Source organism: Sylvia atricapilla, chromosome Z, assembly GCF_009819655.1.
Source record: "Sylvia atricapilla isolate bSylAtr1 chromosome Z, bSylAtr1.pri, whole genome shotgun sequence".
Lineage (NCBI taxonomy): Eukaryota > Metazoa > Chordata > Aves > Passeriformes > Sylviidae > Sylvia > Sylvia atricapilla.
The window spans coordinates 8,129,660-8,183,906 of NC_089174.1; the positions used below are offsets into that span (position 1 = coordinate 8,129,660).

At 48.3% G+C, this 54,247-nt stretch overlaps 2 protein-coding genes across 2 annotated transcripts; one reads left to right on the top strand and one right to left on the bottom strand.

Annotated features, from left to right (window-relative positions):
* Positions 1 to 16,525: 16,525 nt before the first annotated feature.
* Positions 16,526 to 39,777, bottom strand: LOC136374436 (sodium/hydrogen exchanger 6). Its single transcript, XM_066339793.1, has 16 exons — positions 39,501 to 39,777; positions 33,276 to 33,475; positions 32,820 to 32,897; positions 32,089 to 32,165; positions 30,975 to 31,087; positions 29,331 to 29,436; positions 26,389 to 26,530; positions 26,037 to 26,142; positions 25,722 to 25,810; positions 25,390 to 25,503; positions 23,708 to 23,819; positions 23,196 to 23,349; positions 23,008 to 23,038; positions 21,740 to 21,819; positions 21,033 to 21,138; positions 16,526 to 20,267 (listed from the first exon to the last, which is right to left on the bottom strand). Exons 1-16 carry the CDS (start codon positions 39,760 to 39,762, stop codon positions 19,992 to 19,994), a joined length of 2,046 nt encoding a protein of 681 aa, XP_066195890.1. The 5' UTR covers positions 39,763 to 39,777; the 3' UTR covers positions 16,526 to 19,991.
* Positions 39,778 to 40,729: 952 nt separating this feature from the next.
* LOC136373506 (ER membrane protein complex subunit 5-like) lies at positions 40,730 to 45,666 on the top strand. Its single transcript, XM_066338412.1, is given in 6 exon segments — positions 40,730 to 40,769; positions 40,772 to 40,847; positions 40,849 to 40,955; positions 41,475 to 41,527; positions 42,372 to 42,475; positions 43,491 to 45,666. Coding segments are annotated over 6 exon segments (543 nt in total). The 3' UTR covers positions 43,654 to 45,666.
* Positions 45,667 to 54,247: the final 8,581 nt, after the last annotated feature.

The following is a 54,247-nucleotide window of genomic DNA, read 5'->3' on the forward strand; positions in this document are numbered from 1 at the left end:
TCCTGGGGTCCTAGCACAGGGAAGACATAGAGCAAGTCCAGAGGAAACAAAGGTGATGTGCTCTGAGGGATGGAGCCTTTGGAGACAGGCTGAGAGAGCTGGGATTGCTCAGCCTGAAGAGAGAAGACTCTGGGAGAGGCTTATTGCAGTATTGTGTTTCAGTATTTCAAGAGGGCTCACAAGAAAGATGGGAACAAACTTTTTATCAGGGCCTGCTGCAACAGGACAGGGGCAAAGGTTTTAAACTGAAACATGTTAGATTTATACTAGATACAAGGAAGGAGATTATTACACTGGAAAAACCAGTAAAACACTGGCACAGATTGCCCAGAGAGGTGGCAGATGCCCCATCCCTGGAAGTATTCAAGGCCAGGCTGGACAGGGCTCTGAGCAACCTGGTCTGGTCGATGTCCCTATGGACTAAATGGCTTTTAAAAGTCCCTCACAACCAAACTGTTCTGTGACACCAAAGGAAGTAAGTTGCTTCCTGGGGACAATGGGGTCAGCTCCTTAAAGCTTTTGTTACATCCTAGTGCAATGGGTGTGGACTGCAAGCCATATTCATGTGATAAGGATTTAGATTACAGATAAAGTGCACCCTACAGCATCACTCCCCTATCCATGGACATGAACAGGGGCCTGACCAGCCTCCCCCAGCTGCTGCCTGCCATATATCTGGGTTTTTCCATTCGTGGTACAGTTTGATGGAAAGGCTGCTTCCGAAATAAAGGCCAGCCAAGACGGGCAGGAGAGTGTTTATTTTCAAGTGTTCGAGTACCCTAAATGTTGCCTCCTTTTGAACAGCTGCCATTGTTTACATCCAAGCAGAGAATTATTCCAGCATACAGGGAGACAAGCCATCACTCACAGCAGGGAATAACTTCTGTTAGAAACAGTTCAAGGGCCCAATCCTAAAAACCTCCCCCAGCCAAAATTCCCAAAGAGCAGTGCATGTCTGAAACCAGTTGCAAAATCCCAGCCCTGAACTCATTCCTCAGAGCCTCAGTCCAAAATCTGAGCAACTGGCTTTCTGCTGCACTGAGATCTGGAGGGGTTTGGGGGTTTTTGCACTTCTGGTGCCAGCTCTGAAACACCTACCCACATTTTTCTCTCAGGTATTAGTCAAGAAGTATTATTTATATACTGAGCTCATTAAGGAAAAATTAGGAACTGGTTTAGATTCAAGAATTCTGGGTTTGGGGAAAAGAAGAAAAGGGTGTTGTCACTGAAGTATGTGGGTGCTTTTATCATTACAAAAGAAAGTTGAAGTTTCAAAGCCATATTTGGTTGCTTGATCAGCAATTTGCTTTGTACATCATGGCTGAAGAATTTAATCAGTTTCCTTTAGGAAGTTTTTTTGTTGTTGTATTTTAAAAAAACACTCTTCCTCTCAAAACAGGGTAAAAGGTTATTTGGTAGGTGGATTGTTTTTATAATTTTCCCCATTCCAGGGAAACGTGCTACATTTCAGTGGTTTAAAAAAACAGTCCCTTTCTCAACCACAGCTGGGCTCCTGCTGACACAAGAACTGGACCAGAATCCCAGCATTAACTTATCTTCTGACCAATTACTAAAGAAAAAATTAATGACAGAAACACCCATCTTGCAAACACAAGGGAAAATACAACTTCACCCATGCAAGTGACTTCCCAAATCTATATCCATACAAGGGTGCAGCATTTGTACAAAGCTAAAGGTGTTTGCACTCACATGGGTGCAGCTGCAGGAGCTCTGCAACTTCCTGATATTCCATAATACAGAAAGAAAGAGGAAAAGGGATAATTATTAGGCAAAACTTGCATTTCCATATTCCCCAATTCTAGGCTGCTCCTAGGATTGTTCCTCACATCACCTGAGAGCCCACAAAACTTCCTCTGCTTTAGTTATCTCCTCCCCAGCTCTCATTAAAAGCCTCAAAGAGGCACATCTAATCACCTGCCCAGAAAAGCACAAGAGCTGACAGCTCTTACATAACTCAGTACCACTGCAAATGCTCCCTAAGCACCAGTTCAATTTGGAAGCAAAGAGAAAAGTTGCATTTATACCCCAGTGTCTGCTGGTACTTTCAAAACAACCACCTTCCAGGAGGGAATGTGCATATCAGAAAGAGGATGCAAGAGAAATCAGAAGCAAGAACGTAGATAAACCCCATTTCTAAAACAACCCATAAAACTAGCAGTTTCTGAGGTTAACCCAGTGAACCACAGATAAATTGCTTGCTGGAGAGTGTTTCAGAAGTACATTACACACCCACAGGCTTCCCACCCCCCATCCCTGCTCTCACAAACCCTTCTGCGGCACGGCAGTCACAAGGCAGACAAAAGACCAGCACCAGCCCTGAAATCCAAAGCTCTGCGAAGCGTGGGATGCTGAAACGCTCCCTGCCCTGCTCGGGGAGACGATGCTCGAGAGGGAGAGAGGGAGGCATGTGCTTACTGGCTGCCGGAGCGCCCGGGAATGCTGCGAGGCGAGGAGGGAAGGGATGGACCGAGCGCTGCCGGCGGCTGCGGGACGGACGCGGGAGCGCTTTGGTCCTGGGCTGGGATGTCCAGCGGGAGAGACGTGGCTTCCACACTTATAGCAGGGAGGTGCATGGCAAAAAAAAAAAAAAAAAAAAAAAAAAAAAAAAGTTAGTCCAGCCCAGAGCACTCTGATCCTGGCTGGAAGTGGGGAGCTCCTCCCAGGGTCACTGCACCATCCACGGGGGGAAAACCCCAACCAGCGGAGGCACTTTGCCAGCAGAGCTGTTCCGAGCCTCCCCACAACAGCACAGCGCTGTCATGGGAACCGTGGGATGCAGTGGGCTGGGAACAGCCCCGCTGTCCCAAAAACTGCCAGCAGCTGCACTCCCAGACAAGGAAAAGGAGGCACAAAATCTTTGCAGGAGGATGCCTCGCCAGGTTCCTGTTCTGTCCAAAGAACCCTCTCTCAATGCTGAAGCCTTTCCTGAAAACTCAGTTATACATCACCTTCAGGTTCATGGAGGGAGTTTGAAGGACAAGAAATTAACAGCAGGGATATATTTCAAGTGATAAGTCTGCAGGGAGGGAGGGGACCCAGCTGAAGAGAGCACAGAAAAAAACATGCAAAAGAGGAGCATAATCTTAATGCAGACATGAAAAAAAGTACTGTCAGGTAGCAATTAATCCCCATTGTAAAAATATCTGCCTGGCTGTGCTACACCACACCAGAAAAATCTCACAACATTCACACGGTTGCTTTCTCCCTTTCTCAATTCCCCAGTTTTTTTTATATTCTTCAGAGTTTATCCCACCTTCTTCCATTCTTCTTTGCTATTGGACACATGGCCCAGCAAGTAACTAAGTTTGTTTTTCAACAAGAGGTGCTTGTGTTGGAGCTCTTGCTCTACAAACAGGCTTTTGTGGTGCCCTGGAGAGCCACCACAGAGCTCCTGGTTAGTGGCAGGAGTGGCTGGTAGGTGTGCTGGAACACAGCACCGGCATCCCTGGAAAGCAGATCATTATACTTGGGCCAAGGAATTTCTCTTTGTTAGTGAAAGGAAAACGTTGTGTAAGAGCAAATGCACTCTCTTTATAAAAACATCCATATTTTTCTGTGTCTCTGTTCATTCAACAGGTAAGTCCCACAGATTCCTCCAACACTGAATCATCCATATTAACAAGATCCCAAGCAGGGACAAGAACACTGGGCTGCCCTGAGGTTCAAGACTCAGACCTTCACCACTTGCCAAGAACAACTTCAGGCATGCATAAAACACAGATGTGAAACACCAACATCATTTATCACTGTGGACTGAAGTTTACACTTGATTTTCAAAGGAATCCAAGTACCCATTTCCAGCTCATTTTTCCAACAGCTCTCCCAGCAAGCATAAAACTCACTCACCATTAGCAAGAGCTTTTCTTTAATGGCTGTAACCAGCCATCAGACTTTTGAGAACATTAGCAAAACCCCCTGCCCATAAGGTGTGATATTTGTTACCTGTTTGCAGCGGCAGAGCTCCAGGATTCATGAAAAATGAGACCCATCAAGGATGGGACACTCAGAGCATTCCCAGCTAGATAAATCAAGCCAAGATCTCCAGAAGAAACCTGAGTTGTAGAGTGTGAGGATACAAAGATAAGCCTGGTGTTGCACAACTGTAGGAGAACATCACCAGGGAAAATCACCCCGCAGACAGCTCCTATAGGGCATCTTCTTTCAAAAGGAGTTCTGCTTCTGAACAGAAGCAGAAACATGAGGAGAGAGGAGGGAGAAGGGCTTAGCTCTGTACCAATGGAGCCCCTTCACCACAGACCAGCCATTGCCCCTGACCCCACAGGGGGATTTGGGGACTAATCCTGCACCTCTGCAGTTGCATCTTGGAAGGTCCTGACCAGATGATGCATCCTGGAGATGCACAAGTGTTCTGATAAGTGCCTGACAACAGGCACCTGCAGCCCACACACAGTGTAACAAGCATCCCATATCCACAGGGAATGCCATCAAGCTGCTGTCAGGATCCTCTGCCTCTCATTTAAAGTACTTGATGCCTTCCACATACAACACAAATAGGAGGTTTCGTGGCCAAACCCTAAACACCAGCTATTATCAAAAGCAACTCCTAAGCAGCAGGTCTGTCAGATTAACAGAGTGGCAGCTTAATAATAAATTAATCAATTTAATGTGGCTCTCACTGGTTACAGCAGAGCAGGTTTGAGTAATTCACTGCTCTCATTGGATTGCAGCTCAAGGCCTCATCCTGCGATTACTGCATCCTTTAGATCCCTGTTGGATTCACTACCCATCCCATGTGCACAGCTCCACATGCAGAAAAAAAAGCAGCACATTCTGCAAAAGTATGTGGCACTGAGCAAGTGCTTTACCCCATCTTCAATACAGCTACTCCAGCCAGAGAGTGAGTGTGTGCAGGACCAGGCCTTAAATCAGACCTTAAAATGACCAGTATACCTGACAGAGAAGAATTTAAGCACTCCAAAGCTTGCACTTATCACAGCAGCAGCTTTATTCTATTTGGAAAAGAGCACTGGATGATTTAGAGAGCAAGGACAGCAAAGCAACCAGAGTCAAGGAACAGGCACTGGGGCACTGCCACGTTACAGACACAGAAGAGCACTATAAAAATCTCTGCCAAAGCATTGGGTTAAACAAGAATAAAGTGCAAGAATGACACAACTCATTGCAAAGGACTGAGTCAACTCTGAGTCAATCCCTTGCTACCACCAGTGCTTACTAAGGAGGATAATCAATTACCCTGCAAAATGATTTTTGGCAAAAACACTGTAAATAAATCTAAAAACCAAGGACTCCAATGATCCAATACATCCTTGACTAGTTATCCAAACAAAATGAATTATAAGCAGAAGCACTTAAAACTGAGTTGGTTGAATTACTCATTCAAATATATCTGCTAGGAAATTTTATCTGGAGATGGTAGAGCTTGCAGAGGGTGTGGGGAGACTGCTCTACAGCCAGTGCTCTCTAAGAAACCCTAAGGGCAAGACACCCCCAAAGCCAAGGGCTCACCCCAGAGCAGGGATCATCTGCACCAGTGGAGAAAAAGATGTGTTTTGATTCATCCTTTGGGTCTCTGTGCCGGTTCCATTAAATCCCTCTGCAGCCACAGAGGGGGAAACCCTTCCACACTGTGGGGCCTGGTTTTGGCAGTGGAAGGAAGCCAGTGCATCTTGGGGGGAATCCATGCAGAATGCCCTTTGTGTGGCCCATGGGTGGATGTGGCTGTCCTGCTTCCCGCATGCCAAGCTGGGGCTTGGTGTGACATGTCCTATCCATGGTGTCCCCGAGTCAGGGCTGACAGTGGTGACAACCATCCTGTGTGAGATAGAGCTGCCCCACTCCCCTGCCTTAGGTGGGACACCATGGCCACACAGAGCCACAGCAGCTCTTCACACCAGCAGAGATAATCTCCACACAGAAACCCTCCAGAGCCGCCTTCTCCTAGTGAACCCCTCAGCTACCTCACCTTCGAGGAAAATAACCACCAATCCCCCTCATTAAAGTAATTATCAGCCATTATCCCCTCTCACCCCTTTATGCAAAACAGCCGTGAAGGGCTTTTTTTCCCTTCTCAACAGTCCAAAACAGCTGGGAAAATTCTTTTCCCCTTCCAAGTTGCAGTCTTAGGGATGCAGCTATTTTGGGCTTAAGGTACCATCACAAACCTTCTTGACTTCCTATCCACACTGACCCCCCGGGGCCACTGCCCTGTTAATTCCCTAATTGACAGGCTCCATCCTCCTTTCACCACACAGCCACCTGCTTTCACCAGCCTCTGGGAGCAGGAAGCCTCCCAAGCAGAGGCAGACACACAGGCTGGCTCCTCCTGTGACAACTATGCCCCTGACTCTGTAGAAGTCATTCGTGCCTTGTTTTGGATAGGTTCCTTTTCCACTGGGATATAAAGCATCCGTGGCTCACACAGGCCTCCCAGCTGAAAGGAGAACTATCATGTTGGAAAGCTGATCCCTTGAGGCCCCAGTGATGGCTCTCTCCTTAATCTGTCCTCTGACTTTCCAGAGTCTGTTTTCAGCCCCAGCTGCACACCTTGCTCCACAGTGAGTCATTTCAAGAGATCCGAGAGAGAGAGGAAAAAGAAGAAAAGAAATAAGGAAAGAGATCCATCAGTCTCCCTGCCCTCAACCATCCCACCGTTCTACTGCCCTGGGGGATAACTGGAGGCCAGATGGAGCTGCAGGCAGCTGGAACTCACCTGACACCACCTAATTACCTCACAGCCATCAGCACAAAGTCTCTGGGCAGGCAAAGTAATGGAAAAGCTGAAACACTTCAGTCATTCCTCTCTGGGAGTAAGTAAGGGAGGGGTTATGGAAGGTTTGGAACGGTGTGGTTAAAACATCAGTGATGCAAAGCCTTTTCCACGGAGTTTAAATACATAATACACTGCTTTCCAAATTGGTGCAAAGCAGAGCATCAATACCTGTCAGCCACATACCATGGGCTGTGATCCTCAGTGGAAGCAGCCAGGCTACTATAAAACAGGTAACTCTGGGCTTCTGCTGCAATTCTTGCTATCAGTGTGGTTTGGAAATCATACACATGCAAGGGAGTGAGAGTGAAATTGCTGAGGAGCATCAGTGGATTCCTCTTCATCACTGGCTGAGCAAACCAGAAAAGGACCAAGTTGTCCTGGCCTCAAATTGCACCACAGGAGGTTTAGATTGGACATTAGGAAATATTTCTCTGCTCAAAGGGTGGTCAGACATTGGAACAGGCTTCCCAGGAAAGTGGTTCCACCATCGTCCCTGGGAGAGTTCAAAAACCGTGTTAGATGTGGTGCTTAGAGACATGGTTTAGAGCTGGGGTTGGCAGTGGTGGATTAATGGTGGGAACTGATAAAAGCTTTTCCCAGCCTTTATGATTCCATTATTCTTCTGATTTAGTGGGCAAAACAGCAAGCCACAAAAAAAAAGGATTATGATTGTATTAGGTGACATGCACAAGACTACTCAGCTTTCCCCAATTTAGTGTCAAAGTATTTCTGTAGCATAGCCCTAAAATACCATCAGCAAACCTGGATCAACAGATCAAAGGAGATTTCCAAAAAGCTGGACAATCACCTGCTGAGAGCCTGCTAGTGAGTAAGCCCGTGAGTAATTACAGTGGCTGTGTTGTGACATCACTGCTACTCAGATTTTCCTGAGTGACACCAGAATCTGCACATGGAGAAGGGATCTAGCTAAAGATTGTCCCACCTTTAAAAAGCAGCTGCAGGGATGGCTCAGCTATCAGATTAAGAGGAGCAGCCGTGTCAGCCCCCTTGGTGTCCTTTGACAGAGTCCAAAATGCTTCTCCCAGAACAAGTTGCTCCTTCTGTGCATGGAAAATTACAAAGGTGACTCCCATTTATAAAAGATGATGCACCAGAGCCCCTCAGGAATGGACCCATCTGTTGACTCTAACAAGGCTACATTTGGAAAAGGCAAGAGAAACTGAGGTTTCCAACTGTCTTTCCAGCAACAATTTAAGTTTTCAAGGAATGCTGGCAGCAGTCACAGCTACTTATCTGCAGCCTGCAAGGGGCTATTCAAACACACCAGGTTTTCTGCCAAGGGTAGGGCTTGAGGTTTTCTGCTCTACGGTCATTTGAACTTCAGAATTTCCATCCACATTCCTGTGCTGGGTCATGGTGTTTTTTCCTGCTGGATCACAAGCAGGGATCAGCAGGCAGCTTGTGGCCACGGGCACTGCCCCACGTGGGCCATCATCCCTGGGACAGGACAACCCTGTGAGTGCACAGCTCTGCCCCTGCATCCCCACACACCCACCTCAGGGCTGTGCAAACCCTGTCTCACCCTGAGCAGAGCCCACAGGTTGAAGTGTGGAGAACAGCCTGGCAAAAAATATACAGCTTTGCTCCTCCACAATTACTGCTCTTTCTAGAACTTTTCAGCCACCCTCTGCTGAAGTCAAGTAAATTTCCATTGACTTCAACAACTGCTGGGGCAAAGTTTGCTTAAGTGTTTCCAGACTTTGGCCCTTCCAGCAAACACCTTTGCCAGATGTTAAACAATAATAAGAATCCATCAAATATTTGAGTATTCATATACGCCAAACAGATAAATTTTGAGAAGAGGTTTGGTTGCTGGTCCTTATCTGTTATCAATTCCTGGGTGGATACCTACTGAGAGAGATTTAACAAAGGTTTCTAATAGCAATGTTGTAAAGAAATAGCAATACAAGGTTTTCCTTCAAACAGACCAAAGGGATTTGTGATGATACATACTATAGGCACATATATATCTTTATTTACTATACATAATTACCCTAATGTTGATCTTTCTCCTTGGTGTGAGACTCACCAGGAGTTTCATGTTCCAGATTTGAAAAGATGGCTTCCAGGCATCAGACCAAAATTAAGCTTCTTTACTAATTTTAGCTTTAGATTTTAGTCTAGGAAAAAAGCCCATTCAAGCTACCCACAGACTAACATAAGCAAAATACATGTTTTAATAGCAGAGGAAATTTTCAATGCATGACAAATTTCATTTTGCTTGAGTCTGCAGCTAAAATCAAGTCAATTGGAAGGCTGAGGACCATGAAGGAATACATACAACCGGATTAGATCATTCCATGAACATGAGAGACAGCAGGCACAGAACAGGCTGGGGCTCACAGTTCGCTGCAGCTCAGGGCACCAAAATTAAATTCCCCATCATGGTGCAAACTGCTTGCTTGACTTGGGCTGAGTCACAACATCAGCCCCTCAGACAATATCTGCCTGGCTCCAGGGCTGCTGGGAATGCTGTGGACATGCTCCAGAAAGGAGCAGTGATGCTCAGTGCCTGCAGTCCCCTGTTTGTTCACCTGTCAGAGTGACCGTGATGGAGAGAGTTGCTCAACGTGCCCCAGGTTCCTGTGTGCACACAAAGACATAATAGCATTTTTTGCTCCTCTCCTAGGGAAGCAAAGATATGTGAAGGTTTAAAATGCAGGCTTTGCAACAACAGACAGGTAGTAAGAGGGCAAGCTGTCAGACTCAAAAATACCCCATGGGGTTCTAGAGCAGAGCTGGAGACCACTGCAACAGACTCACATAAACCTCCTCTGCTGCCATACCATCCTGAAGTCGATGGGATGGGATGCAGAGTCACACCCCAGGCCCTTCCAGCACCTTCTACCAGCATGTCCTTGTCTCTCTGGATGCAAAGCCTCGAGCAGGGGAGTCTTAATACATGCTCTGCTGGCTCCTACATAGTGATTTTCTGTGACTCACAATTAATGCCAGTGAAAATCATATTTAGTGTCATAGTTAATGGCGTCTGAATCTGTGCAGAGGGTTAAATTTGGTATGCTCCAAGGTACCAACCTAAATAACCCATAGGTGCCCAGAGTTACACCAAGAGCAAAGTGGAAAAAGCAGCCACTTGTCCAAGGCTTTGGATGAGCTCTGTCCCAGGGCTGGAATTGAACACCAGCCCAGTCCACCACACCCAAGTGCCTCTGCATAAATCAAAGTATTTTTTCTTTTACATAATGGCAGTGGGAATCATACTTACTGTTCAGACCTGCACTGATGCTGATGCAGAAAAGCCAGGTCACACCTTTCCACCTTTTCTGCTTTCTCCTTGTGTCCAACAGCCTTGGATACATGAGCTTTTTGAATTTCTATTTCAGATCAATTTTCCTTTGCTAAAGAAAGATTGTACTGTAATTATAAGACTATTGATGGAAAAGTTAGTCACAAATGAGGTTGGGGTTTTTATTCTCTATGCCAAACAAATCAAGGGAATGGTATCCCATTAAACTATATACTTCATGTTAGCTTCACACTCAGGCAAAAAGAAAATTTGTGCAAGATTTCCAGAGGCTTTGTTTCACAAACAAAAAAGAAATAGTCATGGGAAAATTACAAACCATTTGGCACTAAGGAAATTATGAATGCAATTTCCTGAGCTCAGTGTGCTGAAGGAGCTGCAGTAAATAGCTGTCAGGCAGCTTTCTCGCACAAAAGATTTTAGACTTGATACCCAGCTGTGAAGGAGATTTGTCTGTGCTGGACTTTTGTTCTCCTTCTAGTCAGATGGGATTTTTCAACTGGCTTAGATTAGCTGGCATGAAGGGAGCATGGGTGTGTTGCCTTTGGTTTAAACCAAATTTTTGGGAATTATCTCTTAAGTAAAAATGACAGAACTCACTTCTTCACTGAGTTCTGCTGAAGAAAAGTGATTTAACAATCACTTGAAGTCAAACTGAGAGACCCAAGAGAAAGGTCTCAGACATATGCATGGCTACAGAGAAGCTGTCTTCCTGCCACTTCCGAACTGAAATAAATCTCTTCAGTAAAAGCAGATTGGGACTTTTTTTCTCCCTCAGCAGCTCAAATGAGAGCTAGGAACAGAAGAAGAAACTGAATCAACAGTAGTGAAAAATATTTGGCATTAGTTACTCTGGATCTGAGGAAGAACAAGAAAATTGTGCACAGACTGCCTAGATTTTGATGAAACAGCCCCTCAGGAGAGCAGCTCCCTGCCATGAGGGGTGACAGAGGCATGCCCCAAGACCAAAAGAGCTCTGGGTGCTTCATATTCCCTTTCCATCTCCCTCAGGCAAACCTGAGCTAGTCAGTGAAAAATGCCATGATTTGGGGGGCTGGTCAGTGCCTCATGTCCCCCTTCTTGAAGCTGCTGGCTGGGTGCAGGTGCTGGTGGGTGCAGTGGGTGCTGCTGCGATGTGGCAGCACAGCCAGACCCAGCTCTGGCTGCAGGAAGGGTCAGTCAGAGCCCTGGGCACTGCTGGATGGTTCCACTGCCTCCAAGTGCCACAGCATTGCCCCAGGCTCCCTGCAGAGAGGATCCTGCCCCTGCCAGTGTCCTTGGCAACTCAGAGCCACAAACATCAAGTGGTAGGAGCCAGGAGGGACAGAGGGATTGGCCAAATAGGAAACCTGGTAACTGGCTATAAATATTTACACGCTGTGCCTCAGCTTTACTCCTTCTGCTGCATCAGAGGCACGGCGGCCACGGAGTCCAGGTATTAACTGTGCTGCCTGTCGTGCTCCAGGACTTCCAGCAACACCATAACCTCCACTCAGTGTCCTGAGGCAGGCCCACTCCTGGGGAGGCCAGTGGGTGCTCCTTTTCCCAGCCTGAGGAGCCAGATATCCTTCTCCTATGGTGGTGTTCCCACAGCAGAGGTTTTGCCCCTGCTCCCTGCCAGCTCTGCAAACAGAACTGCCCCAGTGACATCCAGGCAGGACTGCCTGGCCCCCAGCTGGGCTCCTCTCCCTAGAGCAATGGAATTCTGTCTTGCCAGCATTGCCGAGGGCAAGTGCTATCTATGGAATCTCAAACTAAATATCTGTAAAGCCAGGATGATCCATTTTTTCCAGGGAGTTTTTTCACTCAGCCCCTCCACCCTTGTCATGAGCACCATCAGTCTATTATCAGCTCTGTCATCAGGGCACAGACTGCAGCTGAAGCCACAAGTCTCTGAGGGAGCTGAGTTTAGGAATGTCACAGTGCAACTGGACTGGCTTCTCTCTACCAGGGCAATAGACCTGAGCCCTTTAAGGTATTTGACCAGAACTGGGGTATTTTATTGGTAACAAACATCTCAGCAACAAAGCCCCAGCCCATGCAGAGCAGAAAACAATCACAAAGGAAATCTGTTTGCCTTTTGTAAGAATTTGAACATTTTTCTGTGATTGGCAGACAGAGGTCTGGGGTCCCAGGATGGAAAACATATCCAGGCATACCTTGCTCATTTTCAGAACTGTGTCACTTGAACTGCCTTGTCAGAGGAATGCTTGATTTTGCACTTTGAGAAGTGGGCACCAATACAGATAGTGACCTCAGACCACTCAGACATCATTTAGCTAAATAGCTTTAGGATGTTTGGGGCTATTTCAAAGCTAAATATTCGTGGCAGAGTACATGGAAAAGGGAAGAAATTCATATTAAACTTGGCCCATCTGTGACTGAGATACACAGACATTTCCAATTCTCTCTTACTGCAGATCTCAAAAGCTTCAGAACCTGGGAGAATTCACATTACATATCCAAAGCACCAGTGATTAATATTAACTATCTGAGAAAAGGGAAAAGCAACCAATGCTGCATCTCTTGTTCTCTTTCCTCTTGTACCTCTGGGAATTCTAAGAGTGAGCTGTATCACAGAAAAGCATCCAGCATGGCATTCAGCCATCCATCGTCAAAGGGTACAGAGGAGATACTTCAAGGCACTGCAGAGAATGATGATGCTGTGAGGATGTGGAGACCTGCTGTCCTCAGCTGTCTTTAAGGTCATACCCTTGGAGCTACTACCCAGAAAAGGTACATTTTTGTTCAGGCCTTTGCTAGGGGAAGAAGGGCAAGAGCAAATCTTTTCTGTTCTCTCAGCCAGGCACGTTAACATTGCCAAGTGTTTCCACGCTCAGTCAGTTGGTGTTTTCCTATTCTCAAGGCATCCTTTGCCCTGCAATGCCTGCCCTGCCCAGCACAGCACCTGTGTGTGTAGGCTGGCATAACTACTCTGGCTGCTGCAGGTGGAAGGGCTGACAGACTGTGCAGAGCTGACAGCTTCAATTTATGCACGTTTTTATTCTTTTTCCACATTCCTGGGAGCTTATGCACACGGGAAAGGCAGCAATGTTCACACATATCCTTAAAAGTAGCCATGACCACACTATTGTGGAACATGCAGGCTTAAGAGATTGCAACCATATATGGGCTCCTTGGGGCTGGAGCATCCCTGGCACCCCTGGGAGGAGGACAGCTGGTGGAATTTTCTATGAAAGGACAATTAATAAAGACAAAATCCTTTTGTATATACACATGTCTAAATATTGGACAACAGGTTCAAGCCTTTACTACCCCAGAATCCTGAACCTAATAGGACTTCTGCAACTCATTAAGAGATTTGTAGCCTCTGACCCAGGTTCTAAGCGCAGGGACTGTAAGGGCTGGAGATAGGAAAAACATCAAGAGGGGCTGTTTAAGGACTGCAAGTCCCAAAGGAACATGCCCCAGAGCCCCTGATCTCCAAAACTGTTCTGAGAGCAGCACTAAGCTGTGACAGACTGGAATTCTGCTTTTCCTGGCCTTGAGCTCTCCAGTCACAGCCTCACCCCAACACCTCACCTCTGCAGCAGCCAGCACCCCGAGACTTTTCTTTTTATCTGAGGTCCAGGAGCTTTCAGGGATATCAGAACCACTGTACTGCTGTGCCACTCCCTGCTCAGCCATGGCAGGGAGCAGGGCAGCAGGAGACAAACTGTCCCCAGTGCTGCCCCTGCCACCAAGGTGAAAGGCAGCCACTGATGCTAACAGGGCTGAATGCACCAGGTGTGCTGCAAATGCCTTTGGGATAAATGGGACACACGTGGCTCCCAGCTGAGTGGGGGAGGTGGAAAACAGGGGGCACACACAGTGTTTGTGCTGGGCAGTGTTGCTACGCCTGCACTGGACACAGAGAGTACACAAACACTCCCAGTCCCTGGGTTCCCTCATCGGCTTGACAGATTTTTGTTAGGGTTGTGAGTAAGGACACCATCTCTCCATTTCTGCGTTATTTGCCTCGTCTTCCAACTATTCTCCAATCACAGACACATGTGGCCAAAAGAGTTTTTTGCAATTTACTGTTGTGAGATTATATTTGGGCTCACTGGCATGTGAGAGGTATTTCCACCCCCACCTCCTCTTCTTACCTCACCAAGAAGTTTCCTCCATAAAACTCCCCACAAAACATCTGGTGAGAAACACTTTTTTTGGAGATGTGACAAGAGAAAGTCCTCTTCTAACAGTGCAAACAGCCATGATGGCCACAAATTGGCTGCAGGGGTCAGCAAAACCCAGTGCTAGGAATGGGCTAATGCCCGGGTGATGTGAGACATAGGGAGCTCCTGGGAGAAGGTGCCCTTGCAGGCTCAGTGCTGGTGGGGAGGGTTTGAACCAGCTCTGAGATGCATCAGCAGCTCCATGACCAAAACTGTGAACATCATCTCTGACCAAAACTCATCCTGCAGTCCGCTTGTGGCCGCTGGCCTTAAATTCCTCATTCTTAAAGCCTAATAGGGAAATCATGGCCAACAAGCAGCTGGGCTTAAAGGGGAAAACAAAGCACAGGGGAGATGTCTGTGACCACCTCCATACTCCCAGGTGTTTGAGAAGGTGGTGGTTCCTGCAAGGGGGCTCAGGGTGCCAGAGTAGTCAGTGTTGAAACAGGGTCTCCTCTCCTCTGTGCTGATAAGGAATCAGCTGGATGGTGCATGAGGTGTGGAGAACCCAGTAGGGCATGGGGAGGGTCTCTGGAGCTGGGCTGGGCTGGGCTCTGCACGGCCCAGATCTGCAGAGACGCCGTGGTGATGGACAATTGCTGTCCTTTCCAATATTGCCATCTAGAGGACCCAGCAAAGACCAGAGCTCCTTGCAGGCCATGATGAGATAAGGGAGAAGAATCAAAGCCTTGCTTTTTAAAAATTTTACCTCATATAAATGCTACTCCAGCATGATGTAGAGATGCAGAGCCAAGGGTGCAGAACTGTCTGTGGCTTTGGGCATTGCAATACAGGATTACTCTAAAAGCAGCCCTGTGATTGTTTTTTTGAGGCCGTAGATACCCAGTGTTGTCCCATTTCCCAGCACTTTACTGATCCCCACATGAAGGTGGACAGATGGTACTGACTGAAAGCTGCCCCTCATCAGCTCAAACTGAACAGAACTAATAAAACAGGGACTAATCAGCAAATGACAGCTCTGTGCACCTGCAGGGGAAGTCCCCCTCTCCAGACCACGCAGGGAACTGCCTTGTCCCTGCTTGCTGTGCCTCTGAACAGCACCTATCCAAAATTTGTTTGCATGGCTGATATGAGACGCCAGCTGCTGGCCCAGGGGTGCCCAGCTGCAGCTGCCTGTGATGGGGAGGGTGGATACAGACCAGAGGATCCCAGCTACATTTTGGGTGCTGGGTTGAGGTGAGGGGCCTGAATCACACCTTGTTTCAAGGAAACAATACATTTGAAGGGGTCTGCTGCAATTTTCTGAGGGTTTGGGAAGGTGAAGGGCTGCCAAAAAGCATTTGTTCAATTGCTAAATGATGTCCATGTTTGTTTTAGTTACATGCCCGAGTCCAACCCAAGCTGGGCTAGACAGCATGTATCCAGTGAGATTAGTGGTGTTTATTTCAGCTGTCGGGATGCTGAGGTGGGCAAGTACAGCAGAATTAGCATCATTTCATAGCAAGAAAATAATATAACACCTTTGTCTCCTGTCCCACTGCTGTGAGTTCCAGTAGCACAGACCACCCATGACCAGCATGATGCCAGGCAAGCCCATCTCTGCTCACAGCTTTTCTGAGCTGCAGTCTCAGTTTTGTGACAGCCAGCAGGACAGCTCAGGATTCACCACCCCACACAAAGGACACAGTCCCTTTGGAAAGCAGCACAGACAGCCCCTCAGCTGCCCACTGCTGTGGGTGGGAGATAAGTGTGTTACACAGATATCAGGGCTACCCTCCTGCAGCCAGGCAGAGCTGTAACAGTGTGGCTTTACACCATCCAAGGGATGAAAGCTGTCCTTGGCGAATCAAAGCCGTCAGAAGAGATTCCTGAAGCTTCTGAGGTGCCCTCTGCACTGAAGGATTGTAAAGCATTTGAACAACTTGCCTTTTCATTACATGGTACCAAAAAAAAAATGGTGTGGTGGGAGTCAGAGGGCAGAATCACCAGCCAGGATCCCAAGTGCAAATTCAAAAGTGCCAGAGGATATAAAACCTGGGAAAGCTCAGGAACCTCGATTTTGCAAACACCCCATGGTGATGCCTCTCTGCAGGTCCACTCACTGCCCCAGGGCTGGGAGTGGGCAGCACTATCCCAGCTGGATTTGCTGCTCCTGGAGTTTTGGCAACCAGCATGGCACTGGTTGCCAAAATACTTCCACATACAAGGAAGGTGTGTCCCAGGAGCTGGGCTGAAGGCAGTGTGCACTCCAGTCCTCAGGGTCCAGCATCCGTGGCTGCTGCCCAAGGCCATGAACAAACTGGTCTCAGAAGGTCAAGTGGCACGTCGTCACTTTGCTACAGATTTATTTCCGTGTGAATTAATGAAACGGTACACACAATTCCAAAAAAGAAAAAAAAATAATCTTTTATAGGCCCATACTCCTTCTTTCACAGTACAACGCAACAGTAAAGGATTTAGTCAGTGTAAACAGAAGGTCCAATAGTGATCATCAGCTATCACAGATCAGCTGCACAAACACCATAGCTACGGGGTTAATGCCATTACCACACAAATTGACAGTACCAGTACAAATCATAACTTTACCTACAATGCTTTTTCATGTGCAAAAACCATGAAAATTCAATTTACAGAAGGAGGGCACCTTCTCTAAAACTCTGTGGGGGATGTAAAGTGCCTCCTCAGGGCTGTCTTATCTATTTGGCAAAGGTCTCAGGCCCTGATTCTCCGAGATACCCTTAACTCCATCTGCAGCACAAAGCATCAGGGCTCTGCCTCTGGCATTCCTGTGTGCTCTGCTGCTGCCCAGTACAGAAAATAATCAGCTGAAGATGAATCCCATTTATTTATGAAGTTGCTCATGAATTTAGGCTTAGATTAATTCATTGACTAAGGCTATTCAAAAGCCCTGATTATATTATATATGGATCATAACGTAACCCATAAAATCATCATTGGTTAACTTTCTTTCCTTTTATGTACTAACTGAACTGCTACTGGTGTAAAAGTTGAGGCCTATGGGTAATGTGTTGTCAAGTTTACAGTGAGTGGACAAATTACTGAAGTCAGAGGGTTAGAGGAAGAGAGGAATGCTACCACAGCCATGGGAAAACATTGGCTGGTGGCCACCTCGAAGCAAATTGGCACCTCAGCTGGGAATGCCTGGGAGGGAGCCCTTGGGCAGCAGAACTGTCCTGCACCTCCAGCTGCACCAACTCTGTAAATTGAATCCATAGTCAGGCTATACAGGAAAAAACAAGAGGTAGTTATTTATCATACCTCTTCAAAAAGGCAGAACGAACAAAAAACAGGATGTAGAAGTGATGCAGTAAACCTAAAGTCAACAGGTTCCTACTTTTTTTTTTTCTTTTTTTGTTTTTTTAAACACATGAAGTTAAGTTACAGACATCATATAAAATGCACACTCACTTTATGGAATTCCTGCATAGTAGGAAACAAAGGCCAGTGCTAATCCAACTTTGTTAACAGCGGGATGCCATTTACAGGTGCAAGGAAGATGCCCCAAATATACCCAAATATAAACAGAGCATTACCCCCCTTTTAGGGAAGTCCTATGGCAACAGTTACACATTTTGTTCAGAAGGAAAAAGAAAGCATTTTCTTGGGGATAAACTGCCAAAATAATTTTTGTTTCACATCCATAAATTTAAGGCAATGTTACTTAGACCTGAGAAAATGAAAATAAAAAAACAACCATGTAGATTTTTTTTCTCAGCTATACATATACACTTGAAACTTCAGGATTTTCTGTCTCCTCCAGCTCTCAAGTGATGCTGGGGAAAACAGCTGTGGGGACACTGCTCTGAGGTCTCAGGGTCAGATCCTGAGAGATGCAGAGTTTGTTCCAAAGACAGCTAATGGGTGCTGGGAGTACTTGGACTCACCTGGCTCCCTTTCATGTATTTTCATTTTAAATACCTCTGTTTAAGCCCACTGGAGAGGGTTAACTCCAGAACGGACCTGTAGTGCACTAGTAACCCTGAAAGGTTTGTATAGCAAAAATGTAGATAAAATAGACAATAAAATTACATACAGTAAATTTCCATGATTCCCCCTTTCCAGGAGAAAAAAGATGTCAGGGTTAACAGTTTTACTGCACCTTTAGCTTTTGGAATTCCGGAAACTTAGATTTTGGGGTCTTAGTATATAGTAATACATGTGAGTCAAGATGGAGGGCTCTGTGTCCTTCTTCTTCACCTTCTTCTTCCTCCTTCTTCGCAGGTTTAGGTGATTTTCTGTAATTGGGTGAAAAAGATCCGCATTGCAGGCCTTGGGCAGTCATTATTTGGGTCAAAAGTATAAATAATATAGGTGTCACCTTGTTATTGGGTAATTATCACTTAAATAACCTTGGAAAGAGTTAGAAGCTCCCCATTTTACCTCTGTCCTCTAACTTGCTAGTTAGAGCTCACAGCTCCTGAGTCTGTAAATAGATAAGAAATAATAAACACCCAAGTCTGAACTCGAAACCTGTGTTTCCCATGTATTAATCTCAACATTGGCAAGGAAGAACGGAAGCCAGAACCTCCACATTTAGCCATTCCCATAACTACAGAATAAATCCTTTAACACTAGTGTGAAATCGCAAATTGTTCTGTGCTCTTCCTCAAAAAACAAAAAAGTAAATTGAAACCAAAAATCAACTCTCAAACATTTCTCATTAAATGAAAAGAGACACAAGAAAGGTCGGGTGGGGACTGCAGACACACAGCATGCTAAGGAGTGACCAAACAAAGTGCAATGGTTTCTGACTCTGTGGGGGGACGGACGGACGGCTCCCCTTCAGTACCAGCTGGATGCCTCTGGAGAGCTCCGGAGGTACCGTGTGGATCTGCAGCCCTAAAGCTTGGGTTTGAGGCTGGCTGGGCTCCACAGCCCCGTGTGCAGCTGCAGCAGCTCTGCACACCTTGGCTACATCTGTGACTGCAGGACAGGGATTGGCCTACGCAAGGACACGGCCGCTTCCCAAACGTGAAATTTAGTTGCCGAAAGAGAATTTGATGGCTGGTTCTAGAAAGCTGCTTGAGCCACAGCTGAAAGATGGATTCAGACCTAAAATCTGTGCATGCCTGGTGTAGTTTCTGTGGGATCGCCTCCTTCTCCTGAACACAACTACAGACACCAACCATCCCTCTCTCCTGCTCCCATCCAAGCAGCCGGACACCCACAGCCCTTGCTGTCAGCTTTGGCCAGGGCCTGCCATGAGCCCACTAAAGCAGGGCTTGGGCAGAGGGTCACTAAAAAGCAGAATGTCTCCAGGTTCCCACAGTGAAACAAGTTTATCACCATCCACTCCCTGGCAAGAGAGTCTGTGGGCAGATCTTCTGCTGATATTTTAAACGTGACTGTCCAAAGATCAGAGACCAAAAGAAATTCAACAATCCTCATCGGACTAGAAAGCAATTTTCACTGCTCACCAGCAGCTCCCTACCCTCCTCTCCCAGGTTCAAAGGATGAACAGGGAGTCACAGCTCCTTTACTCACCCGCTGGGAACTAAACCCTTCATCAAATCACACATTAACAAAGCTCACTGTGTGCAAAAGACTCTTACGCTAAAACAGTTCCACCCTACATAGTGCAGTCAACACAGTTTTTAACTTAAATTTGCAGCTCGTTCTTTACAAGTGCTTGGCAGAGAATATTTATATTCTTTTGACACCATATAAATAATATTTATACAGCTTAGACATTTTGAGACATGCATTAGACTTTAGGTAGTACATACTTCTTGATCATATATGCAAATATTACTGTCAATTAAACCGAGCGACCTTATGCCGGACCGTGTCTCGCGTTATCCAGGACGTTTGATGGGGGCTCCGAGTCGTCCATGGGCAGGACCAGGCGCGTTCCCCGGATCACGAGTTCATGATCCCCAAAAGCCAGCTCCCTGTCCAGGGCGTCCTCTGAGCTGTTCCCCACAAACCGCCGGGATGCGCCGCTGGACGCCACCGAGTCGGTGTTCACCGTTGAGTCCCCATAGGTCAGGCTGATGTCCCCGTCATTCAGAATGAGGTCGGAGTCATCGTCCTTCAGCTGCTCCTGGTTCTGGGGAAGAAACAGGAGGAAAGTGCTTTTGAACTCTTCCAGAATGGCTGTTCACAATGGCACGGTGATGGTGACTGAGCAGAGACAGAGGCACCGAGTCACAGGCTCTCCTGCACTGTGGCCAGAACCAGACGTTGACACACACATCTCAGAGCCCAGGTGACTCACACCATACAGAATTTCTCTGCAGACTGCCTAAAAGGGCACTCCCAGCTCTCTCCTTTCTGGTGCCATAGCCAGGTACTTGGGGAATGCAGCATTTGTGGCTTCATGAGCACAGGAATTGCATTTCTGACCCATCACAGCCATTTCTGGTTTGTCAGGGAACCCGATGCTGATGCTGTGCAGAAGACTCCTGGCATGAACACTGCCACTGGAAGGGGCCCCTGGGCATGGCAATGCTGGCTGTCTTTCTGGTTGTGAGTGATGCAGCTGAAAGGGCTGCAGGAATGGCTCAGCTGTAAGGCTGGAAACAAGCAGGGGATAGGGAATTGTGCGTCCTCCCAGCTAGGCCTGGGGAAGGACAGCTGGGACAACTTCACTGAGCCAGTCACTGAGGAACCACCAGGAATACACCACAACCCCCTTCACGACCTAACAGCAGGCTGGAAAAGCAAAATACTCATGGGAATTACCTCATCCATCAGCCCCAATATCTGATTGCCCTCATGCTCCCAGCTTGATGCTGCAGAGCAGCATCCAAAAGAGAAATGAAAATACATCCAATCTACAGCACTGTGACAGAAAGGAAACTAAAGGACTCACCTCGTATGCCTGTGGGCTCGTCAGGCACCGGGCAACAGGCCCACAGCACCCTGGGAGTGTGGTGGTCAGTGGGGGACCACTGTGTGTCAGAAGAGGCTTCAGATAGCTACGGAGAGGGTTAAGGAGAAAAGAGGTACGGGGCCATGTTGGTGAGTCAAGGGCTAGGAGCACAGCACTGAAGGACTTGGCATTGCAAAGAAATCACAGAAAGAAAAGAAAAACAAATGCATGGAAGCATAGAAGGTGTAATGGTGTGCAACGAGAATGCAAACCAAACACAGCAGGACACAGTCCTGGTAAGATGCTCAGCTTGTCCCATCATCCTGTGCCCCTCAGCCTGACATCACTTCTCCACTAATTCACAGCACAACACCTGGAAGGGAGGAGAGGCACAGATCTACCAAGAGAGACTGCATGTAAGAAAGCCCCCACCCCTTCCTGCCCACCTTCTCCCTGGAATTAAGGATCCCCAGGATTCCAGTCTTGGAGAGCCCAGCTTTGAACAGAATTCTGCTGCATTCTCACTGAGAGAGGGTGGAAATCGTCATTTCTCACAAACACGAGTAGGTGCACACCAAAACACAGCAATGTCACAGGAAAGCAAACGCTGGCTCCTCTGCTAAGCAGGGAGCAAGCCATGGTCCCAGTGAGGGGTGTCTGGGCAGTGGGATCTGACAGGGCACACACCAACAGCCATCCAAGGATACTTGTGGTCGAAGTTGTACCACATGCGGAAAAGCCAAGCGCTCTCAGCCTTCGTGCTCCTCCTCTCGCTCTCCGGGACACCCTGTGGGAGAGCAAAACAGTAAAGAGGGGCAGGACAACATGCCATGACCTGGGTCAGGGCCAGGAGACCCCATGGGACACTGGATTATCCCCAGGGGACACAAAGAGACTTTCCCACTGCCTCTTGAGAAGAAGCCTTAGAGGTTTCTTCCATGTGTATAAGAACGTTCACACCACAACAGGCTGCATTTAGCAGCTTCCAACTGCCTCAGGGAGGTGGTATCAAAGTACAGAGTGACCATTTTGCTGCTAGAGCCTTCTGGTGTCTCACCCTCAGGTTTAAAGTGCCTCAGAGCCAGCAGCTGCACCCAGACATCACATTAAATAGTGACTGACAGATTCAACCTCCATCAGATCTCAGCTGACACTGCTGCATGCAAATAATTATCTGTTATGGGAACTCCACGCTCCCTTTTAGTCAGAGAAAAATATATAAAGCTGTGTGGAGGGGACTATGAATACAATTACACATTTCATAGAAATCTGGCTTACAGATTTATGGCCCTGGGCTGCCTGTCGCATTAGATGCTTTCTCTCCAGGAGATGAACAGCTCAATAAATGGCTCTGAATAAAATGAATCTCCAAGGTGCAGAATGCACACTGAAATCAAGGAGAGGCACAGCCACAGCACGACCAGGCTGCAGACATATGAATGAGACAGCTGGAGCTACCAGGCAGGAAAACTCCCAGGGCTGGGGGCTCCACCATTGATCTCAGTGTGGTCAGAGGTTCCAGGGCTGCCACATAACTACCCACAGGAAAATGAGGTAAGCAGGGACTGAGGGTACCCACAGGGCAGAAGATAAAATGAGTGAGTAAATGGTATTTCTGTATTGCCCTAGACACTGGGATGAGCCAGAGTCTCCACACCATGCTCACTTTGGGCTTTATTTCAAACCCAGCAAGGCAGAGACTGAATCTATTGCAGCAGCGTGGACTGACTAAACAGTCCAGCACTGCTTCTGTGCCCTTCTTTTCAGCTGAGACAAAATAAGGCTCACAAAAACCAAGGAGCACAGAAAAGCTGTGACTCCCACTGACTGCAGACTCTTTCACAGGGGGAGCTAAAAACTCCTGCAGCTGGAAATAAGCAGAGCACAGACAGGCATTCACAGGGGCAGGATGTTACCCCTGCCTGAGGGTGCAGTGCAGATTCCTCTGCAGAGGTGCCCAGCAGTGCACACTCACCACGTTCTCCTGATCCGCGTCCACACCGACCCTGTGCGGGGAGAACAAGCACAGTGTCACACACAGTGCCAGGGTTGGGATCTGGGGGGAAGGACGGGCTCTGTCTCTGCTCTCTGACAGCTGAGCAGCCTGAGGTGAGAGCAGGCCAAGGGGGAGGCCACGCTGGGCCAGGGGAGCCCTGCACTGACCGGATGTTGAGGCAGGACAGCATGGCCGTGGTGCCCCCGCCGAACACCCACACCGTGAAGAAGACGATGAGCAGGGTGGTGCTGAACATCATCTGCCGGGCGTAGGTGGCCGTGTCACGGATGGCCAGGGCAAAAGCCATGGCTCCACGCAGCCCTGCAGGAAGGGAGAGCACAGGAGCTGTGTCAGGTCACCCCCCACGGCCACCTTCCCACCCGGGGTTCACATCCTGCTGCCCCTCTGCTGGGACCACCAGGGGAGCAGTGATGGTTTTGTCATCCCTCTTTCTGAGCCTGGAAAGGCAAACCCTCCTCCTGCCCTGTGCCATGCACTTGAAGCAGGACAGGAGGAGCTCATTCCTACATCTCAAACCACTGAGTCCCCTCTTGCCCAGCCTCCCCTCCAGACATTGCCCATAGGAGGTTTAGAGTTGAATAAGGAATATTTTCCAGGTTCTCAGGGGCAAGGAAGTGCCAATAAGCCACATGGTCAGAGAAAGGATGTCGTAACGTACCAGCAAACATCATCATGTGCTGCAAATTCGTTCCAATCTTATTTCTTCTCCCCAAATTCAGTAAAAATGACAATGGGTATATATTGGCAGCTCTTCCTAGGAAGATAGCAAGCTGTATTTGGACATGTTAAGGAAATTGCTCCTCCTGTGTCTCCCATCACATCCCACCTGCACAGAGAGTCAGCTTCTACTGCCCAAAGGAAACTGGGAGCCACAGAAACACTGCTGCTCTGGCTGCAAAGAAAATGACCCAGCTCTGAGTGCTACACCACTGCAGGAAGAGCAGAGAGAGCACACAGCATTGCCCTACTGAAACACAGCAATTCAGGAGTATCATACAGAAAGAAGCACAAATAAACAAAAGTAATGATGACAGGACATGTTAGACAAGTGAGAGGAGAGAAAAGCCACCATTTCCCAGAGTACACTCTCTGCTGCCAGGTCCATTTTGGCCCCCAAGAATTATTTGTCTTCTGTGAAGCTCAAGTTATCACAGCTATGACAACCCCTCTGACATTCCCCAGCATGCCACACTTCACAGCTGTGTTTGAAGCTTTAAGCCAAGTCCCATTCCCAAAGATTATTCAGCAAAATGAAAGTAGCAGCCGTTGAGAAGGAAAAAAAACCCTAATACTCCTTCTGTTTTCATAGACTGTGAGATACAAGAATCACCAGCCCCTTCATATTGCTTTTTATCTTTGAAGCTGTGTCTTTTAATACCAGCACCCAGATGGCAAAAATAATCTTGGAGCCAGTATTCAGCACAGCCTTGAATAATATGGAAAAAGCTTCTAGCTTTTATGTTCTTTCCTGAACATCACAATTTGCATAAGAGATGTATTTCATGATCTGTCTCATGAATGAGCTATTTTATCAGTGAGTTAGCCAGTTCCCACTGAAGAGGCACAGCACAAAATTTCAGTATAACAGCCCAAATGGCATTTCTCTGTTCTCCACCCTTTCTGCCCTACTGCAACACCAAAAAAGCTGATCAGGGAAATTCAGCTGAGCCTGCTGCAAACCTACGGACCAGCACTGGTAAAAACGTTTTGTTTACCAGTATAAATTCACATCAGTGCTGGCAAGGGGTGGAACTAATTCTGCACATTTAACTGGCTTTCCTGTGAGCTGAAAAAAATTCCTTCAAAATTCTTGTTTTTCTGAGCCATACCAGGGCCCTTGTTCCCGTTAGCATCAGCCTGCAGAACAGGAAATCCTTTCTCATTACATCATTCAGAGGCTTCTACTGTAGCTGTAACTGTGCTGTTTGACCAAAAAAAGGCTTTTTTTTCAGGGTTAACCAAGTGCACTAGCAGAGAAAAGAGGAAATAAACAGCTAAACCAGGCAGCCCCCCTTTGCAAAGCCCCTCCTGGTGCCACAGGACAACGCCTGGAATTGGCATCATGGTCACACTGAATGATGAATTCCTGCAGCAGCTGATTCGGATGCCCACAAGAGGAGAGAAGACGGGTAAAAAAAAAACAACAGAAAGGCTGGAAAAAGAATCTGTCTTCTTAAAATAACCAGGAAAGGCATCACTACATGGCAGAAATCCCCTTTTAAAAATAAAGCTAGACTGATTGAAAAAATTCAAACCCACTCATTTGAATGAAAAACACAAATTGGGAATGAGGCACCTCTCCTTTTCTTTCTGTCTTATAAACTGGACCCCAAAGGATACAAAGGCTCCCACCACAAAGGTAGGGTTAAAGACATGGTTTTGGAAGGTGAACAGTGCAAGTCCCATGTAGGAGAAGATGAAGTTTTCTGCCAAGAAATTCAGAAGCTCAAACAACTGAAAGAGAAAAACAAATTAAAAGTGAGTTAGATGTAACATAGTTTTAACAAGAAAAGTATGCTAAGCCCATCCGTCATGCAATAAATACTTCTGCAGAAGCAACCCAAGTGAAATGCAGCTGTAAGAAGACAGATGCACCTACTTCTGGCTAGACGGAAGGAAAAAACACTGAATTTTTTCAAAAGAGAGGCTGCAGAGGTCTGAGGAGTTCTCACCTGCTTAGTTCTGTGTTGAGACTCTGTAGATAAGTTGTTATAGGTATAATGGGCCTGTGTGATCCCACAGAAGAGCACAGCCACCACACCTGGGGAGCAGAGCATCACATTAGACTCCTGGTCAGGAAAAGGGAGCCGAGCTACACCCGAGGCCTGTAGGGAACTTGATGCAGTAACCCCAGAACCCAGAATCATTAAACTTCTGCAAGCAGAGGGACAGCCCTGGCCACAACCGACACTGACAGAAGCAAAACTCAGTGGCCCCACCACCCCTGCAGATCTCCATCCCAGAGGAAGGGCTGTGCTGGAGCTTGCCTGTAAAGCCACACGCTTCAGCCAGCAGGAACGTGCTCCAGGACATCAAGAAGAACAAGCCAGTCTCCAGCAAGGGGAACTCCCGAAGTTTGGTGAACTTGGTGACGTTGCAGATGGTTAAGGACAATTTGGAGAGACACTGCAGGCTAACAGCATATCAAATCCAATTGTGCATCACAGCTACACAGTCCCACAGTTACATAGTCCGCCCCTAAAAAGGCTATGGCACCGTCCTTCATTAATTTAGGGAAAAAAAAAAATTAAACATCTGGGTGAAATGCAGTGTAGCACAAAAATAAGTAAATTGTTATGTAAGCACTTGGAAAAAAAACCCAAACAGTGAAAAGGATATTAAAGCTGTCACAACTCCAGTAGCTGCTCCCATTGCAAAAGATCCACTGAATATCCCCAGGAAGATCCCGATGGACTTGAACATTGCTGTGACATCAAACGTGTGGCTGTTGTCACCCGCTGGCTGATACGCAACTATTGAGCTGGAAGAGGAGGGAAAGGACAAGAACAAAACTGCTTAGTCTGGAGGGAGAGTCACCTCACCGTGCTACACGAGCCTTGCAAAGTGCTACAACTGCTGCAAACACTGAGCCTAAAGAACCAGGGAGACACAATCCCCTGGGATCACAGTGTGTAGTGGCTGCACACCCTCCCTGTCCTGGGGATTTTGGGATCAGCCACCCCATCTAAGCCTGGATGTGCAGTTATTCCTGAACATTAGGGAGCAGGGGACCAAAGCCCATGTCTCGTGTGACATGTGGTATTTATGGTGGTGTTTGGGGGGGGGGTTGGCACTCTGTAATGCCAGGTGCTGTGGGACCACAAAGCATTCAAGCAAGAGACTTCCATTTCTCTGAGGCGGCTGATGTGAACGTCCCCCAGAGAGCTGTAACTGCTCCCGTTCTGCCACATTTAACATGCACTACATCTAGTTTGCACTGCTCTGAGCTCCAAAGTGCAATACCACAGCGTAGCCAAGGCAGACAGTGCCATGCAGAGCACCAACACCATTCTCTGTGTCCACCAGACCTCAACAGACCTTTGTGATGAGATGGCAAACAGGTCTGCACTGCTGATCCCACCTCTCGGTCTGTTCCCTCCTAACTCCTGATGAGCAGAGCCTTGCAGGAAAAGCTGAGATACAGGGGGCCTCTTATCCCATTCCATTTTTCAATTTCTTACATCACTTTCCTTGATGTAAACTTATTGAAAACATTAACTTCCTAGTTAGCAATCCCTTGGCTCACTCTCAGGAGTTAAAATTCCTAGATGTGAACTTTAAACATTTGCTGTTTAATCTGCTGAGAACAGACATTTACTGCCTTGCACACACATCTTTCAGCTTTCTTCCCTAACTACACACCAATGTTTTTCTGCACAAATTACAAACCTCCCCTTTCCAACACATCACAGGTAATTTCCCTTGCTAAACTTCCCTGCTTTTAATACAGCTTATTTTTCTGCATTGCCTTTTATACTGCAAGCTGCAGATTTTCCCCATTTAATTCCTTTTATCAATTCCATCTTATACTTCTCATTCACCAACATGTTTTTATTCTGGGATCTTAGGTTTCATTTTTTTTAATCCAGACTGGTTTCACTTCCCCTCCACAACCAACTCTTTGAATGCTGGTTTTTCATATTAACCTCTTACAGTTCTCCTTCTGGTTTGGCTTTTTGCATTGCCAATTAGACATTATTGCCAGCTGCCCTTTATTTCCCCTGTTGCTGCCCATGAAGCTTCCCATAGGGCCTCCTGTGGTGTTAAATCCCTGTGAATTCTCCCTTTGGAAGAAGCAGGTAGAGATCCAGCAGCTGCATTTACCCCTCTGCTCCCAAACTGCAGCTCTGGCACCTCACTGCCCACCAGCTTTCAGTTCTGGGTTCAATTCCTCTTCATCCTGCAACAAGTCCCAGCTGCCAAGCCACGCCAGGCCAAGACAGGAACAGAAAGGCACAGATCCTGCTCCTTAAGCACAGGAATAGATATTTGCCCAGGGCTGAAAGTAGGCAGGAAAGGAGCCTTGAGGCACCCAGACTGGGCAGAAGCCACTGAATAGCCCAGCTCCTCATCCTCCCCTGCCCACAGTGCTGAGGCAAAATAAAATAACTGCTGGGTGAACACTCAGAGCTCCTGCCTTGCTGCAAATTATCCTGGTTTTGGGGAGGGGGTGGACTGAGCTCAGCTTGGGGAGAGAGGAAAGCAGGAAATCAGAGCAACAGCTACAGAACTGGCAGTGAAGCAGAGCAAGAGGCAAATCACTGCAGGCAGTGCCATCACCCACACGTGCTGAGATCCACCACAAATCCCATCACTCTGAGGCTGAATCCACCCACTCCCACCCAGAACCCACCAGCACAGGCCGGAAGACCCCATCCCCTCCTCACTCATGATCACTTCTGAAACATAATCTGGCTGTGCAGCATTTCCTCTCACACCAGCAGTGACACATCCAGCAAAAAAGCCAGAGTGAGCAATACAAAGAGTTCCAGAAACCTCAGCAGAAACACCCAATTCTGTAAATACAACACACAGCTCACAGTGTGTTACTTGCTGCCTCCAGTGAAACCCACACAACCAGCACGCTGGAGTGACAAGTACTCCAGAAATATTTTCTCCATTAGTCTTAGCTATATGTTAAGCTGTCACCATTGCAGGTATTATACATTACTGAACAAATTCCCATGATGACAACACAGTGAAAATGCAGATAAAATATGTCCTGCATGCAAAGGACATAAAATATTAAAGAATATAAAACATTTCTCTAGAAAGGCAGCAAGTTTCCCACGTGTTTAGTCAAGGGCATTAACTCCAGCTGTAAGAACATTAACTCCTCTAAGTGGGGAGAGAAATGAAACAGCTGCTTCACCAGCTATTTCCACCTAAACAAAAGCAGGGATTTGTGAGTGGGAAGCAATGCAGGCAGGAGCAAAGCCATCAGCAAGGGGTTTCAGTGGGATCTTGTGGCTGAAAAGCAGACATGGTGCTTTTCCTGTTTCAGAGGGACATAAAAACTTCCCTATGAATGGGTCAACTGACCACAAAAGCAAAACAAAACCATCCATCATGCAGGGGGAAGCTGTAAGGGTAATCCGTAATCCCAAGCAGTGGTAAGCAACGAAGACATGCATCAGAATGTCACTACAGCTTTTTGGGACACTCAAGACGCTGTTGCAAACACCCATGTTCCTATTTTAGAGGGGCAAGGCTAAGTGGCTCCCCCAACTCCTGACATGTAACACACAGAACAATTCTAAATAAAAACAGAAGACACTTACGAAGACAGCACTATGGCAACGGCATCATTGAGGACGCTCTCGCCAAAGAGAAGGGCATACAGCTCAACATCGACCTGGAGTTCATGGAATATGGCAAGGACAGTCACTGACAAATAGAAAAATAGAGAGACATTCAAAAAGGTGCTGTTATTTCGATGTAATCAAACGTCCTTTTTAGAAAGCTGCCTTCCTGCACATCTGTGCCTATGCTGCGATGGTGCCAGCTGCCCCCCGTGCTCTCTGATAGTCTCCTTTCTGCTCTTTCACATTTGGATTTGATTCATCATTTCCCTCCTCCTTTTACAAAAACACATCTTGGCCTATTGAATCTTTTGCAGGCAGACATAAACAAATCCTGCTCTAAGCTTCTCAGGGTCTGAGCTCGTGGGCTGGCCACAGTACCAGGCTGGCATGAGCCACCCAGCTGTAGGGACACCACTAGCTTGGAGCATCAGGGAGAGCCTTCCTCCACCTGCAGAAATCCAGAACGATCAGGCTTGTCCAGGATTATCACTGCCTTCTCTTTCCATTCCTGATACTCTGACAGAAATCCTTAGATTCAACAAATTCTAAGTGCCAGCACAGACACCCTACGTTTCAGACCTGACTGGAAATAGCCAGGCATCGGCTCAAACCCCATGTGGGGGGTGTCTGTGATTTATGGCCACATGGCCGAGATCAGCGCTCCCTCAAGCTCTTCCCTGATCCAGCAGCTCCAAGAGGATAATGGAAAGCAGCAGGTTTTGCATATCAGCCTCACAGAAACATCACAACATCCAAAGCAAGCAAGATGTAACACATGGTGCATCGTTCAGGCTGAGGGCTGAGCCAATTCCAGCCAACTTCTGTGAGTCTTTTCAAACAGCACTCAGGGCACACTGAAGGGGGTTTAATCCATTTATGCACAGGAAAATGCTCCATTTCTACCTCGGAAATCCTCTTGTTCCTATTTCAAGCCCAAAGAAGGGACGCCACAACAACAGCTCATCTGCAGCATTTCTAAGCCTTAGAAGATTTCCAGCCCTGCTCAGCAAAGGGCAGGAGCAAAGAGAGGCCTTTTCGTGGCAATGTGTTTTCACATGAAATGAGAGCATGCAAGTAAACAGCTACCACATACAAGCTATCATGAACTAACTCCAATTTAGTTGGACAAGGCATGTTTTTCATAGTTTTGATTTACAAGGTGTCATTATTGTCCTCAGTACTGCTCATTAAGGTGTCTCATTAACCTGATTTCAATTAGATTAGCCCATGCCAAAATCTAACCAAACTGGAAGCAGGAGAATATAGCTAAACTAACTAAAACAATCAACTGAACCCTCCCCACATCACACATCTTGGTCTGCAACAGCTGCTGGCACAGGGTGGCAGAGACACAATGCCAAACCCCAGCAAAGTCAAGAGAGAGGCTGCCTAGGACTTAACTGCAAACCAAGATTCAGGAAAGCAGAGGTCTGGAAGCTGTTTTGCACATAACCCAAGAAAATTAAAAGGCAGACAGAGACAAATCTGACCTCTAAGAATGTCACAAATAAAATAAGCTGCAAAATTCAGAAGGAGAGAACTCGCAGGGGTTTCAGACTTTCTTCCCCTCTGCCCCACAGCTCAAACCAGGCCAAAATGTAGAGAAACCATGTAACACACCTGGGTCAGTGGCCGACACGATGGCCCCAAATAGGAGGCAGTCAGTGAAGTAGAAATCTCCCCCGAGCTGCCCAGTGACTTTCATCAGCGCCACGCAGCCGTACACAACAGAGCTGGGGATCAGAAGAGGCAGTTACACATCTCTGCAATGCATTAAAACAACATTCATATGGGCTTGGCTTCCCTGAATTTACCAGACTGAAGCTACTCAAATGCCAGAACAACAACGAACTGCATGGGATGCACTGAGATTGGTGAAACCCCAGGGCCATGATCGTGGAGGTGAATGCTGGACCACACACACCAAAGCAACCTCTGAACTGGAGCACAAAAGTGGTGCCAACAGGGAACTGGGTCCAGAACTTCTCCAGGAGCATAACATGGCTAAAGAAAAGCAGCAGCCAGGCTTATGGGGTCACATAATCACTTTGCAGTGCTGCACATTAACACAGTTCAGTGAAGTCACCTTGGACTGACACTGAAATGGCCAAAACCTTCCATGAGGAGCAGATAACACAGTTGCTTAGTTTGCTTGAATCCACTGGACTCCAGTGGAAAACACCCAATGCCCAAAACCTTCCATGAGGAGCAGATAACACAGATGCTGAGTTTGCTTGAATCCACTGGACTCCAATGGAAAACACCCTGTGTTAGCCTGTGTGCTACTGTCCAGAGTGGGAACCATCCAGCAGCCTCTGCACTGAGAGATAAACAATTTGAAACACATCTGTGTTCACTAGACATCTGCCTTTGTGACCCTGCCCTCTACTCTTGTGCCTCAAGTTTAAAAGGGCTTATGCTTTCAATAATTTGAAGTTGCTGACTTACCAAGACAATTTTCTCTGAAGTGTGAAACTTTCCTTGCCATGAATAACTATTCTCATGGGATGCTCAGATGCTGAGAAAGCACTTCACAATTTGACAGCAACCACCCTGTCCACGCAGCAGAAGTTTGCACAGTAAACAGTATTATTTGCTGCTGCTGAGCATCAGTAGCAGAGCCTGTGTGACTTTTCAGGGCTGGGATTAGCAGCTTCAGCTTCAGGTTCAGAGCATGTCTCCCAAGCCCAGATCAAACCCCTGTGGAAGAAACAGCCCAGCTCCAACTACTCACCCTATCACCAGGCAGGAAATGGCAGTGCCAAGGAAAGCATATGCAAGAATGGATCCCAAGTTTCTGAAGAAATGTCTCTAGCAGGAGAAAAAAAACCCAAGAACTGAATTATATTCTGCTAACAATTTATTTCAAGCCTGCACAGGCACCAGGCACCCATAGTGTCCACAGCAACTTGGACCCAGCTCAGACATCATGAGCTGGACAGGCACAGGGTGCTCAGCACAGCCCAGTGCCAGACCAGCAGTTAATGCAGCATTAATAAACACGAATATATCATTTTCTCATACCTGGGCGCTATTTAATAAGGTGCTATTCTAAGTCCTGGGAACTGATTTCCTAACCCAGCAGCATTCCTCCTTCCTTCTCCCGCAAGCTAAACTGCATCATTCTCCCCTCCTTCCAAGTCAGCATTTCAGAGAGCTGCTGCTTTCTGAAACCTTCCCACACTCTCATGTGCTTGGAAAGCTGGGATGGCTGAAATGGCCTGGCTGACCCCAAAAACTCCTGCTGGAAATGGCTGAAGTCACTGACCCTTCCCAAGACAGAGGGGCAGACAAGAATGATGGGGGCACTCTCAGCTCTGCCTCCCACAGTCCCACATTTGCAGGGTAAAACCATTCCCACCCCCGCAGCCTCAGCTTGCTGAGCAAGCATTAAGGCACTCACAAGTATTAAAAATTCTCTGGAGGCAGAGGAACTAAAAACATCAGCACTGTAAAGGCACATACCCTTTTCAAGCTGTAGCCTGCATAAAATATAATGGGAGGAAGCAAAATGTTGAAGAATACTTCAGGATCAAAAGTCACCTGTGAAGAAAAAAAAAAAAAACAAACAAAAAACAACAACCCAACAGTAAAATGATTTGTTAAAATTTTGCAAGACAAACACAAATAAGAAAGTAATACATGGGGAAGCCCTGTACCCCCACCATGTGAATCCTGTTGGGTCAAAGCTGAGGATATGCCTGTCATCCTCTGGAGACAAATCCCAGAGTCTAAACAGCTTAAATTAAGATGAGCTAAAACTAGAGTTTCATTACATTGTGTTCAACTTATAAAATACTGCTCATCACAATCACAAGTTAAAAACACAAAATAAAAACACTTAACCTAGCAGATCCAGGACCCATCCCCATGGAGGTGGTAAGAAGCACTGCTCAAGTCTCCAGCCACTGCCCCCCTTACCTTTCTCAGCATCTCATTATCCTGGACGTTGTTGAGCTCCTGAGCACTGATTTCCCCCTTCAGGGTGTACTCATAGAACTTCCCACTGACGTTCACCAGCAGTGTGGCCGGGCTGGTCTGCACTTGGCAGCTCAGGGTGACGTTGTTGACGTCGCTGGGGACGTGGATGCCATAGCGCAGGACCACACCAACCAGGACACCTGGGGAGGGACACAGGTCTGTGAGACAAACCACAGCAAACCCCCAGAATGATCCCTCTGAGCATGGATGAAGCACTAGGATCCTGATCCCCGGCTCAGCTGCTGAGCACAACCACAAGCCAATAACTGAATTGAACCATCCTCGTGCCCCGTGAGCCAGGTGAAGGCTCCGTGCTCATGGGGAGTTTCTAACACAGCCATGGACAAGTCCTGAAGGATTTGAACTGCTCAGCAATCAGTCAGAACCTCACTGTAGAGCAGCAAACAGCCAACATCAAGGGCACACTGGGTTTTTTAAGGTGAGCATCTCGCACTGCTGCTCACACGTGCCCAAACTGTCCCCTTTGCACCTTGAAACCTGACACTGATACATTAAACTCTTAATTTTGGCAGGGATTAAAGATGATACTCAACAACCACCCTGAACACTCAGAGGCTGGCAAGCATACTTCCCAAGGCGCCACAGCACCATACAGCCTCCTCCTAGCCCTGCCTGTTTTATAAAACTATTGAAATTTTGTTTCTCTTTCTATTTTGTTTCTAGTTTCTATTTTGTTTCTTTGCAATTTTTGTTTCTATTTTGAAATAGAAACATATAAACACATAAAACTGTTTCCTAGTCCAAGCAGACCACCCAGATGTACTCCTTGTCCCTGCTGACTTCAGCTCTGCGCCACAAGCAGCAGCCCCAGGGCATCCCAGCGAGCCTCGAGCTCAGCTGCTAAATAGGGGCATTTTGGGGTTAATTCACAAGTCACAACAATTTTATAAGGCATTTTCTTTTGTTGTCTGAGGTCTCGAATCCAGATTCAAGAGTGTTGAGCGCTCTCCTGGCAGAGACATCCGTTTTCACATCTGCAGGCTGGGGAAGAGGGGTGTCCCACAAGACACCTTTCCATGTAGCCCTCAGCACAAAAGGGTTTGGAAACTCCTTGACTATGGCAGCCCTGAGCCACCACAGAAATCCTGGATCTCAACCCCATCTCTGAACCACACATTTATGAAAAGGTTTCAGACATGTGGGAACTAAACACAGACCGCAACGCTCTGAAGGCTTCTCCATTTGCCTCCCAGGACACTCCTGTTCCTTGCTGCAGCCTTAATTAAGGCCTTGCTCTCTGCTTTCCTACAGGCAGGGCACAACCCCCAAGGAAGGGAACACCCAACCCTTCCTGTGCCACCACCTCTAGGGGAGCAGAGCCTGGGCAGGACACTGGGGCCACAGCTCATTCAGCATCTCCTGCAGCCAGTTCCTGATCTGCCACCTACTTTTTGACTTCTCCCTTGGCTACATTTTTTCCTGGACAAGATTTTCTATTTTTCGCGATGGTGAAAACAAAAGCCCCCATCTCCCACCTCACTCAGAGGGTGCCACACGCAGCAGGGCCACCAGAGCACCCAGGCCATGAGCACAGGCAGAGGAGGTGGCTGCACACAAAGTCACCCCTGCTGACCTAAAACAGCTCAGCTCAGGAACTGGACGGACCCAAAACCCTGGTCTAATACAGCACTTTACAGCACAGGTGAGCTAAAAGGCTACAGATGCTTTTAAGCCATGCACCACCAACCAGGTTCTCACAATTCTGGTCTTTATCCTGCCCTGAATCACCCCAATAGCCACAGAACAGCTCGCTCTGGGCACAGCCAGGCACCATCAGCTCCAGCAAGGAGAGTTCAGAGCATGTCACACTGGGTAGAACAGCTGAGGGCTGCTTTTACACCACCATCACAGAGAAAGGACACCATAAGTAATTATTTAGCTTACTTATTCTGCTAGCCTCTGCTCCTGTGATCTTCCAGCACTCCAGAAATAAAAGTATAGAATGAAAGCAAGTATGTCAAGCACATCCTGAAGCCACAGCATATATTTACAGGAGCATGTGGGAGTGGCTGCATGGCACCACAGCCGTGGGACAAAACATCCCATTTTCCTTTCACCCAGGTGACAATCCTACAGGCACCATGAGAAATAACCAAAACCTTTCTCTGGGATAAAAAGAGTTTCAAAGAGTTATTTACATCTGCTTATGGCTATTAAGGTACACCACACTTTGCAACCCCCCTACCTGGGGTAAAAAAGTTTACCCTACCAGGGTTAAAAGACTTCTAAAAAAGTTTCTTCTTAAAAAAAAAACCCAAACAATTTCAGAGGTTCATGCAAGAATCAGAAACGAGCAGTTGCCTGTCCTTGTTCAGATGGAAGGAAACCCACCCAGCAACCCCTTTAACAGCCAGGCTCAGCACTGTGAGATGAGAGGCCCCACAGGAGGAAGGAGGGACAGACAGAAGGAGTCACTGCTGTGAATTCAGAAGGGATCCTGACTCACCCACCTCTCCACTCCTAATCCCTGTCCCAAAGCAGTGCTACATCTGATAGCACCCCTGCTCCTCTGCCATCTTCTTATCCAGGCAGCTGCTCCTGGCCTCGTGTGTGAGCCAAGCTCCAGACAGGGCCAAATTCCCACTCTGGCCAGGAATGTGCTAAGGGAAAAGGTACAGATAAACCTGCAATATCTGCCAAGGATCCCTGCTTGGGAGTCCCAAAATCAGACTTTTCATCTTGCTCAGTAACAGGCTGCCTGGGAGGCTGCCAGGTGGGGAAAGACACCCACATGCACAAAGTGCTCATGGGCACTGAGTGTGACCCTGATGGTGGCCCTGACACAGAGACACAGTCAGTTACCAGCAGGGAAAGCATCCTGCTGCTCTGCTGGAAACCAACTATTCCACCAACATTAAATGCCCCCCCGCCCCAGCAGCTCCTCCTGCCCCATGGTGGATCTGATCAACCCTCCCTATCCAACAGTGCTCGCAGGAAGCACTTGGGACAAACCTAACATGGTTTTCCAAGACACCAAGCCCAGTCCTGAGCTCAGGCTCCCTGTACCAAGTCCAGGGGACCCTGCAGGTGCTTCTGGTTCTGACAGGCTCTTAGGAAATGGTTCAGACTCTCCTGGCACTCACAGGGCCCCAGCAGCAACCTGTGAGCCAGTATCGACATGATTTTGGTGCCAGAAACTTTACAAAACTGAGCCCTGGGAGGGAGCTGAGCTGAGCAGAGGGAACCCAACACCGAGGAAGCTGCCAGCTGAAAGCTGCAAGGAATTGAGAAGCTGAAGGCAAAGCCAGAAAATTAATTGGGTTCTTTTATGCAAAGTGCAAGAGAGTATTTTCATTGCATTTCTCCTGACTTCATTAAAAAGAACAAAAGCCCACGGGCTTTTTTTCAAGGTGCCGTTGAACATTTCCGAGGTAATGTTTTAAATGAAGACTAATATATTACCAAACCCAGCACTTAACAACAATGGAAGCAGACAGGATCCCCAGGCGAGCATTAATCTGGACACCAAAAGGAAAGAAAAATGTTAACAACTGAAGACATCCTGACAACAAGCAGTTTGGACACACACAATACAGGGGCCAAGCAGGAACAAATATAACGGAACTAAACTTCTAGAGAACCTCCTGCACATCCACCATCAGACTCTGAGAAGAACTGAAACAAAATTGTTCAATTAATCATCCTAAATGCTGGGCACCTCAGATGTGGGAACCTCATTTTAAACACTGAAATGAAGCTTAAAGGCTACCAGGCACCTATTGTATGTCACTGTGAAATTACTCCAGCCAATGTCCAGCTCCTGAACATTAGCTCTGAGCTGACAGTGTGATTTGCATGACAGAAATTCACCTGGAACAAGAGCTTGTAACTTCCAGTAAAAAACAAGGAAACTGATGTGTTTCACCAAAAGAGATATATGCAAAAGTTTTGACTTGGTTGTTGCTGGGTTGTTTAAACAGAAAAGAACAAGCTTTTGCAAATTGCTTCTCTTGTTCAGATTTCAGGCTGTGTTTTGCAGCCCCTTTCACATTTTCAGTGAACTTCCTTGGGGCTAAAAGCATCACAGTGAGACAGGGACAGTGATACCTTTCTTCCCTGCAGATTTTAAGTTATCATGGTGAAAAACAGCATCTAACCACTCCTTGGGAATCACACATTCCTTCTATGACACCTGTCACAACCTGAGAAGTAAATGCTAAAAGCCTTCATACCAGGGAAGACTTGGGATGTTCTGCATGATCAGACAGGTGACATTACCGATTTCACCAGCAATTCTCTAAGCTCAGTCTGCAGGAGAGCAGACAGAAAAGGTGCATTTTATGAATCAGCAGGAGACTGAAACAGCCCAGGTTGTGCTCTGAGAATAAAGTGAGCACTCAGGTAGGACAGGGAGAGAGGATAATCAACAGGAAGAAATGTCTAGGAGAAGAAGAATAAGGTTAAGGACAAGTGTGGAAGCACAAAAGGAATAAAAAGTCACACATCGAGAGCTCTGGGGCAGCAGGAGAGAGAAGACCTTCCACGGTGGAAGCATGTCCTCCCACAACACAGCTCCTGTCCCACGAGGTGACCATACTGCCCTGGGCAGGGGGCCAGAAACATGTGAACCCCCCCTGAGCAGTGGCTGGAAGGAACCTGAAAATGCAGAGCCCGGAAAAAGCAGCACACTATTTTGTGCCCCTGAAAAAGCAGACCAGTATTTCGTGCCTGTTGGCTGACTCAAGTGTCTCCACCCCTTCATTTGGAAGGACACTTCCAATTAACTGAAACTTGGGATCACAAAAGCCAGTGGCCCAAACAGGTCAAGTCCCAGCCTTCAGATCAAAGCTCTCTGCTGGGTGAGAGATTCAGCCACGACTGACTCTGTGTGGTCACACATCAACCCCAGTCAGCAAAGGCCACACAGAGGACAGACACAATACAGCACACAGCAGGAGATGCCTTCTCAATCCTAAATTCAACAAATCTTCCCTAGATATGGATCCATGGCCAAGTTAATCACTTTCCCAGCACACCTCCCAGTCCTACTTTGGTTGAACTCAAAGTCATGCCAGATAACCCAGGGAGAGCCATATACGGCCCCTCCATACCCTGGTTCAGGCCACTTCACGAGGCCATGTCACCTCAGTAAATCACAGGCCACCATTAAACCCCAAATGTCTACAGCTCTGCTCCACTGCCCCGCAGCCTTGCTCCGCTTCTTGTAGGAATACACACGGGGCTTCTCTCCAAGAGGTCCTGTCACAGCAGAGAAGGAACTCTAAAGGTAGGGGCTTGTGCACACAGGTCCCCAGGCAGCAGGATAGAAGGCTGCTGGCTGTACAGGCCCCTGAGCATGGCAAAGGGTGGGAGAATTCCCTGAACGGCCTCTCCACTCTTCCTAGGCAGCTTCTGGAAATCTGGATGCTCTAAACACATGTTGGAAACACAGCCTCTGGCCCCAGCATGTGAGATAACAGAATCACGGAATGGTTGTGGTCAGAAGGGGACCTTGATGATCATACAGTTCCAACCCCCCTGCCACGGGCAGGGACACCTTCCACTAGACCAGATTGCTCAGAGCCCCATCCAACCATGGATGCAAGGCTCCTTACACGTGCAACAACTGGTCTGTGCTGCCCCGAGTCCTCACCCTCAACCCTGGAGCAGGTAAGTGGGACCTGCCAGTGCTTGGTGACGTGGTAGCCCGTGACCCTGCCAGCTTCACCCTGTGAAAGCCGTCTGGAAAAACCCAACCAGTTCCTCATTGCCAGAGATTTGGGAGTAATGCCCTCGAGAGCACTCCATATCTAGAGTATGGAAAACAACCAATCCTTCCTCCAGCAACACCCAGATAAAGCTCGGCACGAGCCGCGGCAGGACGGGGCTGTCCCGGTGACACAGCAGCGTCCAGCTGCACCCACGAGAGGCCGTGTCGTGTCCCCCCGCACCCCTTCGCCCACCAGACAAGCCCTCGCAGCTCCTGGGCCGGGGGCCCCCAGGCACTGACCCGGAGAACGACGCGCTGCTGGTCGCCACTCGTGCGGCCGCGGCAGCGGGCGGTGGGGCAAGCCCCCAGCGCCTCAGCGCAGAGCCGGGACTGCTCGGGATGGGGCTCCCAGCGCTGGGGGCAGCTCCCGACCGGGATTCGCAGGGAAGGGGTGCCGGGGCGGGGGATGCTCGCCTGGGGCGGGCGCCGCTCACCGTAGATCATGGCCAGCCCGGTCTCGTGGAGGAAGCGAGCGCGGCGGTGCTTGAAGAGCCAGATGGTGAGGATGGTGAGGGTGAGCAGCAGGATGAAGACGAGCAGGTTGGCGCTGTCCTGGCGGTGACTCTCCTCCGCCGCCTTCTCGGACACGATCTCCTCCTCCAGCGCCCCGGGACGCGCCGCCGCCACCTCGGCGGCCGCCGCCCCCCGCGCCCACAGCCCCGCGGCCGCCGCCAGCACCGGCCCCGGCCCCGCCATCGCCCCGGCACCGGCCCGGCCCCGCCGACACCAGGAAGCGGCTCTGGGCGCAGGCGCCGGGGGCGGGAACAGCGCGGGGAGCCCGGATAGGGACGGGCCGGCAGCGACGGAGCGGGAGAGGGGCGACGGGGAAGGGGAAGGGGACGAGGGCGGCGCTGGGGAGCTCGTAAGGCGAGGTTTGGGACGGAAAGGAGTGCCTGGGGCTGCAATGAGCCCTGGAGCGGCTGGGACGAGTCCTAGGGAATGGGCTGCGAGGGAAGACGAAGGGTGCGAGAAGGGGGGAGGTGATCAGAGTTCAGAGGGGTTCGTAAGAGGGAAAAAAAAAAAATCCCCTGACAGGCTTGGTGCAGGGTAGTTTACCGCGGCCACGCACAGGAGCACATGTTTTAAATGTTTGGAGGGATGTCCTGCAGGATACGCCCCGACTTATGGGAAGACGCGGTCCAGGGGGATCGTGGAGGCTGGTCGTGCCAAGGCATGTGGATGGTGCCTAGGACCCCGAAGTGGGGTCAGGGTAAACTTCCCGCCGTTTTAACCAAGAAATAGAGGAGGGATGTATGGAACCGGTGGGTCAAGGGTTGCAATAAATGCCAGTGATCAGCTCAAAGGTGACTTGTAGGAAACGTCCTCAAAGAATTGCCTTTGTGCCTTGGGGGCATGGAAGACCCAGGATGCTTGGCTGTGTGGGACCCTTCGCCCTTGCTTTGCCCCAAACCTGGCTCGGCCCGGGGCGTCCCTCCTGCACGTGTTGTGCGCATCCCTTTGCCCCGCTTTTTCTTGCGCCGATTTCTCAAGCTTTGAGGTTAAACACGTGGAAAGCGGGAATTAACTCGGGTACCACTGGCCCTATTTTCGGCTGGAATGGATCCTGCCTGGCCCGATGGAGGGAAAGGGCCTGTTCTCCCTCAGCTGCCCCCCACGTCCACTCCTCGGTCCCGAGGTGCACTCACCCCCTCGCAATTTATCAATGGCCCCGCGTGGGAAGGCGGCGGCGTGGCTCCGCCCCCTGTGCTGACGCCACGCCCCCTTTGCACACCCGCGCTCAGCGGGCGCGGCCCGGCCCCGCCCCCGGTGACGCCATCATCGGGCGCCCTGGCGGCGGCGGGCGGATATGGCGGCGGGGTCGGTGTGGAAGGGGCTGGTGGGGCTCGGCCTGTTCGCCTTGGCACACGCGGCCTTCTCGGCGGCGCAGCGTGAGTCACCGCCGGGGGAGCGGGCCGGGGCGTCCCGGGGCACCGGCACCCCCGCACGGCCGACGGGGAGCTGCCGGGGCGGGGGCCGGGCCGGGCCGGCATCATCATCGTCCTTAGCCGCGAGTCCGCCGGCGGGGGCGGCCCTGCCCTTGGGGGCCGGGCTGCGGGGAGAGCGGAGGTTCCGGGACGAGCGCGGGGCTCGCCCCGTGCGGGAGCCGCAGCAGCTGGGAAGGGAAGGAAAAATGAAGGGTGGGAAGGGTGAGCTGCCGCTCGCCGGGTCACAGCTTCAGCCTGGCTTGTGCCGTCCCGCTGCCTCCCTCCCACACGGCCCCCCTCCGTCCCGGCTGCTTGGGGTAGGCCGTGCTCCGGAGCAGCGGAGCCTCACAGCGGCACTGGAAGCGGCCCAGCTGCCCGGGGAGGCTGGCACTTGTCTCTGTAGCCGTTTCTCTGGGGGTTTGTGTTGCCGGGCTGTTTATTTGCATACACGGAGTGATGCGTGCATGTGTTTCTGTTTTGTAGATCGTTCTTACATGAGGTTGACAGAAAAGGAAGATGAAACGTTGCCCATAGATGTAAGTTTTTGCAATGTGTGAAAGGTGTAACTGTGGGGTGGTTTAGTCTCTTAATTGGTTCCTTTTAATGTGCTAGGCAAGTATAAGGGGTAGAGTAACTTTTAAGCTGCACTTTCATCGGAGCTCCCACTGTCAAAAAGAACTACACTTTTCATCCCAGCTTTGTCAGTGTGTTGTAGTTGTCAGTGAAACCAAACCCCAGATCCAGACCTCCGTGTCTTTTAGAACTACCCTGGAGCATCTTGTCCAGGATTCCCTGAATGTAGCTCAGAGAGCTTTTGCATCCATCCACCTTCTTTGCAGCATAAACCTCCTGCACCCTCTGGCTCTGGTTGGCTGCACATGTTTTCCCAGTGTGACTGTTTGATCCCTGCACAACCTGCTTCAGGAAGGGGGCTTTTATTTACTTTATTTGCTTGCTCTTTAAATTTCCACTTCAGTTATCTGTTCACTCTCTCCTTAATCAGAAGGGCAGGGAGATCAGGTGCCCAGGAGAGCCAAGCACGGCACCTGGCCTGGGGCTCCAGGCGTGTTCCTGGCAGGAGTTTGGATCCTGGAGTGCACAGAACACAGTGTTTGGTCTCAGGTGCCTGCTGAGCAGCCATGTGACTCTATTCAGTTGGTGCAACCCAGACCTGTGCTGGGGCAGCTGGAACTCTGCCAGAGTTCTGTTGTGCAAATAGGAGGGAATTTTAATTCTCCTGTGCCTCAGTTTCCCCACTGCTGGACTGCCCACCTCTGTTTGCTGTCACTGGATGGAAAGCACAAGAGATACTGCATGAAAGCTGAGATTTTTGGTAACATTTGGTAATGTGTGTGTTGCACTGTGCTCCCTCTGTTGCAGATAGTCCTTCAGACTCTGCTGGCCTTCGCAGTCACCTGCTATGGGATAGCACATATTGCAGGAGAGTTTAAAGACATGGATGCCACTTCAGAACTCAAAAATAAGTATGTTCTATTTCTTCTTTTTTACGCACCAGTAACTGCTTCTCTGTACAAACTGAAATCACTTATCTTTAGCTCAGTCCTTCAGTGCATGCTGTAGGCAGTGACCCGAGGGGAACAGCCACACTTGCAAAGCCAGTGGTGTCTTTGAGTTTTAGGGAGAGTTAGATAACAGGCAGAAATCAAATAAACTTCTTGCCTTTCCTCATCTGAAATCCTGCTGTGCAGACTTGGTAGAGGAATTAAATTTGCAGAGCTCAGGAATCCACCTGCTGTCATGACATGGTCTCAGACTGAAGGGTCTGGCTCATACTCTGCTTGTGTTTGCTTCCTCACAAGACTCTGAGTCACTTGAGTCTCACACAGTATATTCAAGGCAGGACATCTGAAAGACATTTAAAAAATAAGGGATTTTGGATCAAGGTTTTGAATAGGGTAGTTGGTTAGAGCATGCCAAGGTCATAGGTTCAACTGCTTTATGAGCTGTTTACTTAAAGAGTTGGACTCGGTGATCCTTGTGGGTCTCTTCCAACTCAGAATAAATAGTCTGTGATTCTGACAGGAAATTGGATGGGCAGATGTTGCCTCTCTGGCCATTTCCAAAATGACAGGGGAGTATGGGGAAGGAAAAAGTTGACGTAATTGTATTTCAGAGTGTTCACCTAAAGCCTTTAGCATGAGGCTCTCCGGGGGATGGAAAGCTGAGCATTATGAGGGTGTTAACACAAGTGACAGCTGAACAAAACTGGCATGTGATATGTCTGCAGGCAGCATCCACAGGCTGCCTCTGAGCTCCAGAAAGAAAGGGGGAAGTTTTTGACATGGATATCTTGTGGTCTTTTTCACAACTGGCTGTGTATTTCTTCAGTGTTTTAGTTTAGGAAACTTAAAAGCAAGCAAGAGTTTTGGATTAAAAACTTGTATTTCTGTGTCTAAAGTCAATACGCCCCAGACTGACTGTTCTAAACTCCCTGCTTTGAGAGAGTATTAACCTTGGCTTTTTACATTTGTTTTGAAGGACATTTGACACATTAAGGAACCATCCGTCTTTTTATGTATTTAATCATCGTGGTAGAGTATTGTTCCAGTCCCCAGACACAGTGAATTCTTCTTCAAACCAAGATGCTTTGTCATCCAGCTCGGCACTGAAATTTCGAAAACTTGAACCTCTGCGCCGCTAAGACTTTTACAGATGATACCAATAACCCAGGACACTGAGATGTAATATTCAAGTCGGGGATGTAAACACTTTTTTAATTTCTGGAGCAGTATTTATATTGATCTTCCAGACTTTATAAAATATATATATATAAATATATATATATAAACTAATGACCTTCTTTGTACACCGTTAATGAGAATGACCGAATTGTGGATTGGCAATGCAGTGTAAATTCTACAGTTATGCTGTGAAACACATCTTCAAAGTTTCAGATATTAAAATGAGTTGCAACTAACTTAACTTCAGTTAAAACAAAAAGCAAGCTAGCTTTTCCTGCAATTAATGTTCTTTGACAGGAGGGAATGTGTGAGTGTATTTATTTTCTCGGTTTGCTTGCACTACAGTCTGTGGACCCCCTCAGAAATGCTGTGTGCACTGCATCACTGAACAGCAGGAAAAGGGGCAGCATCTGATCCTAGAATGACTGTGGGACACCAGCACGGTGTGGCAGGGGAAGTCAAAGAGATTGCTTTCATTTTTCATTTTTTTACAATGCTGAAAAACAGTTGTGTGAAGGGTTATTATTTTTTTCCTGGTTTTTCACTACCACGTTATTTCCTCATTGCCCTCCTTCATTCCATGTGAGTTTCCCCAGGTTGGCTGGGCTGTGGCTGTGCATTGGTGCTTGTGTGGGGGAGGCAGCTCACATAGATCATCTGCCACACTCCATGTTCTCTGGCTGTGAACCAGGGAATGTTGAATGTTGTGTATGTGCTGAACATGGTGTTGGCACCAGGTACAACCTCCAGGTCATCATCATATTTAAGTATCAGTAAGAACTGTCCCTTCTGTGAGTGATCCAGGGGTGGGGTCCAGCAGCTCGCTCTGTTTGCTGCCACTAATCCAAGACAGCTACCCCTTTTCTGCTAACAGAGCCTTCCACCTTGATTTTTTTTCAGCTGAGCCCTTCATTGATTTAAGATTACTGTCTTGATTTCATATATTAGAGCTGATCATACTGTCCTTAACTCTTACTTATGTCTAAATTCTTATCTCCCCTCAGGGGCTGAATCAGTGCTAAAATCTCTCTTGGTCTGGCTTTTCACCTCCCTGACACAGCAGAGGGAGGGTAGGTCAAGATACTGGTGGGGCCAGCAAGAATTTGGCCTAGTTGGAGGATGTTTCACTGGCACAGTGGAAGCTCGGCCTTTCGTCCTGACATCTGTTGTGTTTGATATTTTTTTAAACTGTTAAGAACTGTCAAAGGCAAAAAGCTTGGTAAAAATACTGTGTAAACTGAAGCCTCTTTTTCTAGCTTTGCCCGTCCTATGGAGTGGGTGCCCCAGTGCTTGAGCAATATCCGTGGCTGCTGCTCTACAATCACTCTTAAGCATTTGGGTTTGATTAGAAAGGGTTACTGCCAGCTAAAGGCATCTGAGCTGCAGGATTAGTTCCTAAAGCGTCCTTGGTCCCCCTCTTGCTGGTGTCACAAATCAGCTCCTGCCAGCACCAAAGGCCTCAGAAATAGTATTGGGTCATCTCTCCATTGTGGACAGGGCTGTTCCCTTGGGTACCAGGGCTGCTGTGCAGCAGCTGCTGCACAGAGGGGAGGCTGAACATGGGCTAGGTGACCTTGTGGGGCAGAGGAGAGACACAATTAGGAGAGGGAGAGAGAGCACAGCAGGAGCTCAGTAACCACTATAGTAGATGGGTTCTGCAGCCGTGGTTGCACTGAGCCCTCTGCAGAGGGTCTTAGAGCCGAGCTGCTCACACAAAATGTCTGAGAAGCCCTGTTTGTGCTGCTGGAAGGGTACAGGGACCTGCCCGAGGTGGGAGGTGCTGCTGGGACAGGGAGATGGAGAATATCACCTGCTGCTCAGAGCAGGTCCTGCTGGGAGCACCCTGTGGCTGTGTCAGGGCCCTTCTCGTGAGGAGTAGCCTCACTGCAGCAGCAATGGTTCTATCACAAAGCTGTACAAATTATTTTTTCTTATTGATCTCACAATGTCAAATAAAAATTGATATCATTAAAGTGTTTGTTTGTTTATTTCTGACCATCCTGGAGTCTGCTGCAGCAAGTCCCTGGTGAGCAATTATTTAAAAGTGACTGCCCAGCACTGACATGGAATGATTGCCTTTATTATGACAGCTCTTGTGTGGAAGTGCTGTCTGGCCTGGTGTTCATTACTGGGAGATAAGATCAGAAGGTGGGATCAAAATAGCTGCAAGTAGCTGAGTACAGCACTTAGGAGGAAAATATTGCCAGCCTTGGGATCTTCTTGCCTTTGAGGCTCCTCGTCATCCTCTCTGGCAGAGCTGACATATTTTCTGTCTTCAATTTAACCACAGTAAAGGCTTTTCTACCATGTGCTAATCCCCTGCCAGCCCACGGGACAGGCTCCTGCATGGCCTGGTGTTGTAACAGTCACTGGGGGAAACACTCAGGGTGTTCCTGGGGCTGGTGATAGTTAAAATCCTGGACTTGAGCAATATCACTTTTCACCCCTTGCCCTGCTTTTCCACTGGGGGCGGTTGAAAAGTTAGCAAAAGCTCTGGAGGAGTTTGCTCAACTACAACATCCAGCAGGATTGCACCAGAGAGAGCAGCAGACTCACCCCTCATCTGCTTTCTGCGCTTCTGCATTTCTGCATCCAGCACAGAATGTGAGGGGAAAACACCAACAGAACCGGTGGTTTGGGAAGGGGCACCTTAACAAGCTCCCAAAGCCACTTTGTGCTTACCTTGCAGCATAGAGCTCTTCACAGATGAGCTTCTCTTCTTGAAAAGCAAAGACTTGAGCCAAGAGTTTCTTGAATTAGACTGGAGAGTTTCCAGCCTTGCCCAATGCACATTTACAGCCATCACATCTTGAATTGCTTTGGCTACAAGCCGTGATATTTCTACTACATTAAATAGTAAAATAAAAAAAAATAAATATGTGCTTGTAATTCCCATTCATTGCTGAAGTAGCAGGTTTAATCTGCATTAATTTTGCTGGGTTTTTTAACTGTTCCAGTGAGAGGTCAGCAGGTAATTGCTAAGGAGGGCAGGAGTAATTTACACCCTTACAGGTGAGGGGATGGGGACCATGGTTTGTGTCAGAGATTGGTCACTCACGCAGCCCTTCCATATGAGGCTGGAATGGCAGTGCAGCTGGCAGACGCAAGCACTTATTCTAGAGGTCAGTGAGGGCTAAAATGTAGCACCATGTGTGGAAATCCACCCACATCTGATGTGTCCCCTCTGTGTGTCCCAGATGGAGCCATCACTGCAGTCTGGTGCCAGGCCCCATGTGCTCCATGCCCCACTGCTGCCCAAAGCTGGAGCACAGCCTTCTCAGGAAAGGTGGCAGCTAATGGCCCCTCTTCCAGGTGCAGTGGAGCACGCACACAGTCCCCCTAGCTGACGAAAGCAGGGAGTGACAATGACTTTCTAACCCTAAAATGATTTTTAGCTTCCTTACCACTTGGTTTGGGTTCTCTCACGCTTCACCACACTGCAGCAGATCTGCCCTTCTCCATCTCTCTGACACCTTCAGCAAGGACATTACTGTAGGAACATCCTCCAGCTGGATACAGCCCTCCCACCAAGAGTGGCACCGTTTCTGCTCCCTTTTGCCACCCACACCAAACAGCAGCAATTTTCCACCAGACAATTTGGGAAGGCTGAGGCTCACCCCACAGCATTTGGGGCCACAGTGCTGTCCCCGGGCTCCCTGTGGGAAGACCCCCAGCTGGGCAGGGAAGTTGCAGCTCTGCAGTTCCCTGCTATCCCAGCCATGCTGTGCCAGACTGGCAGGCTGCCTGCAGAGGGGAAGGGCAAAGCAAGGCTATTTTGAATGTTAAACAAGCAGAAAAGACTTTGGTACCAGCTTTCCACAGCCAGCACTAACAGCGAAGGCAAAACACTCCTCGGATTTGGCCTTGAGGTTCACCTTGAAGCCATAATCACCAAGGGCAGAACCCCGGCAGAAATAAATCTGATATAAAGGCAGGTAAAAGCCTTTTAATCAACCCCAGGTTGGTCTCAGTGACACAATGCCATTTCAAAACACTTCGGACTGCGACGAAAGCTACATCCTTAAAATGGCAGCTAATTAATTTTCCTGTCCTGCTAACTTAATCCTTTTTCCAGCCAAGAAAGGCAAATGGGAGTTCACAGAGCAGCGAGGCAGCTGGGAGCCTGGCAGCATGAACAGGAACACAAGCCCCAGGGCTCCTTGGCAGGGGCCCAGGCTGTGTGGTGTCACAGCTTCCCCGGCCATTTTAATAGGAAGAGAGATTAAAAAAAAAAAAAAAAAAAAAGAAGAAAGGTGACAATTGGATTATCAATGGCTCACCCTATGGCAGTGGTCCCAGGGAACCCACAGCCCCCCATAAAGAGAGATGTGGCTCTATTCCCAGTTCATATCCCAGTGCTGCCAGGCAGAGCACCCAGCACCCGCAGTGCCCTCCCTGCCCAGACTGGTGCTGGCTGAACCAGTTTCCCCGGGATCTGCCAGAGGCAGGCCTTGCTGCAGGGGCACTTCACTTTGGATTTCAGAAAAAAAAAAATAGAATAGAAGGAAAGAAAATATTCCCCTCCTCCCCTAAGGTATTTCTGCTGTGTATTTTAGAGCAGTTCAGGCCAGTCACAAAGGCCAGTGCTGATGTCCCTGGAGCCCCAGGCTGCTCCAGAATCCATTGCCCCTTCCCCAAGAGGTCTCTGCTCCAGTGTGGGATGCAGGAGGAGTGTCCTGTGTGCACAGCAAAGGCTGAAGCAGTGATTTATTCCCCATCCCGGATGCAGAAGTGCACAAAACAGAATGCAGTTTTGGAGCAGCCAGTTTGGCAGGCAGTCCAAAGAGGGCCTCCTCTTCCCCACATCCACACCAGGCTGTCATTCCCTGGGCCATTTCAGAAGTCTCCAAAGCACCCACACAGGCCTGGGTGAGCCCTTAGTGAGGGCAACCCCAGTGAGACATCCAGCACACTCCCCAGCACAAAGCAACGCACATGGAGGGGAGAGAAGGGGCCAAGTAATGCCCCCTCCTTCTTGCCCCAGGCCACCATGCTGCTCTACAGCCTCCTGTCACACACAGATCTCTGCTAAGGCACCTTGGGAATGGTGGCACCATTTTAAAAACACCACCACCACTCTGAAGCTGGCTGCCCCTCCCATACCTGTTCAGAGAGAGCAGCTTCAGAGCTCAAAGGAGAAGCCATAGCAGAGTTAGGCCCATGTTCATCTCCCATGGGAGGGACTCGCATACCCTACAGGATGCACCAGGCCTGGTTGAAAACCCAGGTCTGTTGGTGGTCAAGCATGGCCGTGGCCATGGCTAAGCTGCTGCCTTGGGTTGTCCTGGGCTGGCAGGGAGGACAACCTTGCAAACAGCCTGAGCTGTCTCCCAGCATGGGAGCAGTGGGCAGGGGAGCTCTGCAAGGCACTTCCTTCTCTGCCTTTGCTTCTTGTGCTCAGGCAGCAACTGCAGAGCTTGAAAGGGGCAGACCTGAGGCTCAACCCCACCACATTCCAAGAGCAGAGCAACGGGATGCTCCAGAGAGATGAAGTGCAAGTTAAAACAGGAGAAGTGAAATAAGGAGTGAGTCACGACAGATGAGCTCCAGACAGAGCAGAGCACTTCATCAGCACAAAAACCCCCCTCACATAGGGCCCCACGCCAGCCTCGCACTGAGCACAGCACTGATCTCCCAAATTCACCACTGGTCAATCCCTCAGAGGAGCTCCCATCTCATGCCTGAGCATGAACAGGGAAAGGTTTTCAACTTCTTTCTGGTTTCCTATCATAGCAAGAGCTGTCCCTTTCATCCTCTTACCCCCACAACTCCCCCCTTCAACCGTGGGTCCACTAAGTCCAGGGGTGCAAGGCAGACCCTGGGGAGAAGAGCCTGTTGTACCTACATTTGCAGCAGGAATTCAACTTTGGCCACTTGGAACCCAGACAAAAAACAGCTTTCAGCTGCCCCACAAGGTCAGACTCTCCTCAGGGTCCTGATGTGTGAAGAAAAGCCACCCCCAACGCTCAACCTATTATCCAGCAACCATTTCCCATCACAGCCTGGGCCGTGACTCACCAGTAAATGCCTTTCCTGCGGGGAATTCAGAGACAGTTCCCAGGAGTCGCTCTGACCCGGTTTCACCTGCAGGAAGCCGCAGGGGCTGCCGCAGCAGCACCTCAGTGAGAGCTTTCCCAGCTCGCCAAGCCCTGGCATGTCCTGCCCACATCCAGCTCCCAGCGAGCCAAACGCTGCTGCCGCACACTGGCATTCCTGTTCTCTGCCAGAACTCCTGCAGGGGGGTTTGATGGATGTGATACACTTAAAAACAGCCACTTCCAGAGCTCCTGAGTCCCCCACTGTCTCCTTTTCTAATAATGATTATTTTGGATTGCGGCTTCTAAGTTCTGTGTGTCCTAGATGCCAGCAGAATTTCAAAATGTGCTTTCAGTGAGCTGGGAAAGGAAAGGTGCTGGAGTAGCTCAGATTAGAAGGCAAACTCTTTAACAAAAAAGAGGCAGTACCACCACAAGTGCCCACCGGCTTGGGCAGCTTCTATACATCCCTCCAACCTTCCTTTCCAAAGCTTCTGCTTTTTCCCAGCCTCAGAAGCACACTGCCAGCCAAATAGCACCCAGCGCAGCCACCCCTGCAAGGAAGCAGTAGGGAGCCTGTCCTGTCTCCACCTCACGCTGCTCCCATGCCAGACCCAGCTGGCAGGTAGGAGAGCACAGGGAAAAAGGAACCCACTGACACCTACAGGAGCCCAGCAGCCAGTGTGCGGGTTTGTGGTGGGATTGTCCACACCAGGGAAATAATTCAAGTCTGCAAGACCAAATTAGAGTACAGATTTATAATCATCTTTGTTAGTGACACACTGTATGACCTTGGTTAAGTCCCTCCATCCGTCTTTAAAGACTCTCTAAGAGGAGGGCCACAAGACTTTAATTAGCAGCCCTAAAAGTGCCCAGCTCGAGATAGTTTGACTCTCTTCCAAAATAACCAACTGCAGATGAATTGGAACAATCTTATTTTCAAATTCTGCAAGCAACTGGGATCCAGGCTGCTCTCAGATCAGTCACTTCAACAACATAATCAAAGTTAAATGTGCCAGCTGTGCATGAAGGATTTTAATATGCTGTGCAGACTGGAAAACAGCTCAAAGAATCAATGTTATTTTTCCATGGCTGGGATGTCACTGTCGAGCAGCTGCATTATCATCATCTGAAATCAGCAAAATGCCTTTTTTTAAAATCACTTTCTAGTCTTGGGGAACAGGGCTCATTTTTATTTCTGTCCTACTTGGGAAAACACCCTTGATCCCTGAGACACCCACTGCCAAGGGACCAGGCAGCCACTACAGCAGCGTGCCCTGACCAGACCTGTAGCTGCTCAAACCCCAAATATCCTGACAGCCTCCCCAGCTCTGAAAGTTGTGTCCAGACAGGAACTGTTCACACTGCTACCATCACCTCAAGAAATAGTAAGTGCATTTCCATAAACCCAGCAAAAATGAGCTCAAATTGCCTTTTGTCACTGATTTGAGACCTGGGATGGTTCCAGAGCAGTCCCTCCCCATGGAAAACCTGAGCATAGCCCAACACTCTGCTCTGCAAGAGCCACCTCTGCACAAGCACGTGGGTCAAGCTGCAAGACGAAGCCAAGGGGGGAAGTCTCCCAACTCTTTTACAAAAGGCTGAACCCCTCTTTGATATATTCTACATATCAAACATTTACAAGTACAATTGAACATTAAAATATACCCCTGCTCTGGAGTAAGTGACAAGAAACAGGCTGACCACACAAAAAGAGTTTTGCCCTAGTAGTGCTTTATATACCAAAATGCTTTATAACCCTCTCCTCCTGCTCAACATCCTGCAGTGCTCTAAGTACTTTTTAAACGAACATACACCATGGGGATCATTCCCAAAAAGCTCTGTCTGTCCTACCAGCTGCTCAGCAGTGGCATGCGGAGCATTGGAATACAGCAAATTGCCAGAGGTGTCCAGTATTTTAAGGGACATTATGCAAGACTGTTTGCATTAGAGGAGTGACATTGATTGAGATGACAGCAAGCATACACAAATACCAAGGATCCAGCTACTTCCATTGCAGCTGGAGCTGGTCCGGGACTAGGAAATAGCTGTCAAATTCCCACTGCAGACATACAGATGAAACTTTTCCGGGCTCTCAAAAGCATCAGATCTCCAGCAAAAATCTCATCTCAGGTTTCTATTCCATCATCTTTCCCTGGCTAAACTATTCTTCTGGACTTCAATATAAACTGCTTGAGAGCTTCATCCCAAGCTCAAAATTGAAGAAATAGGCAGCTACTTTGAACACTTCCCAAGCCCAAGCTCCTGCTAAAGGGCAATTTTCCTTACATGGTACCACCAGCCCCTGTTCCTGGCAAAGCCATGTGGCTGAAGGCATGTGCAGGTCAGCTCTTCCACTGCCTACAAAAATATCCTCCAGCATTTACCACTAGGCTGCACAAGTCTGTACAACAACTTAACTCCTTCCTTGGCGCATCCATCCTCTGAGTAATCAGCTGCTCAAGGCACCAGACTTGTGCTCCTGGCCCTGAGAAGCATCTTGCGCACTTTTAAAATGAAGACTCTGATGTGGAAGAGGTGAAGCTGAACCACCTCCCAAAGCACACATGCAGCAACTCCATTTTCCACCAACTCCTTCCACAGCCCCTGTCTACACTCCCAGCTCCCTGGACAATCACAGGGCTCCCCTGCCAGGCTGCTTTAACCACTACCAAGAGACACCACCATGTCACAGACAGAGAAGAAAAACACCATTGCCAAAGCCAAGCCAACAGTCTCTCAGTGTTGAAACAAGAAGCCAGGTTGCAGCTCAACTGAATGGATAATTTCAGCGAAGTTCAAGATTTTTTGTTTAGTCCATCCTCCTTGAAGTGATCTCAAGATTCAGATTTAGAACACAGCTTAACAATTCCTGCAGGTCAGATGATTTTTGCTAAATCCCAAGGCATTCTTCTTTTCCAGTTTCTTCCTTTTCCACTTAGGATAGACTTCAACTTGTTTCTGCAGACCTGCAAGCAGCAGCTCCTTTTGATTTCAGTGACTAACATCCTTCCTTCACATCCCTGCCAAACCTCCTGTCTGCCAGATCTGAAGTGTCTTTGGCCTTGTTTTCTGCTTAACTAGGTTGCACATTCTCAAGACAAGCACTCTCAAGTCCGTTTGCTAAAGGTGTGATGTTGCCATGTTGCTGGTATGAAACACTGAGCCTTACAGGGTTTTTTTACTGTTTGTTTCTGTTAGGTAATGCATTTCTTGCATTTTTCCATCAGAAGTTTCTTAGTAGATACTGAAGAAAAGACCAAAAGAAATCAAACTTAACAGCCTATGCTGCTGCCATTTCAGCCAGGCAGTGTACAGAAGAACCAGGAGACAATTACCAGATTTAAAAAAACAAACAAACAAACAAAAAACAACTTTGAGGTATTTTTTTTTTTTTAGTTTCCTACAAAGGAAGACATAAAATTGCTTGACCACAGCATAGTAAAGCACAGCACAGTAACAGCCTCTACAGCTGCTATTTTGCAAGATGATAATCACTCTGATGCTGGTTAAACCTGGGCAAAAATACATGTGCCTACCTGCACTGCACCCCCAAACTGGGAACAGCAGCACCCAACAGATACCTGCCATATTGACCAGCCTGGGAGCTGCATGGCTTGGAAGAAAAAATCTTTCATGTCTACAAGGGAAAAAAATAAAGGTAACAGGCACTGAGAAGGCCTAATTAAGAGAGCATCAGAGAATCAGATCAACAGAACTCACACAGGTATTCAGACTCCAAAGCACCTCACAACACTTCTACCCAAAGAAGGCAAGTGCTGAATTTAACTCAGAGTGTTAAAGAGTGATCCTTACAGGAAACACAGAGCCTTATTTCTTTCCTATTTCCCAACATTCAACTGTGATACATTATTTCAACCTCACATAAACAAGGGCTCAAAAATACAAGTTTGTGCAAAGCATAAATGATTTCCAATTCCAGGATGCATCAGCGGACCCATGCTCTTTCCTGAGCTCTTGCTGAGGGACACTCCTGCTGCAAGAATCTCACCTGTCACACAGGTCACAGCCCTGGTGACATAGCTCTTGCTACTGGGCCATGGTCTGTACCAGGAAAGGTAAGGCCCGACACCAGTGTGGCCCTCCTGGCTGTCCCTGAAGTGCCAGCACAACTTGGGACTGGGTTTGTTCAAGGCATGTCCCACCCACATCCAGCACTGGGGTCTGGATCACAAGGAATTCTTTCTATTAAGAATCTTCTTAAGGCAGCTGTGGAGCATTTTCTACTTCATAAATGAGGCATTTTCATGTGGAATTCAGGGCTGTGTGTGCCCTTCATCAATTGGTGTTGCTCCTTTTTTTTTTCATCTCTGCACTGACACAACCACTGAGCATCTCCCTTCCTTCCTATTAAGAATCATGTCCAGTTCATGATATGATTTCTGCTGTCCTAATACTCTAACCCAAATCCAATTTATTCAGATAAAATAAAGGTGAGTTAAGGGAGAAAACTCACTGCTTGCACTTGAGTATCATGTAGCTTCTGAGGTGCAAGATT

Excerpts from the sequence above, each read along its gene's own strand:
- LOC136374436 (XM_066339793.1), bottom strand. The coding sequence starts at position 39,762 with ATGGCGGGGCCGGGGCCGGTGCTGGCGGCGGCCGCGGGGCTGTGGGCG. Across the intron at positions 33,476-39,500 it reads CGGGCTGGCCATGATCTACG|GTGTCCTGGTTGGTGTGGTC; the intron begins GTGAGCGGCGCC and ends GTCCCTCCCCAG. Across the intron at positions 23,350-23,707 it reads GCACATGATGATGTTTGCTG|GGCTGCGTGGAGCCATGGCT; the intron begins GTACGTTACGAC and ends CCCTTCCTGCAG.